Source organism: Pseudophryne corroboree, chromosome 7 (genome assembly GCF_028390025.1).
Source record: "Pseudophryne corroboree isolate aPseCor3 chromosome 7, aPseCor3.hap2, whole genome shotgun sequence".
Lineage (NCBI taxonomy): Eukaryota > Metazoa > Chordata > Amphibia > Anura > Myobatrachidae > Pseudophryne > Pseudophryne corroboree.
The window spans coordinates 498157386-498229474 of record NC_086450.1 but is presented as its reverse complement, the minus strand read 5'-3'; the positions used below and the strand labels follow the sequence as shown (position 1 = coordinate 498229474).

The window sequence follows — 72089 nt, the reverse complement described above, 5'->3', positions numbered from 1 at the left end:
CGCAAGCTTACAATTTATAGGTAAAATCTTCACATGGCGTAAGCCATTGTAGCCTAGGTTCCGTGCATTCTGTTAGGGGCAGGGATCCCTTCCTGGTGCTCTATTGGGGGTCATTCCGAGTTGTTAGCTCGCTAGCAGATTTTCGCTGGTGTGCAAATGCTAAGCCGCCGCCCTCTGGGAGTGTACATTAGCTTTGCAATAGTGCGAACGCTTTCATCGCAGAGCGGCTACAAAAAAAATAATTGTGCAGTTTTAGAGAAGCTCAAAACCTACTCAGCGATTGCGATCACTTCAGACCGTTCAGTTCCGGATTTGACGTCACAAACACGCCCTGCGTTCTCCCAGCCACGCCTGAGTTTTCCCTGGCACGCCTGCGTTTTTCTGAACACTCCCTGAAAACGGTCAGTTGCCACCCAGAAACGCCCACTTCATGTCAATCACTCGCAAGTGCGCAATGTGCCGCATGCACATGCGCAGAAGTGCCGTTTTTTTGCCTCATCGATGCGCAGCGAACGAATGCAGCTAGCGATCAACTCGGAATGACCCCCTATATGCGATGAAGTACGGTGGTGCTTGTGCAGTAGCGAGCGCAGTGGGGGTAACGTAGCAGGAAATAAAGTGATTGCATATGCGATCACCTTACTTCATACTGGTTGCCGAAGGATCCTTAATGACCCACATTGTGGTAAGGAATCTTTGATATCAGAGGCACCCCGCAAATAATAACAAATAAGCCCCTTTAGTCTGTAGATCAGCACTATTAGTGGTGTAGCAATATTAAAAGGGGTTGGAGGGATTGCTGTAGTTATTTTGGCTGCTGTACTGGAGAGAGACTGAGCCCCCAGTACAGCTTTTCCCATCCTGGTATTGGCCTTGCTAGGCTGTTGTTTGTGGATCAGGTGTAAGGCATCAGAAGGGTGTTGGGCTCTTGTAGGTTTTCCCTGAGCTGAGCAGAGAATGTGGATAGGTATGTGCCAGGGGTGGCCCCAGCAAGGAGAATGCACTTGAGTTGTGGTACTGCTACTGTAGCCCTCACATCCAGTGGTACCTGCCCAGATAAATACATGAATATCTATGACGCTAGGTAATATGGGGTGCAATGCTTCTTTTATATGTGCATCTGAACTGCTTGCTGGCCACAAATGACTTACAGCACCTTTAACTTGCACCATAGTTGCCTACCCTCCCTCATTCTGCAGGAGACACCCTGAAATACCAGCAATCTCCCTGACTCCCTGAATAGTGCAGCAATCTCCCTGATTGTACCTTGCCCCCATTATGAAGCTGTTATATTCTTGGGGGGAAAAAATAAATCAGACAGACATACACATACCTCCCAACTTTTGTAAAGTACGAGCGGGTTCAAAAAGGGGGCGTGGCCTATAAAAAAAGGGCACGTGGCCCCACAGCAGAGCCTCGATCGCGATTCACGCCTCCTTTTACCGTCACTGAGGGGGCATGCCCAGCGCTCTCTGAGCTGTGTATGCGCACAGCGTCTATTCAGCACTGCTCTGCTAAGCAGAGCTGCAGTGAGAGGAGCATCCCAACTTGCCCCCCCACACACACCCTGGGGCACTGTGGCCCGCAGGAGGGACAGCGGGACAGTCCCCAAAAAACGAGACTGTCCCGCGAAAATTGTGACAGTTGGGAGGTATGGACATACATACATTCAAATGGGATCATCATTGCCATTTCCTGTACTGGTTATAAGGCACGATGATCCCTATGGCTACATGCATTTTATATAAGGTATCTTGTGGCCACTTACAGTACAGTATATGGAAGCTCTTGCAAAACACAATACACAAAAAAGTCCTGAAAAGAATATCAGTGTCCTTTCTTCAACAAGTAGATCTTACTGACTTTGGGGCTCATTTATATGTGGATGTAAGTCATTTTATGACACGTCGCTCAGATGTAGAAGTATATGGCGGTGCTGATAGGTGAAATGCTTTATAAAAAGTAGGCAAGTATGCCTTGCACTGGATTTGTATCTCCCAACATCTAGATCAGAGGTTCTCAAACGTGATCCTCAAGGCACCCCAACGGTCCTGGTTCTAAGTATATGTACATGCTTGGCCACAGGTGACCTAATTAGCACATCAGTCAGTTTGATTTAACCATCTGTGCTGAGCCATGGCTATACCTAAACCCTGGACTGTTGTGGCGCCTTGAGGACCGCGCTTGAGAAATTGATTCTTATCTAGGGCTGCGTGCTCCGCCATGTTGGATCCTCCCCGCTGGCTGCTCCTCCTCCTCCGGGGGTGGAGATGTGTGCTGGGTCAGAAGAGTGACACACGGTGACGGTTGACAGGGGGAGGTATATGGAGCAGGCACGTGGCTCGCTATTCCCTGTGTCTGGCACCTGTCAACCGTGTTGCTGTTGCCGTATGTACCGGCTGCCTGCCGGACCCCGCAAGTAGATAAAGACAACCTTTCTGTCAAACTTGACAGGTGACACACCCCCTTGCTCCTAGGCGCCACCCCCTTTAATATTAAATTATAGTGTTTTATATCGCTTTAATATAAAATTTTATATAAAATTTTATATAAATTTATAGTGTTCGATATTAAACCGTATTAAAAATTGTTGCGTAACACCAGTCGCAGAGTGTCACGCAACAACAGTCGCAGAATGTCACACAATTTTTTTTATTTTACAAATATGGCTGTGAAATAAGTATAATTGTCACCCCACTGAAGGTTGTTTAAATATGTGGTCATTTTAGGAATGCACCGACATTTTTTTATTTTATTTTATTTTACAAATATAAATGTGAATCAAAGTGTGTAAAGTGCAGAAATTATATATGAAATGTTAGGAAGCGCTTCCTAACATTTCAAATATAATTTCTGCACTTTAATCTACAATTGGTATTTAGTAAGTACCATTGGGAGCCGCTTAGTATTGATTAAATTAATTAATATTGTGTAAGATAAAATGCACAGGCTAGTTGATCACACAAACAACAGTCATTTATTTTGGTTTTTAATTAATATGATTGCCTGAATGTTGTTTAAAATGTGTCGAGTACCAGGTATTTGTTTTGGATTTTAATTAATGTGACTGCCTGAAGGTTATTTAAATATGTGGTAATAGCGACATCTAGTGGTTCATTTTGGGAATGCACCGACACAGTATTTCATCTAATTCGTTTGACAGATATTAATCGTATCTCATTTTCATTATTGGTTCAGAGACAGACAATGCAGAACATCAACAGCAAAGATGCTTTCATGGGTAGAACCAGATCTGATGATGATGATGATGATGATGCTTTGCCAAGTTATCAAACGGCACATGGTAAGTTATGTCTATAAATGCCATTGACACGTTTTTATTTATATTTCAAGTTTAAATAGTATGAAATTATAGTCAAGGTCTACATTTGTTCATTTTTACTTATTTTTAAAAGTTTAAATAGTATGAACGTACAACAGTCTGGATACATTGATAAGTAATTATTAAATAGTAATTATTAAATAATTATTATTTTCTCATTTTTATTTCCCCCGATTTGACAGTAATCACAAATATAGAGAATTTCGATTCGGTTGAAGATAGCCCATTTGGTTTAGATTTCAGCATTATACCCGATTTTACTAATATTTTGGAATTGGCGCCAGACTGTGAGTAACATGATATCTTTATTTATTTTTTATTTATTTATTTTTTATTATTAGTTTTATTTATTTATTTATTTTTCCACGGCTAAAGAATTAAAAATAAACCTTGTACAGTTGTGCTGATTTGTTGTCAACTGTACACACTTTATATTCTCAAAAATGAATCTCTTTTTCATGTTATTCTAATTTTATAGCGTATGTAATATTTATTTTTTCATTTTTTCACCGGCTAAAGATGCCACAAAAATGGATGATGCGACGGCTGACGGTATTCTACGGGATATATTGAACAAACCTGATTATTGTCACAACGCCACTATACAGACCAGCAATGTTGTTGATGAGCGACCGTTTTTCCCACACGCGACAGGGGGTCGGGCTAAAACATTCGAATATAAAGCAGGTGTGTAATCAAGCCCTGTTATATGGTATATTGTTATGCTGTGATTTAAATGCTGATTTACATGCAGCGGCGTTTATATTTATTTTATAATATATGTATTACAGATGACGCTGTAGCAAGGCGATATGATCCTACGATACCAACAGGCCGTGATACAGTCGCGCAAATACACAGGCCTAGTACAAGCGGGAAAATATCAAAACGCACAACCGCCGCTGAAACGGAGAACCATAATTTCGCAACAGCAGGTGTGTAATCAAACACTGTTATATGTTATATTGTTATGCTGTGATTTAAATGCCGATTTATATGCATCGACGTTTATATTTATTTTATAATATATGTATTTCAGATGATGCTGTAGCAAGGCGCTATGATCCTACGATACCAACAGGCCGTGATACCGGTGCGCAAATACACAGGCCTAGTACAAGCGGGAAAATATCAAAACGCACAACCGCCGCTGAAACGGAGAACCATCATTTCGCAACAGCAGGTGTGTAATCAAACACTGTTATATGTTATATTGTTATGCTGTGATTTAAATGCCGATTTATATGCATCGACGTTTATATTTATTTTATAATATATGTATTTCAGATGATGCTGTAGCAAGGCGCTATGATCCTACGATACCAACAGGCCGTGATACCGGTGCGCAAATACACAGGCCTAGTACAAGCGAGAAAACATCAAAACGCACAGCAATCGCTGAAACGGAGAACCATCAATTCGTAACGCCGGCAATTGTACATAAGGACGTTGCTAGGTCATCAGTTATGGCGGTGCATAACGGTTGTATCAACCCGAACAAACGAAGGCCTGCTCGACAAAGAACGAATGAGAGAAGTCATAATTCAGCATTTACAGATCTGAAAAGAAAATTGTCATATTCCGAAAATGATAAGCCGCAACGGAGAAGGATCGCGTTACAAACTGTATCATGCGTAAGTAATGATGTTGCTGTAACATCAAAACACACAGCGTTTAACACTGCAGACCGGGATGTCGCTGGTAATACAAAGACTGTAAAGGTTAAGAGGGCATCGCGTCTCTCAAGAAGTAATGTTAACCAATTGCAGCAATCAGAGGTAATCACAATTCCAGATACACAGGTTTGTTCTGAAACAGAAGCAAGCCACATAGCAGGCATTGGTTTGTTATCAAATATTAACTCAAGAAGTAATGTTAAGCAGTTGTCACAATCCGATGTCATCACTATTCCCGATACACAGGATTGCTCTGAAGCAAGACACATAGCTGGTAATTCTGTGATATCAGATATTGATGACATAAATGGGCAAGAGCTTATTACAAACTGTGTAGAGTCAACGACACAAGAACCGCAGAATAGTTCTGATGAAGTATTATCAGCCGTTGCAGGAATACCTGATAATACTACAACGGTTGATTGTGTAACATCAATGCCCAATATTTTTACAACGACAGCCATGGTACACGCATCGGCTGATGCTTGTGCACCGGCGCGAGGGATAGAGCCCGACATAGTTGATGAATGTCAAAATTCAGAACAATTAGGCCAAGACGCTGAAATACAATTTTACGCGTTGTTGGGTAAGATACGGGAAGATGTTGAGAACATGGGCGTAAAAGCTGGATATTTGTTAAAACACATTAAAGGTGTGAGCCACGGTTGTAAATGTAAACAAAACATTGTTAAAGAAGTTGTTGAGACGTATATGAATGTCATGTCAAAATACATAGATCGGTCGGTTAAGACAACTGAATTTATTAAAGCCAACATACATCATTTTGCAGAAATAAATGAAACTGATCCGTGACTAGGCATGCTAGGCAATGGTTTGAAACGTGTTTTAAATTTAAATGCCTGTAAAAAAAAACCACGAATTAAACCTTGTTTAACATACAAGCTCTCACAGTTATTCCGACGTGCAAAGGTGAAACAGGCTGTAACAACATTAACCAGATTGAGAAAGCGCAAGCGGCACAGGGAACATGTGGTAGGCGGGAAGCAGAGTGCGATGTATGTAGATATAGATCAATCGCCACCCCAAGCATTACCGATTGACGAATCACAGACTGACAATATTGAGCGCATTGCAAGCCCCATATATGATGATGCAGTCGGTGTTGAGTCACCCGGTAATGACGAAGGTCGGCAAGATGTATACTTGGAGGCAATTAACAGTTATGAACGACAACGACCGCGTTTCAGAGCCGTTGAGTACCACAATCACTATCGGTTTGTTAATTTGGACAGGGTTACATCATTTGTAGAGGGAGTTCGAGCCATTCATACTGCTATACAGGCCATGCTCGATGGTGTCCTTGCGGGCGTGGATCCTGCCGACCGCGTTCAGCTTAGATTGGAGGGGGGTGGGTTACACAACGCCATCTATTCGCATCGTAAGCCGCAAGAAACATTAGACGCTGCCAGTTTTTTGAACCAGATTACAAACACGCTTCAAAGTAACGCTGAATTCTTATTGTCCACAGGCTTAAGATTTGTGATCAGTATTTTTATGAACAGATCAGGATCTGGTTTGACTGGGAGGAGTTTACAACGCCTGCCCCAAAGTTTAATAATAAATAAAAGAAAGAGATATCTCTATGACTTCAGGCGCATAGGTAATAACCTGTGTTTGGCCGCTAGCGTCTGTAAACTTCTGGATAAAGGTAACAATGCCAATGATCATGTAATACAGGAGAGAGCGATCCAACTACATAAAGCTTTGAATCTGCCGCTTGATAAAGCGGTCAGCTTTAGCGATGTTGCAATTTTTGAAAATTATTTAAACGTTTCTATCAATCTCCTCTATTACAGTCAAGGTGATTGGAAATACTACAGTACGGACAGTCGTTACAAAGACACGCTGTTTGTGCTATATCACGATTGTCACTTTTATGGGATACTCGATATCAAAGCGTTTCTTGGAGCCCGATATTATTGCATCCGTTGTCATAGCGCTTACCATCATAGAAATAATCACGATTGTCTTTTCTTTTGTAAGGCTTGTCACAGGCCGGATTGTATTGACGATGGTGTGACGGCTTTAAGGTGTTCGGTGTGTAGGGTATTTTGTCGATCAAACGAGTGTTTAGAGCTACACAAAGCTTTAGCTCTTGATCACAAAATATCCTGTCTTGAACATGTATATTGCAGTGGCGTGCGGTGAGGTCAGTTGCTGGTGAGGCACTGGCTGGTACCAGAGTTGTATCAGTGGGACGTTAGTGGTTCACTTGTATGATAATGACCTGAGGTGGTCATTCCCAGTTGTTCGCTCGTTGCCGATTTTCGCTATACTGCGATTATCTGCTAACTGCGCATGCGCAATATTCGCTTAGTTAATTTACACAAAAGTTCTGTATTTTACTCACGGCATAACTAAGCTTTTTCATCGTTCTGGTGATCGTACTGTGATTGACAGGAAGTGGGGGGTGCAAAAAAACGCTGGCATTTCTGAGAAAAACGCGGGAGTGAGTGTCTGAAGAAACGGGGGAGTGTCTGGGCGAACGCTTTGTGTGTTTGTGACGTCAAAACAGGAACAAAAAGTACTGAGCTGGTCGCAATGGCTGAGTAAGTCTGGAGCTACTCAGGAACTGCGTGGTAATCGTTACGAGAAAATTAGGGAAGCGTTCGTTCGCAATTTTGCTGTGCTAAGATACACTCCCAGTAGGCGGCGGCTTAGCGTGTGCAATGCTGCTAAAAGCAGCTAGCGAGCTAACAACTCGGAATGACCACCTGAGAGTGCCGCTGCTATGTACACCTAATATACATATTCGCTATGCACACTGTACAGGTGAAAACTAAATTAAAGGGGGAAAAAAATATGTAGGGGTCCCCCCTATTTAATGGACCAGCACCGGGCCCTAGGAGCCAGCCTGATTCTAAAAAAATATGGGGGAAAAAAATTGTATGGATCCCCCATATTTTTAAAACCAGCACCAGGCTCCTCCAGTAAGGGTGGGTAATGCCACAGCCAGGGGACACACTTTACGGGGTCCCGTGGCCAAAGCATTCAGGCCCCCCTAACTAGTCAGCAAAGGCCACAGGTTCCTAGAGAAATAGGGACCCCCCAATACAGGGGTCCCCCTCTCCAGGGTACCCCAGGCCTTTGCTGAAGCCCGGTGCTATCCCCCACACCCCTGGGCGGTGGGTGCAGGGTTGATAGCTTATGTAAAACTAATATTGTCCTTTACAATGGGACTACAAGTCCCAGCAAGCCTGCCACTCATGCTGGTACTTTCAAGTACCAGCATGCAAGGCATTAAAGGCCTGCTGGTACCTATAATCCCCCTGTAATGGAAATATTAAAATAAAAATCAAAACACTGTCGTCTTTTTAAAGTATTTTATTTATCTGCAGCTTTGCCTGGCGGGTCGGCGGCCATAAAGCTCTTTTGCGCGGCCGCTGACCCACCAGGGCTTCCGCCGCCTTCGCCTGGTGGGCCGCCGACCCACCAGGGCTTTTGCCATCTTCGCCTGGCGGGACAGCGCCCCCCCAGGGCTTCCGCAGCCTTCGCCTGGTGGGCCGTCTTCACCTGGCGGGACAGCGCTTACCAGGGCTTCCGCCGCCTTCGCCTGGTGGGTCGACGGCCATATAGCTCTTTTGCGCGGCCACCGACCAACCAGGGCTTTCGCCGTCTTCACCTGGCGGGACAGCGCCCACCAGGGCTTCCGCCGCCTTCGCCTGGCGGGTCGACGGCCATATAGCTCTTTTGTGCGGCCGCCGACCCACCAGGGCTTTCGCCGTCTTCACCTGGCGGGACAGCGCCCACCAGGGCTTCCGCCGCCTTCGCCTGGTGGGCCGCCGACCCACCAGGGCTTTTGCCGTCTTCGCCTGGCAGGACAGCGCCCACCAGGGCTTCCGCCGCCTTCGCCTGGCGGGTCGACGGCCATATAGCTCTTTTGCGTGGCCGCCGACCCACCAGGGCTTTCGCCGTCTTCACCTGGCGTGTCGGCAGCCATATAGCTCTTTTGCGCGGCCACCGACACACCAGGGCTTCCGCCGACTTCGCCTGGGTGGCAGCAGCCTGTAAGCTCTTACATGGCTGCTGCCCTCACCCAGGACTTCTGACGTCTTCACCTGGGTGGCAGCAGCCTGTAAGCTCTTACATGGCTGCTGCCCTCACCCAGGACTTCTGACGTCTTCACCTGGGTGGCAGCAGCCTGTAAGCTCTTACATGGCTGCTGCCCTCACCCAGGACTTGTGACGTCTTAACCTGGTGGGCGGTAGCCTTTAAGCTCTTTTGCATGGCCACCGCCCACCAGGACTTCTTTCTTCAGGAGCTCTTCTCTGCTCCTACACCGCCGACGAACTGCCTGCTCGGGGCTTGTGCTGGCTTTTATAAGCCAGCCCCGGGTGGGCGGGGCGATGACGCAGCGAGCCGTGATTGGCTCGCGGCGGCCATCTTGGATTTCAAAAATGGCTCTGCACAGCAGCGCCATTTTTGTTACTGGAAGACCCTGAACTATGTTACTTTAATGGCTGCAGGGACTGGATCCATGATCCAGACCTGCAGCCACAATGCCCGCTGAGTTCCGCCGTCTGCCGCCCGTCCCGACGTTCGCCGCCGCTGAAGAGTCCCGCTGCCCGCCTCCGCCATACAAGCCCCGCCGTGGCCGCCCGACGCCTCATGACTCCCTTCTTCTCCACACATGCCCCGCCGGCCGCCTCATAATTCCCGGCTCTGCACAGTGCACACAAGCCCCGCCGCTGAAATTAATAAAAAAAAAAAGTTGTAATTCGAGTGGGGAAGGGGCGGGTGGGGGGGGGGGGGGGGGGGGCAGGGCAGGGCAGGGGAATTAATGCACTACAGAATGATGTGTTAATGTTAAGGGATTTCATTAACTTAGCAGCGCCGCGATTGTGGCGCTAATAAGTTAATGAAAGACCTGGACAGGACACTGGACATCAGAAATAAATCAGTCAGTGGTGTGACAGTGTGTGTAAACTAAACACTTACATGCACTGTCTGCCACTAACTGCAGTAAAAGACACTGGCTGGCCTGGCACTCTCTCCTCTCCCTGTAACAGCAGCAGCACTGACGGTGACAGCCGCATGCAGGTCACTGTCAGTGCTGCTGCTGCTGCATCTGCTGCTGCTGCTGCCCAATCACTGTGACAGGGGTGTGCTTTCATGGCTGAAAGCACGCCCCTGCTGCACTGCGGCACCTCTATAGGTGCCGCTTCTAATGCTTTTTGTAATGGGCTTTTACAGCCCTCTGTATGGCCACGCCCCCTGCCCGCCCCCTGCTTCGGCAATTACAATTACCAGCGAGAGGCACCATTCAAGGTGCCTCCGCAATCGTTTTTTAATGATAAAACACACTAGGTTACTATAAGAAGATACTTATGACACAGAAGCATGTCATAAGTATCTTCTCTATATTTTTTTTAATCCTTAATGACAGGGGAGGCACTGCCTCCCCTGCCTCCCCTGACTGCACGTCCCTGGTATATTGTGACAAGTGTTGTCTCTACAGGCGAACAGATCATAACTGCCGAGGCCTAAAGTGCCCCATTTGTAAGGTGTTCGTTGATGGGTTTTCGAACCATTTGTGCTATATACAAACCATCAAGCCGGAAGAGCCCACAAAGAAATACATCTTTTATGATTTTGAGTGTATGCAGGAGACAGGTGTGCACATACCAAACTACTGTTACGCTTTAACATTAACGGGGGAGAAAGACTGGGAGTTTAAGGGTGTTGCGTGTATCGAAGACTTTGTAAAGACGTTCATGAAACCAAAATTTGAGCATTACACATTCATAGCCCATAATGCAGGTCGCTATGATGCATATTTTGTGCTGCGACAGCTGATTAAGGAGAAATTAAAGATGGAATTATTATCTAGAGGCGGCAACATAATGTGCATCACGGTAAAAGATTTGAAGATAAGATTTATCGACTCTTTAAATTTTTTACCCATGCGGCTTAGCAAGTTACCAAAGGCGATGGGGTTTGACGGTACCAAAGGTTATTTCCCACATTTTTTTAACACAGCTGATAACCAAAATTACATAGGCGCTATGCCATCAATAGAGTATTTTGGTCCACAATACATGATGCCTGATGAATTATCTGAGTTTACAGCCTGGTATAAACAGCATGTACACAAACCGTTTAACTTTCAAAAAGAGCTCGTACGATATTGTAAAGAAGATGTGAAAATATTACAAAAAGCTTGTGATGCTTTCAGATCGGCTGTTATAGCCATGACAGAACAGGAATTTCTGATAACAAAGAAAAAAAAAAAGGTTGTGGTTAAACGTCACATCGAAGCTTTTCAATTAGTCACGTTGGCTTCCGTATGCATGGCCAGTGCCGTTTCTAGCGGCGGGCGAGCCGTGCAACCGCACGGGGCGCCCGCCGCGGCACTTTGTGACCACTGCTCTCCTCCCTCTCTCTCCCCCCGAGCGCTCCTGCTCGGGGGGCGGGGCTTCGCGGAATGACGCGTTTGCGTCGTGACGTCACGACGCAAACGCGTCATTCCGCGAAGCCCCGCCCCCCGAGCAGGAGCGCTCGGGGGGAGGAGAGGAGGACTGGAGATAACCATCTACAGAGGAGGCGGCCGGCGCGCGGGACCCGAAGAGCGGCAAGTTGTAAGTATTCTTTTTCTCTCTCTCTCCCCCTCCCTCCCCCCACTTGACACCTGCCGCACTGTGTAAAATGGGGATACCTGCTGCACTCTGCAAAATGGGGATACCTGCCGCACTGTGTAAAATGGGGATACCTGCCGCACTGTGTAAAATGGGGGCACCTGCCGCACTGTGTAAAATGGGGATACCTGCTGCACTCTGCAAAATGGGGATACCTGCCGCACTGTGTAAAATGGGGATACCTGCCGCACTGTGTAAAATGGGGGCACCTGCCGCACTGTGTAAAATGGGGATACCTGCTGCACTCTGCAAAATGGGGATACCTGCCGCACTGTGTAAAATGGGGATACCTGCCGCACTGTGTAAAATGGGGGCACCTGCCGCACTGTGTAAAATGGGGATACCTGCCGCGCTCTGTAAAATGGGGATACCTGCCGCACTCTGTAAAATGGGGATACCTGCCGCACTGTGTAAAATGGGGATACCTGCCGCACTGTGTAAAATGGGGGCACCTGCCGCACTGTGTAAATGGGGATACCTGCCGCACTGTGTAAAATGGGGGCACCTGCCGCACTGTGTAAAATGGGGGCACCTGCCGCACTGTGTAAAATGGGGGCACCTGCCGCACTGTGTAAAATGGGGATACCTGCCGCACTGTGTAAAATGGGGGCACCTGCCGCACTGTGTAAAATGGGGATACCTGCCGCACTGTGTAAAATGGGGACACCTGCCTGCGTACTGTGTAAAATGGGGGCACGTGCCTGCGTACTGTGTAAAATGGGGACACCTGCCAGCGTACTGTGTAAAATGGGGACACCTGCCTGCGTACTGTGTAAAATGGGGACACCTGCCTGCGTACTGTGTAAAATGGGGACACCTGCCTGCCGCACTTTGTAAAATGGGGACACCTGCCTGCCGCGCTTTGTAAAATGGGGACACCTGCCTGCCGCGCTTTGTAAAATGGGGACACCTGCCTGCCGCGCTGTGTAATATGGGGACACTTGCCTGGTGTAATGTGTAAAAAGGGGACTTTTTTATTTTTATTTTTCCCCCCTGTGGTGGGCGTGATATCAGACGAGGCCACGCCCACTGTAATGAGACCACGCCCATTTCAATCAGGCCACACAGCCTTGTCGGGAGCGCGCGCGCCTCCGGCGCGCGCATGCTTTTTTTCTGGCTATATGGGGGGGGGCACGCAATTTTTTTTTATAGCAATGGGGGGGGGGGGGGCGCATTTTGAAATCTCGCACTGGGAGCCAAATTGTCTAGAAACGGCCCTGTGCATGGCCATGTACCGTTGTAAATTTTTACAGGAAAAGACACTGGCCCTTGTACCGGGTGATAACTATCACAAGACTCAGAAGCGTTACTCAACGCCAGCCATACAGTGGTTAATGTACATAGAACACAAAGAAGGTGTGAGTATAAGACACGCTTTACAAGGGGGCGAGAAGAAAGTTGGTAAATACAGCCTGGATGGTTACGCCGTGATTAACGGAATACCCACTGCATTTGAATTTCAAGGTTGTTTTTATCACGGCTGTGGTGCTTGTTACAACGCCGATGATAAAAACAAACTGACTAAAACGACCTACGGTCAATTACACCACAAGACGCAGGTAAAGTTGCACTACCTTAAACGTTGTGGATTTCAGATACGTGAAATCTGGGGTTGTGAATGGAAGTCTATGCTAGATTCTGATGCGGATCTACAGGCTTTTCTGAAGGGCAAAGAATTACCCGAACCCTTGGAGCCGCGTGATGCTCTTTATGGCGGGCGCACAAACGCCATAAAGCTGTATCACAAAACAGGCTGTGATGAAAAAATTCAATATTTTGACTTCACCAGTTTGTATCCATATGTTAACAAAACCAAAACGTATCCTATACAGCACCCACGCATTATTTATAAGGACTTTGGTGATGTCACAAAGTATTTTGGTTTTGCCAGGGTTAAAGTTTACCCGCCTCGTGGCCTATTTTTTCCGGTTCTGCCGGTTAAAATGGGTGGCAAGTTAATGTTTCCATTATGTCGCACATGCGCTGAGTCTGGACAGACTGAGCCGTGCGTTCATGATTCAGAAAAACGTGCACTCATCGGTACATGGTGTACCGTGGAACTAAACTTGGCTGTAGAAATGGGGTACATGGTGTGTAAAATCTATGAGGTGTGGCATTTTGATGAGAGCTCTGACAAATTGTTTTCAGGCTACATTAAAACGCACCTCAGGGATAAACAAGAGGCCTCTGGTTATCCCGAATGGTGTACAGACGCCGAGAAACGCCAAGAGTATATAGACGCCTATCAAAAAAATGAAGGCGTGTCTTTACGCCCCGATCACATAGAAATCAATCCCGCTAAAAGACAAATTTCAAAATTGTTTTTAAATTCCTTATGGGGTAAATTTGGTCAACGTAGCAACATGCGCAATACGTGTCTAGTGACCGATCCCGACAAACTTTTTGAATACGCGTTCTTACCGTACTATGACGTGTCCGCTTTGGACTTTGTTGACGATGATACAGTTATGGTAAATTGGAAGTATGCCAAAGATCATTACACCAGGGGCGCAATTTCAAATGTAACTATAGCCATCTTTACAACGGCTTATGCACGTGTTGAACTGTACAAACTACTGTATAGATTACAAGATAGATGTCTTTATCACGACACAGATTCTGTGATTTTTGTCAGTAGACCCGGTGACTGGTGTCCGCCATTGGGTGATTATTTAGGCGAGTTGACCAGCGAACTACCCACAGGCACCCATATAACAGAATTTGTCTCAGCCGGTCCCAAGTCATACGGCTATCGACTAAACAACGGAAAGACCTGTTTAAAAGTTAAAGGTATAACGCTCAATGTTGATAATGCGCAGCACGTTAACTTTGACAGCCTGAAAGAACTGGTCTTAGATTATCCTTTAAATCACGAAGGCGATGACCAGAAAAAGGTTGTGATCCGTCAACCCGGTATAGTACGTGTGAAAAAGTGCTGGCAGATAGAGACGCGTACATTGCAGAAGACGCAAAGGTGTGTTTATACTAAACGGTCTCTTACGGACAACTTCACAACACTGCCGTTCGGCTATTAAGATGGACACCAGATTTCAGCACCCTTTCTCATGTATTTTAGCGGGTCCGTCCAATTCGGGTAAAAGTTATTTTGTGAAAACGCTGTTGCAACACGCTGCAACACATATGACTCATGTACCTGATAATGTTGTTTGGTTTTACACCTGTTGGCAGCCTATATACGACCAACTTCTGCGTGATTACCCCGGTACGCGTTTTATAGAGGGCTTACCAGAGTCTTTTAGCGATGATCAACTTTTTCCCCCTGATAAGATTAATTTAACAGTGATTGATGATTTGATGGACGCGGCAAGTAATAATTCTGAGGTTGAGAAAGCTTTCACAAAGTATGTACACCATCGTAATCTCAGTATCCTGTACCTTGTCCAAAACATATTTTGTCAAGGTAAAAAGAGCAGAACTATACATTTAAACACAAAATATATGGTCCTGTTCAAAAACCCCAGGGATAAAATGCAGGTGGGCATTCTGGCTAGACAAATGTACCCATCGAAACATCGTTTTTTTCTCGAAGCCTATGAATCCGCGACGGCTGCCCCTTATGGTTATTTACTGGTTGATTTAAGAAACAACGCTCTTGACGATTATCGTTTACGAAGCGACTTATTCCCACCAGACACGCCTGTCGCTTTTGTCATTAAGAAGCGCGGTTCTATAAAGCAATAACCGTACAACCTTTAGTCATTTGTTGTCATTCTAACAACGGTGAACATGTCGGGGCGGATAAGACGTAATTGGGTGCTTTTAAAAACGTTAATTAAAGCAACACCATTCCAAAGAAATGCTATTTTATCCAACGCTTCAAACGATTTAGTCACTGCTATTTGTGAGATAGCGCTCAACACGCTTAAAGGTAAAATACCGCTGTCTCAACGCCAGTTGAACTACCTTAAAAAGAAGCGAGCGCTTATAAAATCACTTTGTAATAAGAAATGTGCCATTGGAAAAAAGAAGAGGTTGGTTAAACAGTCGGGTGGTTTTATCGGTTCGCTGCTTGGTTTTGCTATACCACTAATTACAAGACTATTGTCTAATCGCTGATGGAGTACGCTGAGAAAATGTATCTGGTACCTCAGAATCAGATAGACCGTTTACATAATAAACCGAACAGCGACGACATACGTAAAACAGCAACGCATGGTCTAGATGTAGAGATCGTGAAAATACTACAGAATAATGATTTATCAGAATATGAAAAAGCAAAGCGATATACAATGTTGTTGCAGAGATACCTGGTGTTGAGTAAACAGGCTGATAGTGAAATGTCAACTTTAGCTCTTTTATCACCCGTTGCAAAATCTGTTGATGAATCAAATAATACGACACAGCCTATTGCACCCGATGCTGTTTATCATGAGCTTTTGAGCGGTGTTAATGACCGGTATAAGAAAAACTGTGAAATACTATTGAGTAAAATGACACGCTCTAAACACATCACAGACTGGAACAGTAAAGGGGAGTTTCTGTACAAAGGCGTCACTGTGCCTGGTTCCAACATGTTAGATTTAATAAGAAGCATCACGCAAATTAACGGTGTGTCGATCCGTAATATACCGAATGGTTGGCCTGAATTTATGCGGGCAATGTCTGAATTGAATATTCCCTCAACCGTCATAGCCAATGCGGGGAATAGAATGTGTTTAGAACGATTAAAAGCTGAGAAGCAGGATGACTCTGATGGCGCTGTGACATCGCCCATGTCGTTACAAACCCTTAACAAAGGTCGAATAAATGTTTTAAGTCCCCCAGGTTTAACAACACCGCACGGTTACTTACTGCCTAGGAAAAGATCCGTAAATCTATTTCAGGATTCACAGTGGCTGAAACTATAACATATAACTAATTTATAATATTTTTATACACTGTATTTTGTGTTGGTATTTTGCGCCACAATGTTTAACTTATGTCAATAATATTTTATGTAATGTTTTAAATGCTTCTTTACCGTGTTATATATATATATATATATATATACATATATCAATAAAATATGCTTATGCTTTATAAAACAATGTTTTGTTCTTTGTTTCTATTGCTGTAAACGGAAGAAATTTCAAGCACGCGATATAAAGTTTAATAAACAACGTTGTTTATTAGAAAAACATCATAGATATGATGCGTTGTACATAAAACGTATCAAACAGAATGTTGATTACAAGTTACACAAACAATACAACGTTGTGCGTAACACGCTTTACACACAGCGTTGTGCGTGAAGCGTTTTATGTACAACGTGTCATAGTTATGACACGTTGTACATAAAACGCTTCACGCACAGCGTTGGTTACAAGTTACACAATTCTGTATATATCTATATGCATAATGACTCAGACAATGGCTTCTTGGGAGTCGTCTTACAAAATTTGAAACAAAACAATCATTACGTTTTGTGTCATCACTAAAACGGGCCAGTACATCCACATATTTGTATTTTTTACACATGTAAAATATAAAGTATATGCAATATTGACCGCAAACGGTACTGTTAAAATTTTGCAACTGCTTATTTTGGTGATAAACACTTTTTGAATTCAAGTTTAAAAAATGTATTATTGCTTTTGGGAATAGGGGGCTGTCAGGGGCTAACCCGTAAGAATAAAAAAAGTAACATTCACGCTGTTCGTTAAAATAAGCGGCCAACCAGTGCTCACCCGGCTGCCCGCTGCTATGCGTATTGATTACAAACGCGCAGGGATATTGCGACAGTTTACTGACCGGCAACATATCGCACGGATACGTTCCTTTAAAAATATGCCTTGTGCTTTGCACGGCGTACAGAATACAGTTTATCTGTAATGTGTTCATTTTTTCAGCAGCGTAGTGTTAGTTTATTTCATTTATAGATAATCGTACAGCACATCGCGCCTTTGATTAATCTCGATGATGTTATCAAATAGAGCGTATATTATCACATTGACTGTCCGGTCCAACGCTTCTGCAAAGCGGAATTCGGCACGTAGATTGCCTGTTCTTATCAGGGAAAGGTGTTCTCCACACTCCTGTTCTGGTGAAAGGTCAAAAGCAAATAGCGTGTAGCCCCTGAGGTACTCTTCGCGGTCAATCAGTATACCATTGTCAGATTTCTGCTTATTTGTGATCTGTATGAGTGACATATACTCTCTTACAGCATTACCGCTTTCAAAGTCGGGTTGAAATGGCTTGGCGGGGTGCGGCGTTCCATCCAGATAAAGGGACGCAAAACTTAAATTTTTATGTTCAAAGCACAGGGGGTTCCGGTTATGGATTCCTGAAAATGATTCGTTATCCACGAAACCGGCTATAACTGTTTTCGGCACTTGTCCTAAAAATAAATTTTCTAGATTAAATACTCTACTGCCTGTTGGTACGCTGTAGATTTTCATCCCAACGCGGTCAATCGCGTATTTCGCGTTACCGTTTAACAGAGCCTGCGCGTGCCCAATCCGCACGGCCGGTGAGACCTGAACTCTTTTCACGAACAGGGATGCAGCTGTGATCTGTATTTTAAAGGCATCCGCCTCAGGCGACATTAAGCAGAATGCGTCTTTGTTTCTGGTTAGTTTAATCTTCAGATCAACGGCGTTTAAAATTAGTTTATGTTGATGGAAAAGGTCGCAGTGAAGCGGGCCTAGCAGTTCAACAGTGCGACTCTGCGCTGTTGCGCCTGCTCGTTTTTTGAATCCCGTATTCGGGCCGTCCAGCGCCGTGTTGTTAAATTCACCATCCGCATCTTTGTAAAATAATCCTGTTGTGTGTTTTGTTGACAATGCATCCGAGCTGTAATTCAATATAGTCTCAATGTACGCGCGGTATGCGTAAAGATTGTTGGATTGTGATATGAGCCTGTCGCCCAAAGTTACATCCACTTGGTTGAATAAAGTCGCTATTGGGTAATTAATAAGCGTGACCCGCGCACCTTGCGGTATCGGCGTGTTATCGGTTCGTACGATCTTACATGTCACGTACAACAGCGTATTGTTCAGATCGTAGTAGTGTTCACCGCTGGCTGCTATATAAAATTCAAGCGGAGCTGTGTCGGATAACGCCGCTAAAGGTTGAACTTCGACGTATAGACTTTTCTCTATGCTAGTTTGTGTCGGGGGCACGTCAAAAAGATCCAGCTCTGTTTTTGCACATTCAACGGATTCGTGGTGTATGAAAGACATGTTTAAAAAATATCACCAACGGCACTCTTCGGCTTTCTCTTCTTCTTTGAGTTGCGTCGTCTCTGTTTTTTATTTAAAAAGGGTATGTCCCAAGGCGGAAGCGTTATCATTAGAGATGAGCGGGTTCGGTTTCTTTGAATCCGAACCCGCACGAACTTCACTTTTTTTTCCACGGGTCCGAGCGACTCGGATCTTCCCGCCTTGCTCGGTTAACCCGAGCGCGCCCGAACGTCATCATGACGCTGTCGGATTCTCGCGAGGCTCGGATTCTATCGCGAGACTCGGATTCTATATAAGGAGCCGCGCGTCGCCGCCATTTTCACTCGTGCATTGAGATTGATAGGGAGAGGACGTGTCTGGCGTCCTCTCCATTAGAATAGAGATAGATAGATTAGATAGAGAGAGATTGTGCAGAGTCGCAGACAGAGTTAGTTTACCACAGTCAGTGACCAGTGCAGTTGCTAGTTAACTTTTATTTAATATAATATATCCGTTCACTTCTCTCTGCTATATCCGTTCTCTGCCTGAAAAAAAAAACGATACACAGCACAGTCAGTCACACAGTGTGACTCAGTCTGTGTGCACTCAGCTCAGCCCAGTGTGCTGCACAGTCATCAATGTATAAATTAAAAGCTTATAATTAATTGTGGGGGAGACTGGGGAGCACTGCAGGTTGTTAGCAGGAGCCAGGAGTACAATTATATTAATTAACAGTGCACACTTTTGCTGCAGGAGTGGTGACCAGTGCCTGACCACCAGTATAGTATTGTTGTATACTACTAATATCTCTTTAAATATCAACCAGTCTATATTAGCAGCAGACACAGTACAGTGCGGTAGTTCACGGCTGTGGCTACCTCTGTGTCGGCACACGGCAGGCAGTCCGTCCGACCAGAATTGTATTATTTATTATTATATACCTACCACCTAACCGTGGTTTTTCTTTCATTCTTTATACCGTCATAGTGTCATCCTAATTGTTACGAGTATACTACTATCTCTTTATCAACCAGTGTACAGTGCGGTAGTTCACGGCTGTGGCTACCTCTGTGTCGGCACACGGCAGGCAGTCCGTCCGACCAGAATTGTATTATTTATTATTATATACCTACCACCTAACCGTGGTTTTTTTTTCATTCTTTATACCGTCATAGTGTCATCCTAATTGTTACGAGTATACTACTATCTCTTTATCAACCAGTGTACAGTGCGGTAGTTCACGGCTGTGGCTACCTCTGTGTCGGCACACGGCAGGCAGTCCGTCCGACCAGAATTGTATTATTTATTATTATATACCTACCACCTAACCGTGGTTTTTTTTTCATTCTTTATACCGTCATAGTGTCATCCTAATTGTTACGAGTATACTACTATCTCTTTATCAACCAGTGTACAGTGCGGTAGTTCACGGCTGTGGCTACCTCTGTGTCGGCACACGGCAGGCAGTCCGTCCGACCAGAATTGTATTATTTATTATTATATACCTACCACCTAACCGTGGTTTTTTTTTCATTCTTTATACCGTCATAGTGTCATCCTAATTGTTACGAGTATACTACTATCTCTTTATCAACCAGTGTACAGTGCGGTAGTTCACGGCTGTGGCTACCTCTGTGTCGGCACACGGCAGGCAGTCCGTCCGACCAGAATTGTATTATTTATTATTATATACCTACCACCTAACCGTGGTTTTTTTTTCATTCTTTATACCGTCATAGTGTCATCCTAATTGTTACGAGTATACTACTATCTCTTTATCAACCAGTGTACAGTGCGGTAGTTCACGGCTGTGGCTACCTCTGTGTCGGCACACGGCAGGCAGTCCGTCCGACCAGAATTGTATTATTTATTATTATATACCTACCACCTAACCGTGGTTTTTTTTTCATTCTTTATACCGTCATAGTGTCATCCTAATTGTTACGAGTATACTACTATCTCTTTATCAACCAGTGTACAGTGCGGTAGTTCACGGCTGTGGCTACCTCTGTGTCGGCACACGGCAGGCAGTCCGTCCGACCAGAATTGTATTATTTATTATTATATACCTACCACCTAACCGTGGTTTTTTTTTCATTCTTTATACCGTCATAGTGTCATCCTAATTGTTACGAGTATACTACTATCTCTTTATCAACCAGTGTACAGTGCGGTAGTTCACGGCTGTGGCTACCTCTGTGTCGGCAGTCGGCAGGCAGTCCGTCCATCCATAATTGTATTATTATTATAATATATACCACCTAACCGTGGTTTTTTTTTCATTCTTTATACCGTCATAGTGTCATACTAGTTGTTACGAGTATACTACTATCTCTTTATCAACCAGTGTACAGTGCGGTAGTTCACGGCTGTGGCTACCTCTGTGTCGGCAGTCGGCAGGCAGTCCGTCCATCCATAATTGTATTATTATTATAATATATACCACCTAACTGTGGTTTTTTTTTCATTCTTTATACCGTCGTCATAGTGTCATACTAGTTGTTACGAGTATACTACTATCTCTTTATCAACCAGTGTACAGTGCGGTAGTTCACGGCTGTGGCTACCTCTGTGTCGGCAGTCGGCAGGCAGTCCGTCCATCCATAATTGTATTATTATTATAATATATACCACCTAACCGTGGTTTTTTTTTCATTCTTTATACCGTCGTCATAGTGTCATACTAGTTGTTACGAGTATACTACTATCTCTTTATCAACCAGTGTACAGTGCGGTAGTTCACGGCTGTGGCTACCTCTGTGTCGGCACTCGGCAGCCCGTCCATAATTGTATATACCACCTAACCGTGGTTTTTTTTTCTTTCTTTATACATACATACTAGTTACGAGTATACTATCTCTTTATCAACCAGTCTATATATTAGCAGCAGACACAGTACAGTGCGGTAGTTCACGGCTGTGGCTACCTCTGTGTCGGCACTCGGCAGCCCGTCCATAATTGTATACTAGTATCCAATCCATCCATCTCCATTGTTTACCTGAGGTGCCTTTTAGTTGTGCCTATTAAAATATGGAGAACAAAAATGTTGAGGTTCCAAAATTAGGGAAAGATCAAGATCCACTTCCACCTCGTGCTGAAGCTGCTGCCACTAGTCATGGCCGAGACGATGAAATGCCAGCAACGTCGTCTGCCAAGGCCGATGCCCAATGTCATAGTACAGAGCATGTCAAATCCAAAACACCAAATATCAGTAAAAAGCCTCTTTTTTTCTTTGCGTCATGTGCTGTTTGGGGAGGGTTTTTTGGAAGGGACATCCTGCGTGACACTGCAGTGCCACTCCTAGATGGGCCCGGTGTTTGTGTCGGCCACTAGGGTCGCTAATCTTACTCACACAGCTACCTCATTGCGCCTCTTTTTTTCTTTGCGTCATGTGCTGTTTGGGGAGGGTTTTTTGGAAGGGCCATCCTGCGTGACACTGCAGTGCCACTCCTAGATGGGCCCGGTGTTTGTGTCGGCCACTAGGGTCGCTAATCTTACTCACACAGCTACCTCATTGCGCCTCTTTTTTTCTTTGCGTCATGTGCTGTTTGGGGAGGGTTTTTTGGAAGGGACATCCTGCGTGACACTGCAGTGCCACTCCTAGATGGGCCCGGTGTTTGTGTCGGCCACTAGGGTCGCTTATCTTACTCACACAGCGACCTCGGTGCAAATTTTAGGACTAAAAATAATATTGTGAGGTGTGAGGTATTCAGAATAGACTGAAAATGAGTGTAAATTATGGTTTTTGAGGTTAATAATACTTTGGGATCAAAATGACCCCCAAATTCTATGATTTAAGCTGTTTTTTAGTGTTTTTGGAAAAAAACACCCGAATCCAAAACACACCCGAATCCGACAAAAAAAATTCGGTGAGGTTTTGCCAAAACGCGTTCGAACCCAAAACACGGCCGCGGAACCGAACCCAAAACCAAAACACAAAACCCGAAAAATTTCAGGCGCTCATCTCTAGTTATCATACGCTTCCGTTTTCTTTTAGACACGCCTTTTCTTGTATATATTAGTCCTGAACCGTCTTGCTTTGCTTGGTTCGCCTCGTGTATCTTATTCACCACGGCCGTTGTGGCTTGCCCGATAACATCTTTCGCTATATTACGAACCGCTGTCTTCATATGCGGTTTAGCCAACTCTAAACCTCTCCGGAAAAGAGGAACAGCTTTTCTGAAAAGACTTCGAAAAATACCGCCTAAACCGCAGCCGTACATGTATGCGCTGCCGTGAAAACCTGGTAATCCATTACCGGCTTGAGATTTATAATATTGCGCATAGAGGCCCGGATCGCCATAATTTTTAACAGCGACCATTCTGCTTAGTTAATAAAATTCAGTTTTGCGGCGTCTGAAGTGTAGCTTCACGATCGCTTTCCCAAACTTAAATGCCATGTTCTCGTTTTGGTCGTTCTTTATCTCTATGGCTATCGTGTCAAAATGTGTTTTGCACAATGGTACGTAATCGGGTTTCTCGTATCGTATTGTGACAACCTCATTGTTATAACCCTTCATTTCAACAGTGCGAAGTAGCGGTACATAACTATCCCCGACCCGTTGGTGTTCGATAATGTCTGTGTACACGTACATCGTATATTGGCCGCCTTTGATGTCGGCGCATGGTTTAGAAATATTAGTTTTAGGCTGTAAACCCAGTATCCATGTCAGCTTAGAACCGGCGTGGATTTGATACAACAGTTTACTGTCACAGGTTACAACGCGTGCAAATGGATCATACGTTAGTCTTAATCCAACGTCCAGTTTCAGTTGTACAATTTCAGCGTTGATTACGTTCAGTAACGCATCGATTGTTTCATAAAAACCGGGTTTAATGCACAAACTCGCGACTCTCGCCACCGGCTGGTCCGCCGTTCCATCCCATGATAATTGCAGTCTACAATCTTGTAAATCCAATGTATTCCACGTATGCGGGTATTGTATCTCAGTAAGTGCCACTTCCCATTCGCCATTTAAGTCTATCGGTTTAGCCAACTTTGTCGTATAGTTAGAAATCTTATTTTGCGGGAAGGTAACAGCCGATGCGTTGCTGGGTAAGGTTATGTAGAACGACTTGTCATCCATCGCTCGTCTTGTTAGATACTGATGATCTTTATATGTCTTTTATCACCGATGCTGCGACCCAACTGTTAAATTTTGCGGGGTACCCGCGCCACTTGACTAACGCGTATTTACGGCCTCTGACCGTCTTATTTTTTAAAATCTTTTCCACTTTGTAAACTCTGTTATAGTTTTTTGGTATGCTTTGAAGCTCTTCGGGGTAAAAACTACCTGTTATAACTTCACCATACAGATCTGCCAACTTATAAAGCGGTTTAATCCCTTTAGTGTTCACACTATGTACAACAAAAATCTCCTCAGAAAAGCTCTGTTCGTAACCTTTCTGAAATATGTCCTTATATTTAGAAATACGGACGTGGTCACCGATTCCTAAACAAACTGGGGCTTTCTTACTTCTAAAGTAATCACCGTAGGTCGTTTTGAAGACACTCAATGCGTTAGAGTCATTCACATCGTTTGGAGCGCACTTAATCGTTCTATGGTATGTGTTATTATAGCTGCGTATGAAGTCTTGTAAAACGTCTATATATCTGTAGGTATTCTTTGCCGTGAAATAGCGCCACATGCGTGTTTTTAAAGTCCTATTGAAGCGCTCTATAACAGCCGCTTTCACATCGTTATTGGTCGTGAAATGATTTATACCGTATTTTTCTAACACCTTTTTTAGGTTTCTGTTTAGAAACTCTTTACCATTATCGGTTTGTAGCTTCATCGGCACATCACCGCGCTGGAATATTTTTTCAAATGCTTTAGCGACCGTTGCTGCATTCTTAGCGGTCAGACTTTCACCCCACACCCTCTTACTGAATATATCGATGATTGTTAATATGTATTTAACGCCATCGTTGTATTTTGACAAATCTATCAGCGAGACCAAATCGCATTGCCACTGTTGGTTTATTCCCGATACACAAATCATGTTCCTTTTATAGTTTTTTCTTGCTGGCTTGTGCAGCGTGTATGCGTCTTGTTCTTGTAACCACTATCTTACGTCGGATCTTTTAAATTTATTTTTAACCGACCCATAATATTTATCAATGCCGCTAAAACTACCTGGTTTTAACACTGTGTAATATGCATTTTTCATCCGCCTGATTTGACGCGCTGCGTTGCGTGACATTCTGCGACTGTTGTTGCGTGACACTCTGCGACTGGTGTTACGCAACAATTTTTAATACGGTTTAATATCGAACACTATAAATTTATATAAAATTTTATATAAAATTTTATATTAAAGCGATATAAAACACTATAATTTAATATTAAAGGGGGAGGCGCCTAGGAGCAAGGGGGTGTGTCACCTGTCAAGTTTGACAGAAAGGTTGTCTTTATCTACTCCCGCACCATCCACATCACACTCCCAGAGCTGCCAATCCAGTAAAGGACAGTCCAGCATTCTTTTAAAAATAAAAGTTCAGTGCTGGTGTGTCATACTGTTGTATACAGGGCCGGTTCTAGATCTTGTGGCGCCCAAGGTGAAAGTTTCCTTTGGCGCCCTACCCCCCCCCCCCAAAAAAAAAGAAGGTAAAAAAGGGTTAGTGTGCGCCGCAAGTGCTCGCCAAAAGACAGGGGCGTAGCTTCATAGGGAAGGGGCATGGTCACAGTTATGCCCCCTGTAGTTGTGCCCCCAGTAGATTTGCCCCCTGTAGTTGTGCCCCTATAGTTTTGCCCCCTGTTACTGTGCCCTCAGTAGTTTTGCCCCCTGTTGCTGTGCACTCAGTAGTTGTGCCCCTGTAGTTTTGCCCCCTGTTGCTGTGCCCTCAGTAGTTGTGCCCCTGTAGTTTTGCCCCCTGTTGCTGTGCCCTCAGTAGTTGTGCCCCCTGTTGCTGTGCCCTCAGTAGTTGTGTCCTTGTTGCTGTGCCCTTAGTAGTTGTGCCCCTGTAGTTGTGCCCCCTGTTGCTGTACCCTCAGTAGTTGTGCCCCTGTAGTGTTGCCCCTGTAGCTGTGCCCTCAGTAGTTGTGTCCCTGTAGTTTTGCCCCTGTTGCTGTGCCCCTAGTAGCGGCGCTTGAATAAAAAAAAAATACTCAACAGCCTCACTCCTGCTTCCCGACCGCCACTGCTGTCCTCCATCTCTGTCCAGCCGCCGCCCCTCGGATCTATGGGAGAGACGTCATGACGTCTCTCCCATAGCGCCGCACACTGCACAGTCACTAGGGGTCAATTATGACCTCTAGCGTCTGCTCACCCAATGCCGTGCGGTGCGCGATGACCTCAGTCGCACCGCACGGCACCAGCAGTAGTGGCTCCTGCCATGGCAGCAGCGGCCCCCTCAGGACAGCGGTGCCCCGGGCAAAAAGCCTGTTTGCCCGTGGCAAGAGCCGCTACTGGTTGTATACTGCACACTGGTAATTCCATACTACATGTTTCGTCATGCAGAATGTACAGTACTCCGCTGGGTCCCTTTTGCAGCTGAGTGACTCCACCTATAGGCGCAACCTTGATCCTTGCTAGTATAATATGAACATAGTACTGTGCAGCAGTGTTTCTCTGATTCAGGGGGAGATGAATCAAACCTTGCAGAGTGATAAAGTGGAGCAGTTGTCCATTGTAACTAGAGATGAGCGGGTTCGGTTCGTTGAGATCCGAACCCCCCCGAACTTCACCTATTTTACACGTTCCGAGGCAGTCTCGGATCTTCCCGCCTTGCTCGGTTAACCCGAACGAGGCCGAACGTCATCATCCCGCTGTCTGATTCTCGCGAGATACATATTCTATATAAAGAGCCGCTCGTCGCCGCCATTTTCACTCGTGCATTGGAGATTGAACGGAGAGGACGTGGCTACGTTCTCTCCCTGAAAAGCTCCATATCTGTGCTCAGTGTGCTGCAAATATCTGTGCTCAGTGTGCTGCAAATATCTGTGCTCGGTGTGCTGCAAATATCTACGTTCTCTGCCTGAAAAGCTCCATATCTGTGCTCAGTGTGCAGCAAATATCTACGTTCTCTGCCTGAAAAGCTCCATATCTGTGCTCAGTGTGCTGCAAATATCTGTGCTCAGTGTGCTGCATTGTGGGGACCACCAGTATATAATTATAGTAGTACAGTACAGTAGGCCATTGCTGTATCTTGCAGCTCCGTGACAGACTCAGTTCTAGACAGTATCCTGATCATCAGTGCTCAATATCTGCTGCATTGTTGTGTGACCAGTATATACTATATATATATAGTAGTACAGTGCAGCATTTTGGTGACCACCAGTATAGTAGTACAGTACAGTAGGCCATTGCTGTATCTTGCAGCTCCGTGTCACTTCAAGTATCCATATCTGTGCTGCATTGTTGTGAGCAGTATATATAGTAGTACATTGCAGCATTTTGGTGACCAACAGTATACAGTTGTACGGTACAGTACAGTAGGCAATTGCTGTATCTTGCAGCTCCATGTCACTTCAAGTATCCATATCTGTGCTGCATTGTTGTGAGCAGTATATATAGTAGTACAGAGCAGCATTTTGGTGACCAACAGTATATAGTTGTACAGTACAGCAGGCCATTGCTGTATCTTGCATCTTCGTGTCATTTAAGTATCCATATCTGTGCTGCATTGTTGTAAGCAGTATATATAGTAGTACAGTGCAGCATTTTGGTGATGAACAGTATATAGTTGTACAGTACAGTAGGCCATTGCTGTATCTTGCAGCTCCGTGTCACTTCAAGTATCCATATCTGTGCTGCATTGTTGTGAGCAGTATATATAGTAGTACAGTGCAGCATTTTGGTGACCAACAGTATATAGTTGTACAGTACAGTACAGTAGGCAATTGCTGTATCTTGCAGCTCCGTGTCACTTCAAGTATCCATATCTGTGCTGCATTGTTGTGAGCAGTATATATAGTAGTACAGTGCAGCATTTTGGTGACCAACAGTATATAGTTGTACAGTACAGTACAGTAGGCCATTGCTGTATCTTGCAGCTCCGTGTCACTTCAAGTATCCATATCTGTGCTGCATTGTTGTGAGCAGTATATATATAGTAGTACAGTGCAGCATTTTGGTGACCACCAGTATAGTAGTACAGTACAGTAGGCCATTGCTGTATCTTGCAGCTCTGTGTCACTTCTAGTATCCATATCTGTGCTGCATAGTTGTGAGCAGTATATAGTAGTACAGTCCAGCATTGTGGTGACCAGTATACTACAGTACAATAGTCCAGTGCTGTTCTCGCTGCTCAGTGTCAGTTCTCCGTAGTATCATCAGTGCTCAGTAAAATCAGTTCTCAGTATAATCAGTGCGCTGTTAGATGTGCGCCCGTTTTCCACCATTAGTGCATTGGGATTTAGACAATTGATCAAGTTATTGTGTCCCCGGTACAAAATCCCATCTAGATTCCACTTCACTAGGCAGGCGATAGCGAGATTTTACCAATTAATATCTGATTTATAATTAATTATTAATTACAGTGATCTTGCCAAATGATTCCAGTGATTTTGTCATTTTCTTCCAGTGATTTGGACCAATAATACCATTGATTAGAACAAATAATTCCTGTGATTTTGTCATTTTCTTCCAGTGATTTGGACCAATAATACCTTTGATTAGAACGAATAATTCCAGTGATTTTGTCATTTTCTTTCAGTGATTTGGACCAATAATACCATTGATTAGAACAAATGATTCCAGTGATTTGGTAATTTTCTTCCAGTGATTTGGACCAATAAATAATACCATTGATTAGAACGAATAATTCCTGTGATATTGAGGTGTTTGTGTCGCTTAGCTTAGCCGTCCAGCGACCACAGTGCACCTCTTTTTCTCTTTTCTTTGCATCATGTGCTGTTTGGGGCCAATATTTTTAAGTGCCATCCTGTCTGACACTGCAGTGCCACTCCTAGATGGGCCAGGTGTTTGTGCCGGCCTCTTGGGTCGCTTAGCTTAGTCATCCAGCGACCTCCGTGCAAATTTTAGGACTGAAAATAGTATTGTGAGGTGTGAGGTGTTCAGAATAGACTGGAAATGAGTGGAAATTATTGTTATTGAGGTTAATAATACTATAGGATCAAAATTACCCCCAAATTCTATGATTTAAGCTGTTTTTGAGGGTTTTTTGAAAAAAAAACACCAGAATCCAATTTATCCAAAACACACCCGAATCCGCCATAAATTTTTAAGGTAGGTTTGCCAAAACGCGTCCGAATCCAAAACACGGCCGTGGAACCGAATCCAAAACCAAAACACAAAACCCGAAAAATTTTGGGTGCACATCTCTAGAGATGTGCACCGGAATTTTTTCTGCACAGTATAAAAACAACATATCATCAGTTCAAGACCGATGTAACTATAACGTAACCCTTATTGAAGCAATAACTATATACAAGTATTGCAGAAGAAGTCCGCACTTGGGACGGGCGCCCAGCATCCTCTACGGACTACGAGAAATAGATTTACCGGTAAGTAAAATCTTATTCTCTCTAACGTCCCAGAGGATGCTGGGGACTCCGTAAGGACCATGGGGATTATACCAAAGCTCCCAAACGGGCGGGAGAGTGCGGATGACTCTGCAGCACCGATTGAGCAAACATGAGGTCCTCCTCAGCCAGGGTATCAAACTTATAGAATTTTGCAAAAGTGTTTGAACCCGACCAAGTAGCAGCTCGACACAGCTGTAGTGCCGAGACCCCCCGGGCAGCCGCCCAAGAAGAGCCCACCTTCCTAGTGGAATGGGCCCTAACCGATTTAGGCAACGGCAATCCAGCCGTAGAATGAGCCTGCTGAATGGTGTTACAAATCCAGCGGGCAATAGTCTGCTTTGAAGCAGGAGCGCCAAGCTTGTTGGCAGCATACAGGACAAACAGTGATTCTGTTTTTCTGACTCTAGCCGTTCTGGCTACGTAATTTTTCAAAGCCCTGACCACATCCAGGGACTTGGAGTCCTCCAAGTCACGCGTAGCCACAGGCACCACAATAGGTTGGTTCATATGTAAGGATGATACCACCTTAGGCAGGAATTGAGGACGTGTCCGCAACTCCGCTCTATCGACATGGAAAACCAGATAGGGGCTTTTATGAGACAAAGCCGCCAATTCCGACACTTGCCTAGCCGAAGCCAAGGCTAATAACATGACCACCTTCCAAGTGAGATATTTTAACTCTACCGTTTTAGGTGGTTCAAACCAGTGTGACTTAAGGAAACTTAACACCACGTTAAGGTCCCAGGGCTCCACCAGAGGTACAAAAGGAGGCTGAAAATGCAGCACTCCCTTCACAAAAGTCTGAACTTCTGGGAGAGAAGCCAATTCTTTTTGAAAGAAAATGGATAGGGCCGAAATCTGAACCTTAATGGAGCCTAAGTTTTAGGCCCAAATTCACTCCAGTTTGTAGGAAGTGAAGGAAACGGCCCAGATGGAATTCTTCCGTAGGAGCATTCCTGGCCTCACACCAAGAAACATATTTTCGCCATATACAGTGATAATGTTTAGATGTCACGTCCTTCCTAGCCTTTATCAGCGTAGGAATGACCTCATCCGGAATGCCTTTTTCCGCTAGGATCCGGCGTTCAACCGCCATGCCGTCAAACGCAGCCGCAGTAAGTCTTGGAACAGACATGGGCCCTGTTGCAACAGGTCCTGCCTTAGAGGAAGAGGCCACGGATCTTCTGTAAGCATTTCCTGCAGATCCGGATACCAGATCCTTCGTGGCCAATCTGGAACAATGAGGATTGTTCTCACTCCTCCTTTTTCTTATTATCTCAACCCTTGGGTATGAGAGGAAGAGGAGAAAATACATAGACTGACTGGAACACCCACGGTGTCACTAGGGCATCTACCGCTACTGCCTGAGGGTCTCTTGACCAGGCGCAATAACTCTGCAGCTTTTTGTTGAGGCGGGACGCCATCAAGTCTATCTGTGGCAGTCCCTACCGAACTGCAATCTGTGCGAAGACTTCCTGATGAAGTCTCCACTCTCCAGGACGTATGTATGGTGAGGAAGTCTGCTTCCCAGTTGTTCACTTCCGGAATGAACACTGTTGACAGTGCTCTTACATGATTCTCCGCCCAGTGAAGAATTCTGGTGGCTTCCGCCATCGCCACTCTGCTCCTTGTGCCGCTTTGGCAGTTTACATGAGCTACTGCGGTGACGTTGTCTGACTGGATCAGAACCGGTTGGTCGCGAAGAAAGGTCTCCGCTTGATGTAGGGCGTTGTATATGGCCCTTAGTTCCAATACGTTGATGTGAAGACAAGTCTCTTGACTTGACCAAAGACCTTGGAAATTTCTTTCCTGTGTGACCCGGACCACTTGTCCAGTAGGTCCCATTTGAAGTCCTCGCATGGAACCTGCCGAAGGGAATGTTTTTCCCAGGACTCGAGTGTAGTGATGCACTGACACCTGTCTTGGTTTCAATAGGTCCCTGACCAGAGTCATGAGTTCCTGGATCTTCTCTATCTGAAGGTAAACCCATTTCTGGTCTGTATCTACAATCATACCCAAGAAGGGCAGACGAGTTATAGGAACCAACTGTGACCTCGGGAAATTGAGAATCCAGCCGTGTTGCTGTGACACCTTCAGCGAAAGTGACACGCTGTTCAACAACTGCTTAATTGATTCTGCCCTTATTAGGAGATCGCCCAAGTATGGGATAACCGTGACTCCTTGCTTGCGTAGGAGCACCATTATTTCCGCCAATTACCCTGAAATTGGTAATGACAATCCTGTACCGCAATTGTCAGGTACGCCTGATGGGGTAGATAAATGGGAACATGAAGGTATGCAGCCTTTATGTCTAGATACACCATCAAATCCCCCCTTCCAGGCTGGCGATGATCGCTCTGGGCGATTCCACTTTAAATTTGAACCTTTTCCCGTATAGGTTCAGAGATTTTAATTTTAAAATAGGTCTGACCGAACCGTACGGTTTCGGGACTACAGCCAAGGTTGAGTCATATCGACTTCCTTGTTGCAGGTGGGGAACCTTGAGCACCACCTGTTGGAGATACAATGTGTGAATTGTATTTAATATTATCTCCCTTTCTGGGGGAGAAGCCGGTAGGTCCGATAAGGAAAAACCAGCGAGGAGGCACCTTTCGAATTCCAGCTTGTAACCCTGAGAAACAATTTTTTATTGCCCCGGGATCCACCTGTGAGTGAACTCAGATGTGGCTGAAGAGTCGAAGACGTGCTCCCACTGGGGCGGACTCCCTTAGCGGAGCTCCAGCGTCATGCGGTGGATGTAGTAGAGGCCGGGGAGGACTTCTGTTCCTGGGAACTAGCTGTGCCCTGTGCCCTTACCTCTGGTAAGAAAGGACGCTCCTCGTACTTTCTTGTTATTCTGCGACCGAAAGGACTACATTTGATAATGTCGTGCTTTCTTAGGCTGTGAGGGAATATAAGGCAAAAGATCAGAATTACCAGCTATAGCTGTGGAGACCAGGTCCGAGAGCCCTTCTCCACACAATTCCTCAGCCTTGTAAGGTAAACCTTCCATATGCCTCTTTTAGTCGGCATCACCTGTCCAGTGCATGTTCTACAGGACACGTCTAGCAGAAATTGACATAGCATTGACTCTAGAACCCAGTAGACTAATGTCTCTTTGGGCATGTTTTATATATATATATATATATATATATATAAAAGACAGCATCTTTTATATGTATATATATATATATATATATATATATACATATACATATACTAGGGTCAATAACATGGTATCCTTATCTAGGGTTTCAATCTCCGCTGATAAGGTATCTGTCCACGCTGCTACAGCGCTAAAAACCCATGCCGACACAATCGCCGGTCTGAGTAGTGTACCAGAATGTGTGTAAATGGACTTCAAAGTACTTTTACTGCATGCTATCTGCAGGATCCCTGAGGATAGCTGTTAATTCAGCGCTACCTTTTGGGTAAACGTGACAAAGCTTTGTCCACCCTAGGGGAAGATTCCCATCGTATCCTGGCCCTAGTGGGGAAAGGATACTGCCTGAGAATTCTTTGTGGGAAGCTGCCGTCTCTTGTCTGGAGATTCCTGCTCTTTTTCTTCATGAGAGGAGGGAAATTTACCTCAGCTTTCTTCCCCTTAAACATGTGTACCCTCGTGTCAGGGACAGATGAGTCATCAGTGATATGCAAATCATCTTTTATTACAATAATCATATATTGAATACTTTCCTGCCATTTTGGCTGTAACTTTGCATTATCGTAGTCGAAACTGGAGTCAGACTCCGGGTTGATATCAGTGTCTATTATTTTGGATAGTGAGCGTTGTGAGACTCTGAAGGTCCCTGCGACATAGGGACAGACATGGGTAGATTCCCTGTCTGTTCTCTAATCTTTTGTGCAATAAATTTACCTTAGCACTTAATTTCACATATCCAATCAGGTGTCGGCGTTGTCGACGGAGACACCACTCACACACACATTTGCTCCATCTCCTCCTTAGGAGAGCCCTTTACCTCAGACATGTCGACACACACGTACCGACACACCACACACTCAGGGAATGCTCATCTGAAGATAATTCCCCCACAAGGCCCTTTGGAGAGACAGAGAGAGAGTATGCCAGCACACACCCCAGCGCTATATGACTCAGGAAAAAACACAGCAATTTAATGTTTACCCGGTAGCGCTGTTATTATCTGCGCCGAATTATGTGCCCCCCCTCTTCTTTAAAACCCTCTCTTCTACCGTGGTATAAGCAGGGGAGAGTCCGGGGAGCTTCCTCTCAGCGGTGCTGTGGAGAAAAACATGGCACTGGTGAGTGCTGAGGGAGAAGCCCCGCCCCCTCGATGGCGGGCTTCTGTCCCGCTAAAAGTGTAAAATTGGCGGGGGCTCCTGCATATATACAGTGTCCAGCTGTATATATGCTCCTTTTGCCAAATGAGAGGTTTATATTGCTGCCCAGGGCGCCCCCCCCTGCACCCTGCACCCTTACAGTGACCGGAGTATGTGAGGTGTGTGGGAGCAATGGCGCACAGCTGCAGTGCCGTGCGTTACCTCAGTGAAGATCATGAAGTCTTCTGCCGCCTCTGAAGTCTTCTTTTCTTCTCATACTCACCCGGCTTCTGTCTTCCGGCTCTGCGAGGGGGACGGCGGCACGGCTCTGGGACGGACGGCGAGGGTGAGATCCTGCGTACCAATCCCTCTGGAGCTAATGGTGTCCACTCCAGTAGCCTAAGAAGCAGGACCTAGCTTCAGAGAGTAGGGCTGCTTCTCTCCCCTCAGTCCCACAATGCAGGGAGTCTGTTGCCAGCAGAGCTCCCTGAAAATAAAAAACCTAACAAAAAACTTTCTCACAGCAAGCTCAGGAGAGCTCACTGAAAAGCACCCAGCTCCTCTGGGCACAGTATCAAACTGAGGTCTGGAGGAGGGGCATAGAGGGAGGAGCCAGTGCACACCAGGAACTAAATTCTTTCTTAAAGTGCCCATGTCTCCTGCAGAGCCCGTCTATCCCCATGGTCCTTACGGAGTCCCCAGCATCCTCTAGGACGTTAGAGAAATCTTATATTATACTGAAATCAAATAATTATATACAAAACGTGATCATGGCCTCCAGAGACTAAATAAATATATCCTGTTGTCCTGTTCCGTTGCATTGATCTGTGTAATGATCTGGACAGTTGCGCAGCTTGGACATCCGGCTTTGTTTTGTGCTTATGATCAGTGGTGTCAAGAGAGGGGGGAAGAGGGTACAAATTACCTGGGCCCAGGTCTAATGGAGGGGCCCAGTGAGGGTCCATTAGGAGCCTAGGCCCCCTCCCCCTTACCTAGCAGCAGCAGCTGTAGCTCTTCTCCTCAGCCCAGCACACGCTGCTACAGAGGGAAGTGGCCGGAGCCTGCAGCCACACTGCATATTGGGGGTAATTCTGAGTTGATCACAGCAGGAACTTTGGGGGTCATTCCGAGTTGTTCGATCGCTAGCAGATTTTAGCAGCATTGCACACGCTAGGCCGCCGCCCTCTGGGAGTGTATCTCAGGCTTGCCTACCCTCCCGCATTTAGCGGGAGGCTCCCGATTTTTAACTGACCCTCCCGCTGCCCCGCAAACATTGCCAGCCCTCCCGGTTTTTAAGTTTCTCCTTGCAAATCCGGACTGCGCATGCGCGAGTCCGGAAATGTGGGGGGCGGGACTTACACTGGAACAGTCACTTCACTTGCGGTGGTCGGCCACAGCTGGGTTGAGAGTAGCGGTGGCGTCAGACTTTCTGTGACCCGGGAGGTGTCTGCGCAGCAGCAGCGTGTGAACAGTGTGCAGAGAAGCCACCCGTACAGTGAAGCACATAACCCGGCAGCCAGGGCTCTGCTTCTTCACTCTGGCTGGCCCCGCCCACCACACTCATAGTGGGCTGTGTGTATCAGCTCGTCTTCCTGCTCCTGCTGCTCCTGGAAGTGGCTTCTCTGGGCTCCCTGCTCTTTACAGGAGGGAGCAACAAACCAGGTGGGTGCTATATATACTGGGGGGGTTATATGGGGGAAGGGGAGGTGTAATATGTAGTGTGCTGCTGGGTGTAATATGGGGAGGGGGGCTGTGTAATATGCTGTGTAATATGCTACTGGGTGTAATATGGAGGAGGCAGTGTAATATGGGGGGGGGGGGCTGTGTAATATGCTACTGGGTGTAATATGGAGGAGGCAGTGTAATATGGGGGGGGGGGGCTGTGTAATATGCTACTGGGTGTAATATGGAGGAGGCAGTGTAATATGGGGGGGGGGGGCTGTGTAATATGCTACTGGGTGTAATATGGAGGAGGCAGTGTAATATGGGGAGGCTGTGTAATATGGGGGGGGGGCTGTGTAATATGCTACTGGGTGTACTATGGGGGGGCTGTGTAAAATGTAATGTGCAATTGGGTGTAATATGGGGGAGCTGTGTATGCTGTGCATAATGCAATATAATATGGTACTGGGTGTAATATGGGGAGGGGAGCTGTGTATAATGTAGTGTAAAGTGCAACTGGGTGTAATATGGGGGGGGTCTATGTAAAGTGTAATTCAATGTGCTATTGGGTGTAAAATGGGAGGGCATATGCTGTGCATAATTCAATGTAATAGGTACTGGGTGGAATACGAGGGGAGGGGGGCTGTGTAAAAGGTAATGTAATGTAGTACTGGGTAGAGATGAGCGGGTTCGGTTTCTCTGAATCCGAACCCGCCAGAACTTCATGTTTTTTTTCACGGGTCCGAGCGACTCGGATCTTCCCGCCTTGCTCGGTTAACCCGAGCGCGCCCGAACGTCATCATGACGCTGTCGGATTCTCGCGAGGCTCGGATTCTATCGCGAGACTCGGATTCTATATAAGGAGCCGCGCGTCGCCGCCATTTTCACACGTGCATTGAGATTGATAGGGAGAGGACGTGGCTGGCGTCCTCTCCGTTTAGAATAGATTAGAGAGACACTTGATTTACTAATTTTGGGGAGCATTAGGAGTACTCAGTACAGTGCAGAGTTTTGCTGATAGTGACCACCAGTTTTATTTATAATCCGTTCTCTGCCTGAAAAAAGCGATACACAGCACACAGTGACTCAGTCACATACCATATCTGTGTGCACTGCTCAGGCTCAGGCCAGTGTGCTGCATCATCTATTATCTATATATAATATTATATATATCTGTCTGACTGCTCAGCTCACACAGCTTATAATTGTGGGGGAGACTGGGGAGCACTACTGCAGTGCCAGTTATAGGTTATAGCAGGAGCCAGGAGTACATAATATATTATATAGTGAGTGACCACCAGACACACAGTGCAGTTTATTTAATATATCCGTTCTCTGCCTGAAAAAAGCGATACACACAGTGACTCAGTCAGTCACATACCATATCTGTGTGCACTGCTCAGGCTCAGGCCAGTGTGCTGCATCATCTATATATATTATATATCTGTCTGACTGCTCAGCTCACACAGCTTATAATTGTGGGGGAGACTGGGGAGCACTACTGCAGTGCCAGTTATAGGTTATAGCAGGAGCCAGGAGTACATAATATTATATTAAAATTAAACAGTGCACACTTTTGCTGCAGGAGTGCCACTGCCAGTGTGACTAGTGACCAGTGACCTGACCACCAGTATATATAATATTAGTAGTATACTATCTCTTTATCAACCAGTCTATATTAGCAGCAGACACAGTACAGTGCGGTAGTTCACGGCTGTGGCTACCTCTGTGTCGGCACTCGGCAGCCCGTCCATAATTGTATATACCACCTAACCGTGGTTTTTTTTTCTTTCTTTATACATACATACTAGTTACGAGTATACTATCTCTTTATCAACCAGTCTATATTAGCAGCAGACACAGTACAGTGCGGTAGTTCACGGCTGTGGCTACCTCTGTGTCGGCACTCGGCAGCCCGTCCATAATTGTATATACCACCTAACCGTGGTTTTTTTTTCTTTCTTTATACATACATACTAGTTACGAGTATACTATCTCTTTATCAACCAGTCTATATATTAGCAGCAGACACAGTACAGTGCGGTAGTTCACGGCTGTGGCTACCTCTGTGTCGGCACTCGGCAGCCCGTCCATAATTGTATATACCACCTAACCGTGGTTTTTTTTTCTTTCTTTATACATACATACTAGTTACGAGTATACTATCTCTTTATCAACCAGTCTATATATTAGCAGCAGACACAGTACAGTGCGGTAGTTCACGGCTGTGGCTACCTCTGTGTCGGCACTCGGCAGCCCGTCCATAATTGTATATACCACCTAACCGTGGTTTTTTTTTCTTTCTTTATACATACATACTAGTTACGAGTATACTATCTCTTTATCAACCAGTCTATATATTAGCAGCAGACACAGTACAGTGCGGTAGTTCACGGCTGTGGCTACCTCTGTGTCGGCACTCGGCAGCCCGTCCATAATTGTATATACCACCTAACCGTGGTTTTTTTTTCTTTCTTTATACATACATACTAGTTACGAGTATACTATCTCTTTATCAACCAGTCTATATTAGCAGCAGACACAGTACAGTGCGGTAGTTCACGGCTGTGGCTACCTCTGTGTCGGCACTCGGCAGCCCGTCCATAATTGTATATACCACCTAACCGTGGTTTTTTTTTCTTTCTTTATACATACATACTAGTTACGAGTATACTATCTCTTTATCAACCAGTCTATATATTAGCAGCAGACACAGTACAGTGCGGTAGTTCACGGCTGTGGCTACCTCTGTGTCGGCACTCGGCAGCCCGTCCATAATTGTATATACCACTTAACCGTGGTTTTTTTTTCTTTCTTTATACATACATACTAGTTACGAGTATACTATCTCTTTATCAACCAGTCTATATATTAGCAGCAGACACAGTACAGTGCGGTAGTTCACGGCTGTGGCTACCTCTGTGTCGGCACTCGGCAGCCCGTCCATAATTGTATACTAGTATCCAATCCATCCATCTCCATTGTTTACCTGAGGTGCCTTTTAGTTGTGCCTATTAAAATATGGAGAACAAAAATGTTGAGGTTCCAAAATTAGGGAAAGATCAAGATCCACTTCCACCTCGTGCTGAAGCTGCTGCCACTAGTCATGGCCGAGACGATGAAATGCCAGCAACGTCGTCTGCCAAGGCCGATGCCCAATGTCATAGTACAGAGCATGTCAAATCCAAAACACCAAATATCAGTAAAAAAAGGACTCCAAAACCTAAAATAAAATTGTCGGAGGAGAAGCGTAAACTTGCCAATATGCCATTTACCACACGGAGTGGCAAGGAACGGCTGAGGCCCTGGCCTATGTTCATGGCTAGTGGTTCAGCTTCACATGAGGATGGAAGCACTCAGCCTCTCGCTAGAAAAATGAAAAGACTCAAGCTGGCAAAAGCAGCACAGCAAAGAACTGTGCATTCTTCGAAATCCCAAATCCACAAGGAGAGTCCAATTGTGTCGGTTGCGATGCCTGACCTTCCCAACACTGGACGTGAAGAGCATGCGCCTTCCACCATTTGCACGCCCCCTGCAAGTGCTGGAAGGAGCACCCGCAGTCCAGTTCCTGATAGTCAGATTGAAGATGTCAGTGTTGAAGTACACCAGGATGAGGAGGATATGGGTGTTGCTGGCGCTGGGGAGGAAATTGACCAGGAGGATTCTGATGGTGAGGTGGTTTGTTTAAGTCAGGCACCCGGGGAGACACCTGTTGTCCGTGGGAGGAATATGGCCGTTGACATGCCAGGTGAAAATACCAAAAAAATCAGCTCTTCGGTGTGGAGGTATTTCACCAGAAATGCGGACAACAGGTGTCAAGCCGTGTGTTCCCTTTGTCAAGCTGTAATAAGTAGGGGTAAGGACGTTAACCACCTCGGAACATCCTCCCTTATACGTCACCTGCAGCGCATTCATAATAAGTCAGTGACAAGTTCAAAAACTTTGGGTGACAGCGGAAGCAGTCCACTGACCAGTAAATCCCTTCCTCTTGTAACCAAGCTCACGCAAACCACCCCACCAACTCCCTCAGTGTCAATTTCCTCCTTCCCCAGGAATGCCAATAGTCCTGCAGGCCATGTCACTGGCAATTCTGACGAGTCCTCTCCTGCCTGGGATTCCTCCGATGCATCCTTGCGTGTAACGCCTACTGCTGCTGGCGCTGCTGTTGTTGCCGCTGGGAGTCGATGGTCATCCCAGAGGGGAAGTCGTAAGCCCACTTGTACTACTTCCAGTAAGCAATTGACTGTTCAACAGTCCTTTGCGAGGAAGATGAAATATCACAGCAGTCATCCTACTGCAAAGCGGATAACTGAGTCCTTGACAACTATGTTGGTGTTAGACGTGCGTCCGGTATCCGCCGTTAGTTCACAGGGAACTAGACAATTTATTGAGGCAGTGTGCCCCCGTTACCAAATACCATCTAGGTTCCACTTCTCTAGGCAGGCGATACCGAGAATGTACACGGACGTCAGAAAAAGACTCACCAGTGTCCTAAAAAATGCAGTTGTACCCAATGTCCACTTAACCACGGACATGTGGACAAGTGGAGCAGGGCAGGGTCAGGACTATATGACTGTGACAGCCCACTGGGTAGATGTATGGACTCCCGCCGCAAGAACAGCAGCGGCGGCACCAGTAGCAGCATCTCGCAAACGCCAACTCTTTCCTAGGCAGGCTACGCTTTGTATCACCGCTTTCCAGAATACGCACACAGCTGAAAACCTCTTACGGCAACTGAGGAAGATCATCGCGGAATGGCTTACCCCAATTGGACTCTCCTGTGGATTTGTGGCATCGGACAACGCCAGCAATATTGTGTGTGCATTAAATATGGGCAAATTCCAGCACGTCCCATGTTTTGCACATACCTTGAATTTGGTGGTGCAGAATTTTTTAAAAAACGACAGGGGCGTGCAAGAGATGCTGTCGGTGGCCAGAAGAATTGCGGGACACTTTCGGCGTACAGGCACCACGTACAGAAGACTGGAGCACCACCAAAAACTACTGAACCTGCCCTGCCATCATCTGAAGCAAGAAGTGGTAACGAGGTGGAATTCAACCCTCTATATGCTTCAGAGGTTGGAGGAGCAGCAAAAGGCCATTCAAGCCTATACAATTGAGCACGATATAGTAGGTGGAATGCACCTGTCTCAAGTGCAGTGGAGAATGATTTCAACGTTGTGCAAGGTTCTGATGCCCTTTGAACTTGCCACACGTGAAGTCAGTTCAGACACTGCCAGCCTGAGTCAGGTCATTCCCCTCATCAGGCTTTTGCAGAAGAAGCTGGAGGCATTGAAGAAGGAGCTAAAAGGGAGCGATTCCGCTAGGCATGTGGGACTTGTGGATGCAGCCCTTAATTCGCTTAACAAGGATTCACGGGTGGTCAATCTGTTGAAATCAGAGCACTACATTTTGGCCACCGTGCTCGATCCTAGATTTAAAGCCTACCTTGGATCTCTCTTTCCGGCAGACACAGGTCTGCTGGGGTTGAAAGACCTGCTGGTGACAAAATTGTCAAGTCAAGCGGAACGCGACCTGTCAACATCTCCTCCTTCACATTCTCCCGCAACTGGGGGTGCGAGGAAAAGGCTCAGAATTCCGAGCCCACCCGCTGGCGGTGATGCAGGGCAGTCTGGAGCGACTGCTGATGCTGACATCTGGTCCGGACTGAAGGACCTGACAACGATTACGGACATGTCGTCTACTGTCACTGCATATGATTCTCTCAACATTGATAGAATGGTGGAGGATTATATGAGTGACCGCATCCAAGTAGGCACGTCACACAGTCCGTACTTATACTGGCAGGAAAAAGAGGCAATTTGGAGGCCCTTGCACAAACTGGCTTTATTCTACCTAAGTTGCCCTCCCACAAGTGTGTACTCCGAAAGAGTGTTTAGTGCCGCCGCTCACCTTGTCAGCAATCGGCGTACGAGGTTACATCCAGAAAATGTGGAGAAGATGATGTTCATTAAAATGAATTATAATCAATTCCTCCGCGGAGACATTGACCAGCAGCAATTGCCTCCACAAAGTACACAGGGAGCTGAGATGGTGGATTCCAGTGGGGACGAATTGATAATCTGTGAGGAGGGGGATGTACACGGTGATATATCGGAGGGTGAAGATGAGGTGGACATCTTGCCTCTGTAGAGCCAGTTTGTGCAAGGAGAGATTAATTGCTTCTTTTTTGGGGGGGGTCCAAACCAACCCGTCATATCAGTCACAGTCGTGTGGCAGACCCTGTCACTGAAATGATGGGTTGGTTAAAGTGTGCATGTCCTGTTTTGTTTATACAACATAAGGGTGGGTGGGAGGGCCCAAGGACAATTCCATCTTGCACCTCTTTTTTCTTTTCTTTTTCTTTGCATCATGTGCTGATTGGGGAGGGTTTTTTGGAAGGGACATCCTGCGTGACACTGCAGTGCCACTCCTAGATGGGCCCGGTGTTTGTGTCGGCCACTAGGGTCGCTAATCTTACTCACACAGTCAGCTACCTCATTGCGCCTCTTTTTTTCTTTGCGTCATGTGCTGTTTGGGGAGGGTTTTTTGGAAGGGCCATCCTGCGTGACACTGCAGTGCCACTCCTAGATGGGCCCGGTGTTTGTGTCGGCCACTAGGGTCGCTTATCTTACTCACACAGCGACCTCGGTGCAAATTTTAGGACTAAAAATAATATTGTGAGGTGTGAGGTATTCAGAATAGACTGAAAATGAGTGTAAATTATGGTTTTTGAGGTTAATAATACTTTGGGATCAAAATGACCCCCAAATTCTATGATTTAAGCTGTTTTTTAGTGTTTTTTGAAAAAAACACCCGAATCCAAAACACACCCGAATCCGACAAAAAAAATTCGGTGAGGTTTTGCCAAAACGCGTTCGAACCCAAAACACGGCCGCGGAACCGAACCCAAAACCAAAACACAAAACCCGAAAAATTTCAGGCGCTCATCTCTAGTACTGGGTGTAATATGGGGGAGGCTGTGTATAATGTCATGTGATATGGTGCTGTGTATACTTGGTGCAATATGAGGGATGTGGGCTGTGCATAATGTAATATATTATGGTGCTGTGTGCAGGGCCGTAACTACCCCTATTGTCCGTATGCATTGTTGTTGACAGCTGCAGCGCTGTCTGAGGTGTATTTACAGCCGGCAGCGGTGCTGCTGAAGACGTGGAGCGGTGCTTCCCGGAGCAGCTCACAGAAGAGGGTGATACGTGGAGCTGCGGGTCATGCTGAAGCGTTAATGTCTACCATGGTGTAAGTGCTGCTATTAGTACTATTGTTTTCACCTGCCATTGCAGGACACACCCCTAAGTGGCAATAAATATGCCCTTATGTGGACCTAAACACGCCCTTTGGGCGGAGCATGACACACCCCCTCAACGGAAAGTGTGGCGTATTCTGCTGCCCCTTGGAATCTCCCTGAAACTAGTTTTCAAAAGTAGGCAAGTATGGTGTATCTTAGCTTAGCAGAATTGCAAACGAAAGATTAGCAGAATTGCGAATAGAAAATTCTTGCCAGTTTCTGAGTAGCTCGAGACTTACTCCTACACTGCGATCAGTTCAGTCCGTTTCGTTCCTGGTTTGACGTCACAAACACGCTCTGCGTTCGGCCAGCCACTCCCCCGTTTCTCCAGACACTCCTGCGTTTTATCCTGGCACGCCTGCGTTTTTCCGCACACTCCCAGAAAACGGTCAGTTTCCGCCCAGAATCACCCACTTCCTGTCAATCACACTCCGATCACTTCAGCGATGAAAATTCTTCGTTCGGACGTGAGTAAATCTACTAAGTTTTGTGCTAAAATACTTAGCGCATCGCACTGCATACCATGCGCATGCGCATTTTCGCCTTAATCGCTCCGTTGCGAAAATCGGCAACGAGCGATCAACTCGGAACGACCCCCTTTGTTAGCAGTTGGGCAAAACCATGTGCACTGCAGGGGAGGCAGATATAACATATGCAGAGAGAGTTAGATTTGGGTGGGGTGTTTTCAATCTGCAATCTAAATTAAATAAAGCAGCCAGTATTTACCCTGCACAGAAACGAAATAACCCACCCAAATCTAACTCTCTCTGCACATGTTATATCTGCCCCCCCTGCAGTGCACATGGTTTTGCCCAACTGCTAACAAAATTCCTGCTGCGATCAACTCAGAATTACCCACATTACCGGATTGCCACTCAGTCATTACATATATAGTATACACCTATCCAAATGCTGAATATGTATAACTGGGCATTTTTAAAACAAAAAAATAATTTATTAACAAAAATATTAGCCATGAGCAGCAAGAAACTCCCCCCCCCCCCCCCCCCCCCTTTCCCCTTTCCCCATTCCACACTGATATTACTCGTCTGGTGTAACTATAGTGTAAAACTTATTGTTGTACAGTGGGTATCCTGTGGTGTATTTCCCCTGTATACTATGCTGGGTGATGTAGGCATCGCCTATATACCAGTGACGTGCGGTGAGCTAAATGGCTCAGGAGGCACTGGTTAACCCCAGAGCCAGATTTCCATGCAATATATGACCCAAAGCATACATCTGGGCATTATACACAGGTGCAGCAGTATATACATCTGGGCATTATACACAGGTGCAGCGGTATATACATCTGGGCATTATACACAGGTGCTGCAGTATAAACTCCTGGAAATTTGGTGAGTTTTGATTAGAGATGTGTGGAAAGGATACACAGGTGAGGCACTGCCTCACCTGCCATAAACTTTTCACTCCAGAGTTTGGGCTATAAAAATTATTAGAATAATGCAAAGAAGATATTTCAAACATATAATAGTAATAGTATTTTCCATATACTTTATTCAGTCAAAACTCTAGTTTAAACGTAAGTATGACAGGAAAGGCTCTGCCTCACCTGCCTCACCCCACCGCACATCACTGCTATATACCTAATGCCAGGCCAGCCAGTGCCCCAGGCCTCTGTAGTTCCCATCAGCAGACTGTTCCTATCGGCGGACATGGGAACTGGTAACAGGTGTCGGGCATAGTAGTGTCATACAGAAATCACTAGCACTGCTTATATATTCAGCACCGGGTATATAACAGTCTGATAGGCCTATGTTGTGTCCTGGCCAGAGTCTCCCCATCCAGCTCATGACACGTCTGACTGGACCTCTCTGTGATGTCACAGTAGGCCCTGCCAGTTCCAGGTATATGAGGGACCTAGTGCTGCCCAGGTCAGTCCTTTCCTAGTCCACCTCTGGATGAGTCACCACCAGCGGATCCAGTCAGGAAGGAGAGAATGTGTATGGACAGGTTCAGCCGCCGCTCCATGGGAAGGGGTAGGAGAAGGAGGTACAGCAGCCGCAACTGTGGCCCCAGCTATGCCTACAAGTACAAGTCATCAAGGGCCCGCAGGAGAGGGAGACGCAGGAGAAGGCACTAGGTAGGTGGATGTTACATAAGGCCGTACATTCAAAAAACGTCCCAATCCAATTACATTCCCTCTGTACAGTCCACATCAATCCTCACATATTTCTCTTTCTTCACTTTCCCATCCACCTTTGCAATCTGGTGGACCTTTTTTTGGGAAAAAACTTCAAAATACAGTGCGCAATGAAACAGTAGTGCAGCTACACAGTATAACACAAGTGTGCATCCAAAACACACTAAATGAGACAAATGAAGAAAATAAGTGTATACTAGTAATAGCGCTCTCCAGTAGCCATGTTTAGATATCACCCATGTGAAAAATGATATAATAGGGGTCGATTCACCATGTATTGCAATAGAAACGTCCTTTGAACTCCTTATTGCACACACTCAGATAGTTACTCCAAAATTCTTCCTTCTCAGGGAAAATTCAATAATGTTCTTATGTAATTGGACCCACGTAGAATCTATGGAAATAGATATAAGGAGAGGCTTATATCTATTTCCATAGATTCTACGTGGGTCCAATTACATAAGAACATTATTGAATTTTCCCTGAGAAGGAAGAATTTTGGAGTAACTATCTGAGTGTGTGCAATAAGGAGTTCAAAGGACGTTTCTATTGCAATACATGGTGAATCGACCCCTATTATATCATTTTTCAATCTGGTGGACCGTTATGCAATAGGTAGCATCTATCCTTGTGTATCAATGCCTATTTCCCTATAGAGTGTAAGCTGTGAGCAGGGCCTTCCTACCTCTATGTCTGACTGTTATTACCCAGTTTTATCACTGTTGTTCCAATTGTAGAGCGCAACGGAATTTACTGCGCTATATAAGAAGCTGCTAATAAATAATTGCCCTATAGGCAGCTGGGATAACTGCATCACATAGATGTAATAACATATACACTGATACAGTCATTATACCAGAGAGAGGGATCCGGTCGGGATGAGGGTGCGAGAGGGGGGGAAGGGGGGCTAGGTATAGGCTGCGAGGAGAGGGTTAGGGTTACGGTGCGGGGAAGGGGAAGGTTAGGGTGTGCGGGGGGAGGGTTAGGCTGCGGGGAGAAGTTAGGTTTAGGCTGCGGGAAAGGTGGGTTGGGGAGGTTAGTGATCAGGGTTACTATAGTTCATTACGTTCTGTGGGTATTTTAAACATTGGGATGTCACTGTCGGTATTTTGTCAGCCGCCATCCAGACTGTCTTCTGGTTGAGTGACTCTCGTACATTGAATATGAGTAATCCAATCTATATTATAAGTGTTTCTTCATCATTTGGGGCTTCTAGAAAACAGCTGCCTAAAAAACAGGAATTTACTGACAAGCAAGTACTGGCTGTGTAACAAATGTCACTGATGTAAGACATTGTGGGGCCCATTTATTAATTATCAGGTTTCAAGCATTATAATTTCTCATCAGCGCTGTTTGTTGCAATAGGAAGTAAGGGGTCTATTCATGAAGCAGTGAAGAGAGAGGAGAAGTGAGCCAGTGTAGAAGTTGCCCATGGCAACCAATCAGCATTGATGTAACATTTATAATTTGCATACCACACAATTGACGGAGCAGCTGATTGGTTGCCATGGGCAACTTCTCCACAGGCTCACTTCTCCGCTCTTTTCACTGCTTCATGAATAGACCCCTATGTACTGGCTGGATGATCACATTAGTGATCACTTTACTTTCACTTCCCAGGGGGTCACCGCTGTACTGCGCACATGCAGCCTATCCCGGTCCTTTCTGCGAGCTGTAGTCTACAGGCTACTCTGGCTATCACCATCTTCCGCTACTGGGAGCTTGGTACAGTCAGCAAGAAAGCAGTTCCCATAGCTTTCTAATGGGGGCTGCTTTTGCGGTCGAAAATATTTCTGCAGTCTGATAGTAAATACTCATATATAATCTGTTTTCCTCAGTTGTACAATGGCAGTTTTATACATTGATGGTCTTTTCACAGGTTGCCATCTTACCAACGGCAGTGACGTCAACAGTCATGTGACACCATCATCAGTCATGTGATACCATCATTAGCCATGTGATACCAGTAGTCTCCTGATAAAGGGCCACGTTTCCTGCACTTATCTCAGTGACCTCTGAGAGAAGATAAGATGGGAGTACACGGCCCCCATACTTTGCGGTCCCTGTACGTCCACACATCAGCATTAAATAAAGCGTCAGCAGAGTATCTCTCTGGGTCTGTGGTTTGTACCTGGTGGGAGAGGCCGGGAATTTGCAGAATGAGCCCCTATGCTACGCTAGCCTTTCTGTGACTGATGTAACATGGATTAGTCTAAAATTACATTTAGACTAAAAGCCACATATATGGAATCGCATATAGCAATAGCCAACATATAATTCATATAGTGGAAAGCTAAAATCACAAGGTGATCCTTTACTCATATAAGCAATTACTATGCGTATCAGGGGATCGATTCTGGCGTTCATATAAGACAGTGGTGTGTAATAAGAGTTATTTTAAGTCGGACACTGGGGAGGTGCTCAGGTATAATTACCGATGTAGATGGTAGAAAGTGCAGACTCTCCGTTTGTAATCAGTCAGTCTCAACGCTAGATCCACACAGCTGGTTGATCGTGTCCTTAAATGCACAACGTGATCTATGGAACGTAGGAGAAATATCCTTAATGGGTGTACATTTTATGGAGGTACATGCTGCGTATCCCTCCTGCCTCGGATTGATGGGATTAGCGCACATAGCTATTACCAGTAGAGGAGGAGACCGCTTTAGAACATTGGGGGTAATTAAGACCTGATCGCGCGCTAGCGGTTTTTGCAGCGCTGCGATCAGGTCAGAACTGCGCATGCATATGCACCGCAATGCACAGGTACAAAGCGGATCGCCGCTCAGCGATTGGTTTGTGCGAAGAATCCATTTGTATGGACGATCGCAAGGTGATTGACAGGACGAAGGCGTTTGTGGGTGGTAACTGAGCATTTTTTTTGGAGTGGTTGGAAAAAGCGCTGCCAAGCGTTTGCAGGGCGGGTGTCTGACGTCAATTCTGGACCCGGACAGGCTGAAGTGATCGCAGCAGCTGAGTAAGTCCTGGGCTGTGCAGAGACTGCACAAGATCTGTTTGTACAGCTCTGTTACACATGCGATCGCACACCTGCACAGCTAAAATACCCTCCCCTATGGGCGACGACTATCCGATCGCAACAGTGCAAGAAACCCCTAGCGATCAGGTCTGAATTACCCCCATTATGCAGACAAGAAGCTGCATGAATTCTCAAGCTGCAGTCCCTTAAGCCACAGGGGCTAAATAAGACGATAGACTTGGAATTCATATAAGTATCTATCCACCATTGCCCAGTGGGGGTGATATTCATGTGACCGGCGGTCGGGAGACCGACAGTCACATGACCTCCACCGACATCCCGCCCCCTCACTATCCCGATGGTCGGCATGCCAACCATCAGGGACTATTTCCACTTGTGGGTGTCCACGACACCCATAGAGTGTGAATAGAACCCGTGGCAACCGCAGGTCTCAACCGAGCCCACAAGGGGCTTGCTGCACTCGCCCCTCACAGGCCGGGATCCCGGCGTTGGTGTGCTGACCGGCGGTCAGACATACTACACCCGCGCCGTGGAAGTGGGTTTATTTTAATCGTATGTTCCTTCTCATCTAGCTAGTATCCTTTCTGTTTCTGACAATTTCCGATGTTTCTCTCTTTAAATATGGAGAGAAGGGGTGGACTCCCCTGTTTTGCCATCTTCATACTTGAACAAGTTTCTTGTTATAAGATTTATATTAAGTACATCATAATTACCCTTCTCGTAGGGCCTATTACTTTAAAATAATGGTCGTCATTCCGAGTTGTTTGCAGATTTTCGCTATACAGCGATCAGGCAAAAATCTGAATTTCTGCGCATGCTCATTGGCCGCAGTGCGCACGCGCAAAGTACTTTTAGTCAAAACGATGCAGTTTTACACAAGGTCTAGCGGCGCTTTTCAGTCGCACTGCTGATCGGTGAGTGATTGACAGGAAGTGGGTGTTTCTTGGCGGTAACTGAGTGTTTTCCGGGAGTGTGCTAAAAAACGCAGGTGTGTCAGCTAAAAACGCAGGCGTGCCGGGAGAAACGGGGGAGTGGCTGGACGAATGCAGGGCGTGTTTGTGACGTCAAACCAGGAACTAAACGGACTGAGCTGATCGATAATCGTGAGTAGGTCTGGAGCTGCTCAGAAACTGCTAAGAATTATTTAGTAGCAATTCTGCTAATCTTTCGTTTGCTATTCTGCTAAGCTAAGAGACACTCCCAGAGGGCGGCGGCCTAGCGTGTGCAATGCTGCTAAAATCAGCTAGCGAGCGAACAACTCGGAATGAGGGCCATTGTCAGCAATTTTGCTAATTACTATGAGCATTTATTCCGCAATGATCCTGGCCCCGGAGATGGAATAGATATGTTATACCGGTGGCCGGGATCACGGCTGTCATGATCCCAACAGCGGGATCACGGTCACCAGTATACCGGCAGCGGGGCGAGCGCTAGAAAGCCCCTTACGGGCACCGAGGCTCGCTGCATTCCCACAGGATCTATTCTCCCTCTGTGGGTGTTGTAGATGGGTGTGGTATGTAAGGTCAATGGTAACTAGGTCGACAATGTTTAGGAGGAGCACTATTGGTCGACAGTCAGTAGGTCGACAGGGATGCTAGGTCGACAGGGTCTTTAGGTTGACGTCTAAGTCGATGGGTCAAAAGGTTGACATGGGTTTTTTATGGGGGGGGGGGGGGGGGTTTGTGTCGTTTTCTCCGTACGGTGACAGGGAACCCCAATTAGTGCACCGTGTCGGCACAGGTTACTATTCCCAATCGTAGTCCGCGTGAATCGTTAATTAGGAAAAAGTTTAAAAAAAAGAAATAAAAGGTGAAAACTCATGTCGACCTTTGACCTGTCGACCTAGAACATGTCGACCTAGAAACCCTGTCGACCTAGTTACTGTCGACCAATAGTGGCCAACCTAAACATTGTCAACCTACTTACTGTCGACCTAGAGACCGGATCCCGTCGTGGACACCCATACAGGTAGAAAAGCCTGTGGAGCCGGGATTTCCCTGCCTGTTGGGATTCTGGCATCACCATGGTAATCGCCAGGATCCCAACAGGCAGTCTCGTGATCGCCTCCCGTGCACATAGGATGCAGTGGGAGTGGGTCAATGCTCTGACGTGATGAGTAACGCGCTTAACATCACGTGCCCCCTCATGGAGCCAAAGTTTTATTAGTACAATTGTTTTTTATGAGCAATATTTTATTTGAGGATTGTTATTTGTTATTGGTACAATCATCTCTCCTTACACATGATTCTTCTTATCAACTATTTCCGTCCCCTTAGGATTTGAAACGTTAAAATTCACTTGGAATTCAAATGGATGTAGTTCTATGAGGTGTTTATGCGGCGACAGGTATATATCACAAATGTTTTTTATCTAGTAGCGTATACTGTACTTTAAACATGGGGTTTTTAATAAACTTTACCTTATGTGAATGTACGCTTTGTATTGCTGACGTGCTTCGCGGTTTCCAATGCAAGACACAAGGTATTAAAAATTGATGTCAGGTTCTTTTTAGCAACACTGCTCTCTAATATTTTTTAGACATTCTGGGCCTAAGGGGGACATTTACTAAGCAGTGATAAGAATGGAGAAGTGAGCAAGTTGCCCCATCAACCAATCAGCGGCTCTGTATAATTTTATAGTATGCAAATTATAGATGTCACTCAGTGCTGATTGGTTGCCATGGGCAACTTCTCCACTGGCTCACTTCTCCGCTCTTATCACTGCTTAGTAAATATCCCCCTAAGTCTGACTGGGAAGTGCGCTCGCAGCTGCTGGGGAGCTACTTGGCAGGTGCAAAAGCATTACCGCCGTGCAATGCTTTCGTACCAGTGCGGGGAGGGGGGGGGGGGGGGCGGGGCTGACGTGCGGGGGGGAACTAGCCCTGTGCTGGGCGTCCCCCCGCATGTCAGAGTAACTGATCGTAGATGTGCTAAATTTATCACATCTAATTAAAAAAGGAAACACCTGAAGGTGATGCAAATTGCCAGAAGACAGGGATTAAATCACTGAACAGACCCAGAACTTTTACTCTGCCTCTTGAAAAGGACGGGACCCCTGGAGACAGTGGTGTTTGCACATGACACTGGTTTATCTATTACCATCACAGGGCTCCTATATTGCTGCGCTCGCTGTATAACATCCAGCGACACACCGAGCACCCGCTGAGTGGCGTTGTCCCTGCTTGCTCTCACTCTCACTATTAGTGAATTGTGGAACAGAGGAATAGCTAATACAGCACACCAGCACGGAGCAACACGAGCTTAGAGCCATCTACTCCAGTGAGGTGCGGTGAGGTCAATGGCTGGGGAGGCACTGGCTTTTCCAGTACATCCCCAGTTACACAAGAACACAAACCTCAGCTCACTTTTTAGGAAAAGCAGATACATTAGAGTACATGGGGGGTGGCCTGGTACTGAAGCCATTGTGTAAATACTGTGATTTACAGGACAGATCCCAAGGTACCCAGACAGCAGCCAAAACTACTGGCACTCTGAGCGCGATCCCATAGCCCTCACTCACACTCCTGCAGTGCGTCCCTTGTGACCCCCAACCTATGGCCATCACACACACTCCACTCAGTGTGGCCCTTGTGACCCCCGACCTGTGGCCCTCTCACGCTACCTGCACTCAGCACATGCATCTCTCTCCCCGTCGCTCCTTAACAGCCACCGGGATCTGCGCTCCTCCTGAGCCCTTAGCCTCGATCGCAGCTGGACCCGTGCTCTCTGCATTCTCCCAGTCCAGTCATCGGATGCGCCTCTTCATCCGGTGACTCTCTGTCTGCTCTCTCTCCTACTGGCCCTGAATCACTCACCCTCCAGTGGGCAGCTGATTGCGCTGTCTGTCCGCCTTCAGCTCTCAAGCTGATCTTTCCTCTCCTTCCTGCGATCCATGCTTTGGGGAGGAGGAGTCAGCAGTGTCGTGCTGTCCCGCACTCTTCCACCGCAGTTTGCTTTGATTGGACATCAGTGGATCCGCTGTCCAATCAAACGTGCCTCGCTAGCAGGGGAGTGCTTTCCATGCCAGCGAGCCACTTGTATAAGTGCCGCTTTCACTGTTTTTTGAATGGTCTTTTACAGCCCAGTACTTGGCCCCGCCCCCGGCTTTATCCCCGTTGCCACTCTCTACGGGAAGCACTTGCTATAAGTGTCTCCCAAACTAGTTTAATAAACTAAAATAATTAAAATAATATAAAGAGGATACAGATGACACAGAATATGTGTCATAAATATACTCTTTGTATTATTTTAGCCACTAATGACAGGGGACGCCCTGCCTCCTACCTCCCGTGCCTCCACTGACTGCACGTTCCTGATCTACTCGGGATATCACGTTGTGCATTTAAGCACACTATCAACAGATTACCGCCCCACACGCTACAGAATGGAATTATTAATCTGGGGAAACTAAGAACCAGCTGTGTGGATCTAGCGTTGAGACTGACTGATTACAAACGGAGAGTTTGCTCTTTCTACCATCTACATCGGTAATTATTTATTAATTTATTTATTGAGCACCTCCCCAGTGTCCGACTTAAAATAACTCTTGTTACACACCACTGTCTTATATGAACGCCAGAACTGACCTCCCTGATACGCATAGTAATTGCTTATATGAGTATAAGGGTCACCTTTCCACTAAATTAATTATCTGTTGGCTATTGCTATATGCGATTCCACATATGTGTCTTTTAGTCTAAATGTAATTTTGTTATTTATGCTATTTCATAAATTGTGTTTTAATGAACAATTGTCTATGCAGTATTGACTGCTGCCTAGTAAACCTTTTTTTCTTGTGTACAATGGGCCTAATTCAGAGTTGATCGCAGCAGCAAATTTGTCAGCAGTTGGGCAAAACCATGGGGGGGTCATCCCGAGTTGATCACTAGCTGCCGTTGTTCGCAGCGCAGCGATGAGGCTAAATAACAGCACTTCTGCGCATGCGTATGCTCCGCAATGTGCACACACGATGTACGGGTACAACGTCCATTGTGATTTTGCACAGGATCTAGCAAGGTTTTCCTTCGCACTGGCGGCTGCAAGAAGATTGACAGGAAAGGGGCGTTTCTGGGTGTCAACTGACCGTTTACAGAGAGTGCTTAGAAAAACACAGGCGTGCCAGGGAAAACACAGGCGTGAACGGGGTGTGTGACGTCAAAAGCCAACCCACCAATGTTAGAATCAACGCACAGGAAGAGTAAGTACAAGGCTGGTCTTGTTTTGCACAAAAAGGTTTTGCAGGCGCTCTGCTGCACAAGTGTTCACACTTCTGCTAAGCGAAAATACACTTCCCGGTGGGTGGGGGAAATGCGTTTGCAGTGCTGCTCAAACTAGCTAGTGAGTGAACAACTCGGAATGACCCCCCATGTGCACAGCAGGTGGGGCAGATGTAACATGTGCAGAGAGAGTTAGATTAGGGTGGGGTGTGTTCAAACTGAAATTTAAATTGCAGTGTAAAAATAAAGCAGCCAGTATTTACCCTGCACAGAAACACCATAACCCACCCAAATCTAACTCTCTCTGCACATGTTACATCTGACCCACCTGCAGTGCACATAGGCCCTCATTCCGAGTTGTTCGCTCTGTATTTTTCATCGCATCGCAGTGAGAATCCGCTTAGTGCGCATGCGCAATGTTCGCACTGCGACTGCGCCAAGTAACTTTGCTATGAAGAAAGTAATTTTACTCACGGCTTTTTCATCGCTCCGGCGATCGTAATGTGATTGACAGGAAATGGGTGTTACTGGGCGGAAACACAGCGTTTTAGGGGCGTGTGGCTGAAAACGCTACAGTTTCCGGAAAAAACGCAGGAGTGGCCGGAGAAACGGTGGGAGTGCCTGGGCGAACGCTGGGTGTGTTTGTGACGTCAACCAGGAACGAAAAGCACTGAACTGATCGCAGATGCCGAGTAAGTCTGAAGCTACTCTAAAACTGCTACGAGGTTTGTAATCGCAATATTGCGAATACATCGGTCGCAATTTTAAGAAGCTAAGATACACTCCCAGTAGGCGGAGGCTTAGCGTGTGTAACTCTGCTACATTCGCCTTGCGAGCGAACAACTCGGAATGAGGGCCATAGTTTTGCCCAACTGCTAACAAATTTGCTGCTGCGATCAACTCTGAGTTACCCCCTATATTCAGAAGAGGCTGGCTACCTCTTCCACCTACACAGTGCCAACAAAACTTATTTCTGCTTCTGTTACCAATATTAAGTAATTCTTCACTAACAGGGATCAGTGACCTTCCCGAGGGGTTAGTGACCTGGTGGAAAATAAGAATTTACTCACCGGTAAATCTATTTCTCGTAGTCCGTAGTGGATGCTGGGTACTCTGTAAGGACCATGGGGAATAGACGGGCTCCGCAGGAGACTGGGCACTCTTAAAAGAAAGATTAGGTACTACATCTGGTGTGCACTGGCTCCTCCCTCTATGCCCCTCCTCCAGACCTCAGTTAGGGAAACTGTGCCCGGAAGAGCTGACATTACTAGGAAAGGATTTGGAATCTAGGGTAAGACTCATACCAGCCACACCAATCACACCGTACAACTTGTGATAACTATACCCAGTTAACAGCATGAACAACAACTGAGCCTCTTTCAACTGATGGCTCATAACAATAACCCTTTAGTTAAGCAATAACTATATACATGTATTGCAGATAGTCCGCATGTGGGACGGGCTCCCAGCATCCACTACGGACTACGAGAAATAGAATTACCGGTGAGTAAATTCTTATTTTCTCTGACGTCCTAGTGGATGCTGGGTACTCCGTAAGGACCATGGGGATTATACCAAAGCTCCCAAACGGACGGGAGAGTGCGGATGACTCTGCAGCACCGAATGAGCAAACTCAAGGTCCTCCTCAGCCAGGGTATCAAACTTGTAGAATTTTGCAAAAGTGTTTGAACCCAAGTAGCAGCTGGGCAAAGTTGTAAAGCCGAGACCCCTCGGGCAGCCGCCCAAGAAGAGCCCACCTTCCTTGTGGAATGGGCTTTTACAGATTTAGGATGCGGCAGTCCAGCCGCGGAATGTGCAAGTTGAATCGTGCTACAGATCCAGCGAGCAATTGTCTGCTTTGAAGCAGGAGCACCCAGCTTGTTGGGTGCATGCAGGATAAATAGCGAGTCAGTCTTTCTGACTCTAGCTGTCCTGGAAATATAGATTTTCAGGGCCCGGACTACGTCCAGCAACTTGGAATCCTCCAAGTCCCGAGTAGCCGCAGGCACCACAATAGGTTGGTTCAAATGAAAAGCTGATACCACCTTTGGGAGAAATTGGGGACGAGTCCTCAATTCTGCCCTGTCCATATGGAAAATCAGATATGGGCTTTTACACGATAAAGCCGCCAATTCTGACACTCGCCTAGCCGAAGCTAAGGCCAACAGCATGACCACCTTCCACGTGAGATGTTTTAACTCCATGGTCTTAAGTGGTTCAAACCAATGTGATTTCAGGAAATCCAACAAAACGTTGAGATCCCAAGGTGCCACGAGGCACAAAAGGGGGCTGAATATGCAGCACTCCCTTAACAAACGTCTGAACTTCAGGCAGTGAAGCCAGTTCTTTTTGAAAGAAAATAGACAGGGCCGAAATCTGGACTTTGATGGAACCCAATTTTAGGCCTGACTGTAGGAAGTGCAGAAATCGACCCAGCTGGAATTCTTCCGTTGGGGCCATTATGGCCTCACACCAAGCAACATATTTTCGCCATATGCGGTGATAATGTTTCGTTGTCACATCCTTCCTAGCCTTCATCAGCGTAGGAATGACTTCATCTGGAATGCCCTTCTACGTTAGGATCCGGCGTTCAACCGCCATGCCGTCAAACGCAGCCGCTGTAAGTCTTGGAACAGACAGGGCACCTGCTGTAGCAGGTCCTGTCGGAGCGGCAGAGGCCATGGGTCCTCTGACATCATCTCTCGTAGTTCTGGGTACCAAGATCTTCTTGGCCAATCCGGAACGATGAGTATAGTTCTTACTCCTCTTTTTCTCACTATCCTCAGTACCTTGGGTATGAGAGGAAGAGGAGGGAACACATATAAACCGACTGGTATACCCACGGTGTCACTAGCGCGTCCACAGCTATCGCCTGAGGGTCCCTTGACCTGGCGCAATATCTTTTTAGCTTTTTGTTGAGGCGGGACGCCATCATGTCCACCTGTGGCCGTTCCCAACGGTTTACAATCAGCTTGAAGACTTCTGGATGAAGTCCTCACTCTCCCGGGTTGAGGTCGTGCCTGCTGAGAAAGTCTGCTTCCCAGTTGTCCACTCCCGAATGAACAGAGCCGGCCCTAACCAATATGATGCCCTAGGCAAGATTTTTGCTGGTGCCCCCTAGCACCACCGCTAGTTCCGCCTCTGACCCTGCACCCCTTTCCCAGCACCATCACCCCTCACCCATAGCAGTCCTTTTTTTTTTGTTTTCCTACCCCCTGTAATTTAAATAAGAACAGTGTGCACATTTGGCCTTACACATATGCCGCACATTATTAGTGCCCTTATACACATAATGACACACATAGTGCCCCTTACACATATGTTACACATTATTAATGCCCTTATACACATAATGACACATGTAGTTCCCATGTGTCATTATGCCCTTATACACTGGCAGCTCGTCGGGTGCCTATTTTTTATGAAAATGCATCTTTTTTGCATTGCTATGTGGCTAGGATACACAAGCAGCTTCTGCTGATTAAAATTATATGTGGCATGCCTATATACTGTGTGCGACTGTGGCTGTATCTGCATACGAAATGCTACACACAGAATATAGGCATGCCGCATATCATTTTAATCAGCAGAAGCTGCTGATGCCCCTAGGCATACCAGATGCCCTAGGCAATTGCCTAGTTTGCCTATACCTAGGGCTGGCCCTGCGAATGAACACTGCTGACAGTGCTAGCACGTGATTCTCCGCCCATCAAAGAATCTTTGTGGCTTCTGCCATCGCCATCCTGCTTCTTGTGCCGCCCTGTCGGTTTACATGGGCGACCGCCGTGATGTTGTCTGACTGAATCAGCACCGGTTGGTTTTGAAGCAGGGGTTCTGCTTGACTCAGGGCATTGTAAATGGACCTTAGTTCCAGAATATTTATGTGTAGGGAAGTTTCCTGACTCGACCATTGTCCTTGGAAGGTTCTTCCCCGAGTGACTGCACCCCAACCTCGGAGGCTTGCATCCGTGGTCACCAGGACCCAGTCCTGTATGCCGAATCTGCGGCCTTCGAGAAGATGAGCACTCTGCAGCAACCACAGCAGAGACACCCTGGCCCTCGGGGACAGGGTGATCAACCGATGCATCTAAAGATGCGATCCGGACCACTTGTCCAATAGATCCTACTGGAAGATCCTTGCATGGAATCTGCCGAAGGGGATTGCTTCGTAAGAAGCTACCATCTTTCCCAGGACTCGCGTGCAGTGATGCACCGACACCTGTTTTGGTTTCAGGAGGTCCCTGACCAGAGATGATAATTCCTGGGCCTTCTCCTCCGGGAGAAACACCTGTTCTGTGTCCAGAATCATGCCCAAGAACAGCAGACGCGTCGCAGGACTTTGGAATATTCAGAATCCAGCCGTGCTGATGCAACACTTCCTGAGATAGTGCTACGCTGACTAGCAACAGCTCTTTGGACCTCGCCTTTATCAGGAGGTCGTCCAAGTATGGGATAATTATAACTCCCTTCTTTCGGAGGAGTATCATCATTTCGGCCATTACCTTGGTAAATACCCTCGGTGCCGTGGACAGACCAAACGGCAACTTCTGGAATTGGTAATGACAGTCCTGTACCACAAACCTGAGGTACTCCTGGTGAGGTGGGTAAATGGGGACATGTAGGTAAGCATCCTTGATGTCCAGCGACACCATAAAATCCCCCTCTTCCAGGCCTGCAATAACCGCCCTGAGCGATTCCATCTTGAACTTCCTTAAATAAGTGTTCAAGGATTTTAAATTTAGGATGGGTCACACCGAACCGTCTGGTTTCGGTACCACAAACATTCTGGAATAGTAACCCCGCCCCTGGCAAGGCAGATTTGAGGTAAATGCGAGGGGGAGTGGCCTCGAACTCCAGCTTGTATCCCTGAGATACCACTTGCAGAACCCAGAGATCCACCTGTGAGCGAACCCACTGGTCGCTGAAGTTCCGGAGATGCGCCCCCACCGCCCTTGGCTCCGCCCGTAGAGCCCCAGCATCATGCGGTGGACTTAGAGGAAGCAGGGGAGGATTTTTGTTCCTGGGAACTGGCTGTCTGGTGCAGCTTTTTCCCTCTCCCCTTGCCTCTGGGCAGAAAGGAAGCGCCTCTGATCCGCTTGCCTTTCTGAGGCCGAAAGGACTGTACCTGATAATACGGTGCTTTCTTAGGCTGTGAGGAAACCTGAGGTAAAAATGTCGACTTCCCAGCTGTTGCTGTGGATATGAGGTCCGAGAGACCATCCCCAAACAATTCCTCACCCTTATAAGGCAGAACCTCCATGTGCCTTTTAGAATCAGCATCACCTGTCCACTGCCGAGTCCATAACACTCTCCTGGCAGAAATGGACATTGCATTAATTCTAGATGCCAGCTGGCAAATATCCCTCTGTGCATCCCTCATATATAAGACGAGGTCTTTAATATGCTCTATGGTTAGCAAAATAGTATCCCTGTCGAGAGTATCAATATTATCTGACAGGGTATCAGACCAAGCTGCTGCAGCACTACACATCCATGCTGAGGCAATTGCAGGTCTCAGTATAGTACCTGAGTGTGTATATACAGACTTCAGGATGTCACAACTGAGGGCCTGAGCTGACGGGAGGCAGCCTCAGTTGTAGGGGCTGAGATGTAACGGAACCTGGGAGGTTGTATCAGACCCCTAGACATGTAAGTAACATGTAGAATAACTGCCCGAAGGCGTGACCACGACAACCAGGATAAAAGTCAATGATGTTTATTATGACAAACTCCGTAACACAGCAGCAGTAAAAGGAAACATAAAAGTCAACAGAGGATAAATACAATTCCTGGGTACTACAGGGTGGCAAGGGCCACAGGCACTGGTAGTGTGAGACAGTTCTTATAATCTTCTAGTTGGAAAGTCCTTACCAGGCCTGACTGTAGCAATGGAAAAAACCCAGGATCGTACCAGCCGGTGTTCCAGGAAAGGCTGGGCTGCTGAAGATAAAATGGCTGCTGTGGAAACTGGCTGGAACCAGACTGTTGTTGATACGGAGTGGATACTGGCTGGGACCAGTTAAATAATAAACGAACTTGAGAGCGATGAAATAATAATGAAGTTTGGAGTTTGAGAGCGGTGAAATAATAATACCGGTGGAGAGTGGTAAACTGCAGAAAGGACACCGGCCCTTTAAGAGAAGCTGTACACTGCTGGAAGCTGGGCTGGAAGCAGGTCATTGCTGTAGCTGGAAACAGGTGAGTCCAGAATGGATCGGAGAGTCAGGCTACACCGCAGATGGAATGCTGGTGCGGGTCTCTATAGCAGAAGTCTGGAGACAGGAGCTGGAACCTGGAAGACAACCACAGGAGAGAGACAAACTGGAACTAGGTTAGACAACCAAAGCACTGACGCCTTCCTTGCTCAGGCACAGCATATTTATACCTGCAGCAAGGAAGGGGTTGGCTAGGCAATTATGCAAATCAACAATGCAGACAGCAGATTGGTGGAAATGACCAGATGACAAAATCCAAGATGGCTGCGCCCATGCAGACACTTGGAGGGAAGTTTGGTTTGTAATCCATGTGAGAATTGAAACAGTAATGGCGACGCCGGCCACAGGAGACAGGAGACGCCAGACTGACAAGCGCACATTTAACCACGCGGGCACAGCGGAGGCCGCGTCTGATGAAATCACCACTCTGACATTCTGCATGTGGAAACTCAGGAACAGCGGGATCCGGTCCTGGAACGCTGAGCCAGCCTTAGGAGGCATCTGAAGGGTAAGTAATGGCGTCCAGATACCCGGATCGTGACACAGGATAGCTTCCTGCTTTCTATCTGCAGGCTCCTTTAAGGCGGCCGTATCCTGAGACGGCAGTGCCACCTTTTATGATAAGCGTGTGAGCGCCTTGTCCACCCTAGGGGATGTCTCCCAACGTGACCTGTTCTCTGGCGTTAAAGGGTACGCCATCAGTAACCTCTTAGAAATCACTAGTTTCCCCACGCTTCTTCACACACTTCATTCAACTCATCAGATGGGGGAAAAGTCACTGGCTGCTTTTTCTCCCCAAACATAATACCCTTCTTAATGGTACCCGGGTTAATGTCAGAAATATGCAACACATTTTTCATTGCCGTAATTATGCAACGGATTGCCCTTGTGGATTGTACATTTGTCTCATCCTCGTCTACACTGGAGTCAGACTCCGTGTCGACATCTGTGTCTGCCATCTGAGGTAGCGGGCGTTTTTGAGCCCCTGATGGCTTTTGAGATGCCTGGGCAGGCACGGGCTGAGAAGCCGGCTGTCCCACAGCTGTTACGTCATCGAGCCTTTTATGCAAGGAGTTGACACTGTTGGTTAAAACCTTCCACATATCCACCCACTCTGGTGTCGGCCCCGCACGGGGTGACATCACACTTATCGGCACCTGCTCCGCCTCCACATAAGCCTCCTCATCAAACATGTCGACACAGCCGTACCGACACACCGCACACACACAGGGAATGCTCTGACTGAGGACAGGACCCCACTAAGTCCTTAGGGGAGACAGAGAGAGAGTATGCCAGCACATCAGGGACGTGCAGTCAGGGGAGGCAGGGGAGGCAGTGCCTCCCCTGTCATTTATGATTAAAATAATACAAAGAATATACTTATGACACAGATTTTGTCATAAGTATATTTGTATTATTTTAATAATTTTTTTAAGTGTTTTGGAGGCACCGCTGTCAGTGCCTCCCGCTGTTAATGTAAAAGGGCCGTAAGCGGGGGGCGGGGCCAAGCTGCGGAGAGTAAAATCCCATTAAAAAAAGCTCTGTAAGCAGCACTAGTAGATGTACCTCTTTGACAGGGGCGTGCTTTCAGCCAATATGAAACCACGCCCCTGTCACTGTGGAGAAGGTGATTGGGTGCCGGTGAGCTGCTGCTGATTGGGCGCTGCTGAGTCTGTCTACCTCAGACTGACCTATTTTACATGGCACTGGTGTGGAGAGAGGTCACAGTGTGGTCTGGCATAGCAGCGGCTGTGGGTAATAATACTGACTCACCACCTCCAATGCTAGACAACAAACGTTTAGCCCGCGGTGAGTGTCAGAGATTCGGAGCGGGGGTGGGGGTGGGGGGGAGATAGCAGGAAATAGCAGTGGGAGCGGGGGAGGGGGGCAGCAGCCGCCGCCGCAGCACATAGTGACCACTGCTCCCTGCTTGTCTGTCCAGTCCAGTTGCAGACCTCGACAGGGGTAGTACCCAGGTGGGCAGTGGAGCTACATTGAAGTTACTGGTACCAGGATAGTCTGTTCTGCTACCAGGAAGGTATCCAACTGCTGTTACAAGCCCTCAAGGGTCCAGGGCAATGCAGATCACCCTCTCCCTGTCACCCACTAATGTCGCCCTCTCCTTAGCGTAACCCTCTCCCTGTCACCCACTACTGTCACCCTCTTCCTGTCATCACCCTCTCCCTGGCGTCACTCCCTATCACCCACTGCTGCCACCCTCTCCCTGGCATCATTCACTGTCATCCTGTCCCTGGCGTCACTCCCTATCACCCACAGCTGTCATCCTCTCTCTAGCATCACCCTCTCCCTGTCACCCACTGCTGGCTACTTTGTTGTCCAGGACTTCTATTAACTTAATAGAACCACACCCACGGTGCTATTAAGTTAATGGAAGCCCTGGACAACAAAATTGCATTAATGTTCTCCTCCCACTCCCTCTCCAGTCCCAAGCACTATTTTTTTTTTTTTCTATAAAAATGTACAATATATTAGCCGCCTGCTCATCACAACTTTAATGAGCAGGCAGGCTGCAGGCATTGGCAGCATCGGACTGAGATGCAAATTAGTGGTGGAGTGCCGGGGCAGCTGATGTGTGGGCGAGTTTGTAAGCCATTGGCGGTGGCGGGGGTAGCTGGCATTGGCTCAGCGGCGGTAGAGGTCATCGGCGGGATTCGGTGGACATTATGGCTGCATTGCCTCACCAGCCACTGACCTCACCGCACGCCACTGCAGCACACACCACAGCGCTATATATCACGGGGATTAACGCTTTTGTACTGAGTGATTTTTCCCAACAGCTGCTATTATAAACAATTTGCGCCTAAATTTATGTGCCCCCCCCTCTCTTTTTTACCCTTCTCGTAGTGTATACTGCAAGGGAGAGCCTGGGGAGCGTCCTTCCAGCGGAGCTGTGAAGAGAAAATGGCGCCGGTGTGCTGAGGAAGATAGCCCCGCCCCCTCCACGGCGGGCTTCTCCCGCTTTTTTAATAATGTTAATGGCGGGGGATTAGGCACATATACAGTGTTATACACTGTATTATGTGCAATTTTGCCAAAGGTATAGATATTGCAGCCCAGGGCGCCCCCCCTCCCCCCAGCGCCCTGCACCCACCAGTGCCCGGAGCGTGTGGTGTGCTGTGGGAGCAATGGCGCACAGCTGCAGTGCTGTGCGCTACCTTATTGAAGACTGGAGTCTTCAGCCGCCGATTTTCTCCTGTTCTTCCATCTTCTGGCTCTGCAAGGGGGACGGCGGCGCGGCTCCGGGAACGGACGATCGAGGTTGGGCCCTGTGTTCGATCCCTCTGGAGCTAAGCTGCAAGCACGTAGGTTTGCTTCTCTCCCCTCTGTCCCACGAAGCAGATCTCACTGAAAATAAAAAACCTAACAAAAACTTTATTTTCTAGGAAGCTCAGGAGAGCCCCTAGTGTGCATCCAGCTCTGGCCGGGCACAGATTCTAACTGAGGTCTGGAGGAGGGGCATAAAGGGAGGAGCCAGTGCACACCAGATGTAGTACCTAATCTTTCTTTTAAGAGTGCCCAGTCTCCTGCGGAGCCTGTCTATTCCCCATGGTCCTTACGGAGTACCCAGCATCCACTAGGACGTCAGAGAAAAAATAATTTGTTAATGCACTGGATCCTATAATAGTATGTTTCAATTAATGCTGAGTATTATTGAGTTTATTACAATATATAATATATTGCGGTAAGGCATGTGTCTAGCAGGGTCAGTAGGGATGGTCATCGACAGTTGATGATTCCTAATCATCGATGGTTTATGGCCGATGTTGAATGGTTTTGCCATCAATGGGAGAGAACCAGATGGTTTCCCTCCATCGATGTAACAGTATATACAATTTTTTTTTTGTTTTGATTTGCAAAGGGCCGGGACTTGGAGCATAGCTCTGCCCCTGACACCCGCAAAGCCCAGCCCCTGGGCTGTGATTGGCCCATGTCGAAGTCGTAAAAATATCATGCTACATGTTGCCATATATTCACCCCATGCGCTTGCCCGCTGCACATGCACATTTTCTCCCGTGCGTGCACATATTCGCAAGTTGCGTGCCGGCGCCTCCGCAACCATGCGCTCGAGCGTGTGGTATGTGCATTTACGGTAGAGTTTGTGTGCGTCTAGCGGGCGACTCAATCGTTAAATAATAAATCCAAATAGTATGTTTTATAGATAATGTTCCCCTTAATAATAACTGTAAGTTTGTTTATTGTAGCTGGTCCCTGAACAAAGGAATTCCTCTTTGCATGATACGAAGGGTCAGATAGGGTCTGAGCGGTGGTTCCTGGAACCTAACTAAAGAACATTTTAATAGGAACAATCCGGTGCTGGTTAGGTAAAGATTAATCGCTCCTGCGAATAGTTATGTCCATTAGTAATTTCTGGACATTTACTATATTTGCAGTTCATTATCCATGCGGCGGGAATTCTGAGATTCCCTCCCACCTGAGCAGTTTCACATAGTCACAGCCCACCTGTTTAAACCAACCTATGACCTTTTGTTATAATGCGAGGAGACATTCCTGTGTCCAATGAACAATAAGATTATAGGTCCCTTTGTAGTGTACTGTAAGCAGTGTATATAAGATCAGCCAGCCTGGCCCAGTTCAGTCTTCTCTCCACAACGGTTTTCATAATTGACTAACCCAGAGCTGGTAACCAGGACTGCGCTGCGAATAATTCCCCAGTGTGTAAGTACTCTCTGTGACCATTCTTAATCTCTGACTGTAATTGTGCCACGATCTCTCTCTCTCTCTTTGTATGTTATTGTTTGCGATTGTGCCGCTATTGTGTATTGATGTGTAGTTATTTCGTTAGATATTGATGTTAGCTTGTAGTGTATAAATTGTCAACTGTATTTCCCCTTTTAATATAACTTAATCCTGTTAGTAAAGGTGTTGGAACCTTAGTAAGGAATTGTGTGTTTATTACATTGCAGAGGGTATTCATAGCGACTTAATCGCTCAAACATCATTTACACTAACAAGGTTAAGCAGCGTTATATCGCTGCAGTATTTCATTTGTAAGGTTTACAATACAAACTCAATCATAGTGTGTTGCATACAAGGTTTACTGAGTGTCATCCCGTTAGCGTCTGCGCCGCTCGTGTTCCCCTCGGGGTCACAGCGTCCGCTACGCTAGTAGCGTATCATTACGGTAGTCGGCCGCCTATAGCGTGTTCGACACCAAGCGTAAAGCTGTGAGCGAGCGTGTCGCTCGTGCGTCTCGATCATGGCTGAGCGTCTGCTACGCTAAGTACGTACCCTTACGGTACCCCATACGCCAATTGCGTACTGAGTCTCCTACCTACATATAGTGAAAGTTAAAAGGTAATCAAATCAGCATTATCACCCACGGGTCATTCACAGAAAAAACAGGGATGACCATCGATGAGTGAAACCATTAATGGTCTCCCACAGCATCGTTGGTGAACATCGATGGCCTCTCACAGTTTTGCTATCAAGTGGCAAACATCGATGGAAAACACAAAACGATGCCGCCTCCTCCCTCAGTCCCAGCACAGCTCTTACTGTTTGCCAGCTAGATACAGCCACAGCCTACCTTCTCTGTTATGCCACCTACCACTCAAGACCCCCATGCAATTGTCCCCCTCTCCCGGCAGGAGATGAGTGAGATGGGGAAGGAGGGTGGGGGCGTAAGGCTGGAGAAACACAAGAAGGCATGAGGCTGGAGAGAAACAGAGGGGCATGAGGCTGAAGAGATACAGGAAGCATAAATATGTGAGACAAAGTGGAAGCATTAGGCTGGAGGGACACAGTAGAGACATGAGGCTGGAGAGACACAGGAATGCATGAGGCTAGAGAGACACAGGGGTGCATGAGGCTTGAGAGACACAGGGGTACATGAGGCTGGAGAGACACAGGGGTGCATGAGGCTAGAGAGACACAGGGGTGCATGAGGCTGGAGAGACACAGGGGTGCATGAGGCTGGAGAGACACAGTGGTGCATGAGGCTAGAGAGACACAGGGGTGCATGAGGCTGGAGAGACACAGGGGTGCATGAGGCTGGAGAGACACAAGGGTGAATGAGGCTAGAGAGACACAGGGGTGCATGAGGCTGGAGAGACACAGGGGTGCATGAGGCTGGAGAGACACAGGGGTGAATGAGGCTAGAGAGACACAGGGGTGCATGAGGCTGGAGAGACACAAGGGTGAATGAGGCTAGAGAGACACAGGGGTGCATGAGGCTGGAGAGACACAGGGGTGCATGAGGCTAGAGAGACACAGGGGTGCATGAGGCTAGAGAGACACAGGGGTGCATGAGGCTGGAGAGACACAGGGGTACATGAGGCTAGAGAGACACAGGGGTGCATGAGGCTGGAGAGACACAGGGGACATGAGGCTGGAGAGACACAGGGGACATGAGGCTGGAGAGACACAGGGGTGCATGAGGCTTGAGAGACACAGGGGACATGAGGCTGGAGAGACACAGGGGTGAATGAGGCTAGAGAGACACAGGGGTGCATGAGGCTGGAGAGACACAGGGGTGCATGAGGCTGGAGAGACACAAGGGTGCATGAGGCTAGAGAGACACAGGGGTGCATGAGGCTGGAGAGACACAGGGGACATGAGGCTAGAGGGACACAGGGGTGCTTGAGGCTGGAGAGACACGGGTGCATGAGGCTGGAGAGACACAGTAGAGGCATGAGGCTGGAGAGACACAGGGGTGCTTGAGGCTGGAGAGACACAGGGGTGCATGAGGCTGGAGAGACACAGGGGTTCATGAGGCTGGAGAGACACAGGGGTGCATGAGGCTGGAGAGACACAGGGGTGCATGAGGCTGGAGAGACACGGGGCATGAGGCTGGAGAGACACAGGGGGCATGAGGCTGGAGAGACACAGGGGTGTCAGGAATCCGCATTCTCCATTGCATCACTTCAAGTGAACAGGCGTCTCCTGGCTTCAGTCCTTTGTTTTCAGAGTATTCCTGTGAATTGGACCTGTGGAACTACAGGTCCCAGCAGTTCCAGTCTTCAGTCTCCTGCAGCCCACAGCTCACTGTGCTCCACCTAACCAGTTCTATCTTTTGGTAACCACTGGTTTCAGCCAGCAGCCTGGAGTACACAGTGATTCTAGTTAAACAGCATTAACTCCCGGTGCACTACTGATCCCAGCCAGCAACCAGCAGTGCATTGCATTAACTGTCTACAGAATTATTCTCTCGGTTAATCACCAGCTCCAGTTAACTCTCAGCTGATCTGGGCACCCAATCCTGGAGGGTGTGTTCTTACAGAGATTCATCCAATCATCACAGAGCAAGTGGTATAAACTCCAGTTCCTGGCTCATTTTCATCGCCTTGGACAACGAGTCATATTTGGTGTATCAAGTCTCCAGTGGGTCCCCGTGGTTCCTCATTATTTCATTCCATACATCATTCTGCATTTATCCTGCTTGCTCCAGACTCCAGCCACAGTTCAACAGCAGAAAGAGACTCTCCTCAGGTGTTATTCATTGCCTAATCTATGCACCTTGTTCGTGTTACCAGCATTCCATTCTGTGTATTGCATCCAGCACTTAACAAACATGCTGAGTTAGGACTGTCTCCTGCCTGGGCCTTGCTTGGCTAAAAGAACTTTTATGTTACAGAGACTGTGTGCTTCTTTCAAATACCAAAGTTCTGCTTGCATCAATCAGTTACCAGTGACCTTATACTTTTCAAACCCGTTTGCATTCAGTTATCAGGTTATCTTCATTCCTCATTTGTGTTATCAGAGACTTTATTTTGCTTTAAACCATTTGCATCCAGTTACCAAATGATTCTACATTTATGTTACCAGAGACTTTGTTTTGCTTGAAACCATTTGCATTCAGTCATCAAGTTATCTTCTATATTTGTGTTGTCAGAGACTTTTGATTATTACCTTGGATTCAGTTACTGCTTATTTCATTTGTTACTGCCGGTTCTAAGTGATCATCCACTGCTATATCATTTCTCTGTGACTTTTATGTTTAATAAATAGCGCATGTGCGCTGGACTCTATATGCAACCTCCACGTCTAATACGTCATTCCAACACTGACCCACTAGTGCCCCCTCCGGGAACAGACTAAATCGGAATCCTGACAACCTGACAAGGGGTGCATGAGGCTGGAGCGACACAGGGGTGCATGAGGCTGGAGCGACACAGGGGTGCATGAGGCTGGAGAGACACAGGGGTGCATGAGGCTGGAGAGTCACTGGGGTGCATGAGGCTGGAGAGGCACAGGGGTGCATGAGGCTGGAGAGGCACAGGGGTGCATGAGGCTGGAGAGGCACAGGGGTGCATGAGGCTGGAGAGGCACAGGGGTGCATGAGGCTGGAGAGACACAGGGGTGCATGAGGCTGGAGAGGCACAGGGGTGCATGAGGCTGGAGAGGCACAGGGGTGCATGAGGCTGGAGAGGCACAGGGGTGTCATGAGGCTGGAGAGACACAGTAGAGGCATGAGGCTGGAGAGACACAGTAGAGGCATGGGGCTGGAGAGACACAGTAGAGGCATGGGGCTGGAGAGACAGGGATGTCATAAGGCTGGAGAGACACAGGGATGTCATAAGGCTGGAGAGACACAGGGGTGTCATAAGGCTGGAGAGACACAGGGGTGCATGAGGCTGGAGATACACAGGGGTGCATGAGGCTGGAGAGACACAGTAGAGGCATGAGGCTGGAGAGACACAGGGGTGCATGAGGCTGGAGAGACACGGGGCATGAGGCTGGGGAGACACAGGGGACATGAGGCTGGAGAGACACAGGGGGCATGAGGCTGGAGAGACACAGGGGGCATGAGGCTGGAGAGACACAGGGGTGCATGAGGCTGGAGAGACACAGTAGAGGCATGAGGCTGGAGAGACACAGGGGTGCATGAGGCTGGAGAGACACAGGGGTGCATGAGGCTGGAGAGACACAGGGGTGCATGAGGCTGGAGATGCACAGGGTGTCATAAGGCTGGAGAGACACAGGGGTGCATGAGGCTGGAGAGACACAGTAGAGGCATGAGGCTGGAGAGACACAGTAGAGGCATGAGGCTGGAGAGACACAGGGGGCATGAGGCTGGAGAGACACAGTAGAGGCATGAGGCTGGAGAGACACAGTAGAGGCATGAGGCTGGAGAGACACAGGGGACATGAGGCTGGAGAGACACAGGGGACATGAGGCTAGAGAGACACAGGGGACATGAGGCTAGAGAGACACAGGGGACATGAGGCTAGAGAGACACAGGGGACATGAGGCTAGAGAGACACAGGGGACATGAGGCTAGAGAGACACAGGGGACATGAGGCTAGAGAGACACAGGGGACATGAGGCTAGAGAGACACAGGGGACATGAGGCTGGAGAGACACAGGGGTGCATGAGGCTGGAGAGACACGGGTGCATGAGGCTGGAGAGACACAGGGGTGCATGAGGCTGGAGAGACACAGGGGTGCATGAGGCTGGAGAGACACAGTAGAGGCATGAGGCTGGAGAGACACAGTAGAGGCATGAGGCTGGAGTTGCACAAGTTGTCATAAGGCTGCAGAGACACAGGGGTGCATGAGGCTGGAGAGACACAGTAGAGGCATGAGGCTGGAGAGACACAGGGGGCATGAGGCTGGAGAGACACAGGGGTGCATGAGGCTGGAGAGACACAGGGGTGCATGAGGCTGGAGAGACACAGTAGAGGCATGAGGCTGGAGAGACACAGGGGTGCTTGAGGCTGGAGAGGCACAGGGGTGCATGAGGCTGGAGAGACACAGGGGTGCATGAGGCTAGAGAGACACAGGGGTGCATGAGGCTAGAGAGACACAGGGGTGCATGAGGCTAGAGAGACACAGGGGTGCATGAGGCTAGAGAGACACAGGGGTGCATGAGGCTAGAGAGACACAGGGGACATGAGGCTGGAGAGACACAGGGGGCATGAGGCTGGAGAGACACAGGGGGCATAAGGCTGGAGAGACACAGGGGTGCATGAGGCTGGAGAGACACAGTAGAGGCATGAGGCTGGAGAGACACAGGGGGCATGAGGCTGGAGAGACACAGTAGAGGCATGAGGCTGGAGAGACACAGGGGACATGAGGCTAGAGAGACACAGGGGTGCATGAGGCTGGAGATGCACAGTGTGTCATGAGGCTGGAGAGACACAGGGGTGCATGAGGCTGGAGAGACACAGGGGTGCATGAGGCTGGAGAGACACAGGGTGTCATAAGGCTGGAGAGACACAGGGGTGCATGAGGCTGGAGAGACACAGGGGTGCATGAGGCTGGAGAGACACAGGGGGCATGAGGCTGGAGAGACACAGGGGGCATGAGGCTGGAGAGACACAGGGGTGCATGAGGCTGGAGAGACACAGGGGTGCATGAGGCTGGAGATGCACAGGGTGTCATAAGACTGGAGATGCACAGGGTGTCATGAAGCTGGAGAGACACAGGAGTGCATGAGGCTGGAGAGACACAGTAGAGGCATGAGGCTGGAGAGACACAGTAGAGGCATGAGGCTGGAGAGACACAGGGGTGCATGAGGCTGGAGAGACACAGGGGTGCATGAGGCTGGAGAGACACAGTAGAGGCATGAGGCTGGAGAGACACAGTAGAGGCATGAGGCTGGAGAGACACAGGGGTTCATGAGGCTGGAGAGACACAGGGGTGCATGAGGCTGGAGAGACACAGGGGTGCATGAGGCTGGAGAGACACGGGGCATGAGGCTGGAGAGACACAGGGGGCATGAGGCTGGAGAGACACAGGGGTGTCAGGAATCCGCATTCTCCATTGCATCACTTCAAGTGAACAGGCGTCTCCTGGCTTCAGTCCTTTGTTTTCAGAGTATTCCTGTGAATTGGACCTGTGGAACTACAGGTCCCAGCAGTTCCAGTCTTCAGTCTCCTGCAGCCCACAGCTCACTGTGCTCCACCTAACCAGTTCTATCTTTTGGTAACCACTGGTTTCAGCCAGCAGCCTGGAGTACACAGTGATTCTAGTTAAACAGCATTAACTCCCGGTGCACTACTGATCCCAGCCAGCAACCAGCAGTGCATTGCATTAACTGTCTACAGAATTATTCTCTCGGTTAATCACCAGCTCCAGTTAACTCTCAGCTGATCTGGGCACCCAATCCTGGAGGGTGTGTTCTTACAGAGATTCATCCAATCATCACAGAGCAAGTGGTATAAACTCCAGTTCCTGGCTCATTTTCATCGCCTTGGACAACGAGTCATATTTGGTGTATCAAGTCTCCAGTGGGTCCCCGTGGTTCCTCATTATTTCATTCCATACATCATTCTGCATTTATCCTGCTTGCTCCAGACTCCAGCCACAGTTCAACAGCAGAAAGAGACTCTCCTCAGGTGTTATTCATTGCCTAATCTATGCACCTTGTTCGTGTTACCAGCATTCCATTCTGTGTATTGCATCCAGCACTTAACAAACATGCTGAGTTAGGACTGTCTCCTGCCTGGGCCTTGCTTGGCTAAAAGAACTTTTATGTTACAGAGACTGTGTGCTTCTTTCAAATACCAAAGTTCTGCTTGCATCAATCAGTTACCAGTGACCTTATACTTTTCAAACCCGTTTGCATTCAGTTATCAGGTTATCTTCATTCCTCATTTGTGTTATCAGAGACTTTATTTTGCTTTAAACCATTTGCATCCAGTTACCAAATGATTCTACATTTATGTTACCAGAGACTTTGTTTTGCTTGAAACCATTTGCATTCAGTCATCAAGTTATCTTCTATATTTGTGTTGTCAGAGACTTTTGATTATTACCTTGGATTCAGTTACTGCTTATTTCATTTGTTACTGCCGGTTCTAAGTGATCATCCACTGCTATATCATTTCTCTGTGACTTTTATGTTTAATAAATAGCGCATGTGCGCTGGACTCTATATGCAACCTCCACGTCTAATACGTCATTCCAACACTGACCCACTAGTGCCCCCTCCGGGAACAGACTAAATCGGAATCCTGACAACCTGACAAGGGGTGCATGAGGCTGGAGCGACACAGGGGTGCATGAGGCTGGAGCGACACAGGGGTGCATGAGGCTGGAGCGACACAGGGGTGCATGAGGCTGGAGAGTCACTGGGGTGCATGAGGCTGGAGAGGCACAGGGGTGCATGAGGCTGGAGAGGCACAGGGGTGCATGAGGCTGGAGAGGCACAGGGGTGCATGAGGCTGGAGAGGCACAGGGGTGCATGAGGCTGGAGAGGCACAGGGGTGCATGAGGCTGGAGAGACACAGGGGTGCATGAGGCTGGAGTGACACAGGGGTGCATGAGGCTGGAGAGGCACAGGGGTGCATGAGGCTGGAGAGGCACAGGGGTGCATGAGGCTGGAGAGGCACAGGGGTGTCATGAGGCTGGAGAGACACAGTAGAGGCATGAGGCTGGAGAGACACAGTAGAGGCATGGGGCTGGAGAGACACAGTAGAGGCATGGGGCTGGAGAGACAGGGATGTCATAAGGCTGGAGAGACACAGGGATGTCATAAGGCTGGAGAGACACAGGGGTGTCATAAGGCTGGAGAGACACAGGGGTGCATGAGGCTGGAGAGACACAGGGGTGCATGAGGCTGGAGAGACACAGTAGAGGCATGAGGCTGGAGAGACACAGGGGTGCATGAGGCTGGAGAGACACAGTAGAGGCATGAGGCTGGAGAGACACAGGGGGCATGAGGCTGGGGAGACACAGGGGACATGAGGCTGGAGAGACACAGGGGGCATGAGGCTGGAGAGACACAGGGGTGCATGAGGCTGGAGAGACACAGTAGAGGCATGAGGCTGGAGAGACACAGGGGTGCATGAGGCTGGAGAGACACAGGGGTGCATGAGGCTGGAGAGACACAGAGGTGCATGAGGCTGGAGATGCACAGGGTGTCATAAGGCTGGAGAGACACAGGGGTGCATGAGGCTGGAGAGACACAGTAGAGGCAT

General features: G+C 47.3%; 1 long non-coding RNA gene across 1 annotated transcript; it reads left to right on the top strand.

Annotated features, from left to right (window-relative positions):
* Nucleotides 1-44375: 44375 nt before the first annotated feature.
* Nucleotides 44376-46863, top strand: LOC134943925 (uncharacterized). Its single transcript, XR_010181829.1, has 2 exons — nt 44376-44696; nt 46636-46863. It is a non-coding gene; the product is annotated as an uncharacterized LOC134943925 (long non-coding RNA).
* The last annotated feature ends 25226 nt before the right edge of the window (nt 46864-72089 follow it).